At 38.5% G+C, this 72,089-nt stretch overlaps 1 long non-coding RNA gene across 1 annotated transcript; it reads right to left on the minus strand.

Moving 5' to 3' along the window:
* Positions 1-26,416: 26,416 nt before the first annotated feature.
* Positions 26,417-54,515, minus strand: LOC137159711 (uncharacterized). Its single transcript, XR_010921711.1, has 3 exons — positions 54,350-54,515; positions 35,422-35,733; positions 26,417-27,345 (listed from the first exon to the last, which is right to left on the minus strand). It is a non-coding gene; the product is annotated as an uncharacterized lncRNA (long non-coding RNA).
* Between the last annotated feature and the right edge of the window lie 17,574 nt (positions 54,516-72,089).

Consider the following 72,089-nt stretch of genomic DNA (forward strand, 5'->3'; position numbering starts at 1 on the left):
GTATCTAGTGTGGTCCTGCAGAGATCAATCCTGGGTCCAGTACTATTCAATATTTTCCTTAATGACTTGGATAATAGAGTAGAGAATATGCTTATAAAATTTGCCAATGTCACCAAGTTGGGAGGAGTTGCAGTCTCTTTGGAGGATAGGATTATTATTCAAAATTCATAAATTGAAGAATTGGTCTGAAATCAGCAAGATGAAAATCTATAAAGATAAGTGCAAAGTACTCATTTAGGAAGGAAAAATCAAATTCACAGCTCCAGAATGGGAAATAACTGGGTACGTGGTAGTACTGCTGAAAAGAATGTGTGAGTTAGGTCACAAATTGAATTTGGGTCAGCAGTTGCGAAAAAGGCTAATACAAGAGTGTTTTATGTCCCACACTGCTTGATTCTGGTGAAGCCTCAGCTGGAGTATTGTGTCCAATTCTGTGTGCTACACATTTAAAAAGTTGTAGACAAAATGGAGAGAGTCCAGAGGAGAGCAACAAAATGATAAAAGGTTTAGAAAACCTGACATATGGGGAAGGTTAAAAAAACTGGGCATATTTAGTCTTGAGAAAAAAACACCGAAGGGGGACCTGATAAGTCTTCAACTATGTTAATAACTGTTACAAAGGGGACGGAGAAAGGATCAATTGTTTTCCATGTCCACTGAAGATTGGACAAGAAGCAATGGGCTTAATATGCAGCAAGAGAGATTTTGGTTATATATTCGGAAAAACTTTCTAACTGTAAGGATAGTTAAGCTCTGAAATAGACTTCCAGGGGCGGTTGTAGAATCCCCATCATTGCAGGTTTTTAAGAACACGTTGGACAAACCCCTGTCAGGAATGTCTAAATGTACTTGCTCCTGCCTCAGCACAGGGGCTAGACTTAGGACTTCTCAAGTCCCTTCCAGCCCTACAATTTATAACATGAATATCTTAGGAGACATTCCAGAGGGGTAGCTGTGTTAGTCTGTAGACAGCAAAAACAACATGAGTCCTGTAGCACTTTAAAGACTAACAAATTTAATTTCTGCAGGCATAAGCTTTCGTGGGCTGTAACCCACTTCATGACAAGTGCTACAGGACTCGGTTTTTTTAGGAGACATTATGTGGCTTAACTACAGTGGGAGTTACTGAAAAGTGATTCCTGCTTGCAGTGTAAGCTTTTCTGCTAATAGTTCCACTCTAACTTTTCAGAATCACAAAAGGATCTAATTCAGCCTCAGAATGCAATTTATTAGAGATCTGCCGGGATCACATCACACTCACGAAAGCCAGTGCCTCTGCAAAGCACCCTGGACCACACCTTCCATGGCAACATGTCTTAATCAATTAATTTCATTACCCCTTACCAGTCTCTGACAGTAGCATCTGTGGGAAGGGAAACCTATTGGATAACCATGGGATGGGAAGGGGAGTATTCAGCACAGAGCAATTATTGCCGAGCTCTATTTTCATATTCCTAGCCCACTATCTATCATATCATATCTCAATCGATTTAGATGGAAAGTAGGAGCTCAATGAATCAAAGGGTTAACATGACCCTTTCACTGGTCAGCATTAAATAGTGTTAATCAAGATTCAGGGTTTCGTATACAGATACCTCTGCCTGTTTGGTTCCATGGCAAACACCATTAAAAATCTCATTAAACCTTTATTAAAGATACAGAAAAGAAGGACAAACAGTTAAAGCATTTGAAATGTAAAGTTTTAAGTAAGGCTTCCATTGTAATGTGGTCCCTTGTTCCCTTTACCTTCCACTGTAGAGAGTCTTTAGGAGACTTCCCCGCTCTCATTTGATAGTCTTTTCGATGGTATTATAGATGGTGATAACGGTCCTTTTTGAGAGAAAAGAAGTTAGTTGAGATTGGCTGGAGCTGTTGCTGCTGTTCACACACAAAAGGGGAAAGAAAAGAACAAAAAAGAAAAAAATTGGGCTTCTGTCTCTGCTGTTGATTCTCACTTGTAGCCTCATTGCTGGAGAAACACAGGCATGGCACATAGTCTTATCAAGAAGGATAGGAAAGAGAAGAAATAAGGTGGAGAAGGAAAAGGACACACAATGGGAGGGGGGGTGACAAAGTCTCATATTCCAGGTGGTAGTTGGGATTTAGCCAGAGCCAGTGGATGTGGAGATGTAATCTGGGTCCCACTCGTTCTGGTTCAGTCTGGAGAGGAGATCTCTCAGGACTAGGATAAAGAAGGTTTGATAGTTCTACAATGAATCTCAGGGTCCCAGGAAACAATGGGGGTGGCAGCCATGATGGTGAAACTCACTTCTTCCCCTTCTTTCATCTTTCAGTTAGCCAGCATTTTGCATCCATTTGTATTCCCTTCCCCCCCCCCCAAAGTCTCTTTCTTTTCTCTTTCTTTTGTAAGGACCCCCAAAAGGAAGTGAGAGTGGAATAGCTCATCCTCTGTCCTCTCATTATTTTGTTTACCAATTAGGCCACCAATTTTGGTTCACTGATTTCTGGTCCCACACTTCTCTTAATTACCATATCTTATAAGACATGATCTTAACACAGTCCTTGAGTTATATCAATAGGCCTTTGATCAATAGGCCTTTGGGCTGATTCAGTTTTTCCATCTCAATTTTGTACTTTTCCCCATCAATATATATCATTATATGTGATTGGAACATTTTATAAACTTTTATCCATTTTATCCAATTGTGAGCTGAGGATAAATTTGTAAGTCCAATTATTACATCTGAAACCCATTGAAGCCCATGGCGCTTATTCCAGTGACTTCAATGCGCTTTGGCGCACAGGAGCTACCCCAGCGGTCTGTGGAGGGAGGAATCCACTGTGATGCTAATACTTCCCATTTACTCCATGCTTCCTGTGATGCTGGCAGATCAGATACCAGCTGATGCCAAGGCCCCAGCCTCATTGAGCACTGACAAATGCATAGCTGGAAACCATTCTGGCTTACCTGTGCATTAGTATTGTTAAGATTGTTATTAGAGTTGTCAGAATGTATTTGCTGTTTAAATCTTATGAATAGCTTGTGGGATACTGCATGTATTAGTCTTGCTTATCTGTACTCCATGTTATAAAGCAATAGCAAATGTTTGTATTGTAAACCTCTGTAACTGTGTAATTTATCAAACAGGAAAGAAGCCTTCTATAATGCAAAGGCTGGCTTCCTACAGGTCCTGCCCAACAAGGCCTTTGAAACTAAATGAGCCACTGCGAAACATCAAAAGACTTGGTTAATTGCATTCCTCTCCATCTCCATGAAGAGAATACCTACGCATGAACTCAGCCCATCAAGTTGGGCTCTGAGGAGAAGGTGATAAAAATCCCTGACAAGGAGAAAGTTGGTTCTTTTTGCTGCTTGGACTCTAAAGGGGCAAGAATCACTAAGCATGAGAAAAAGACCCTCAGCTGTTCTGCCGGGTTAGCCCTAAAGGACAAATGGAATTTGCTTATTATAGAAGTTTCCATTTATCTTTTGGAATCTAAGTCTGTAACTCATTTGTGTGTGTATGTTTCCTGCTTTAACCTTGTAAATAACTCTCATTTCATTTTCCTAGTTACTAAATCTTTAGTTGGCTTATTATAGGATTGTCTACAAGCATCGTGCTTGGTGAAAGATCTATGATACAATTGACCAGGGGCACACGGCTGGTACATTGGGACTGAAAATAACCTGAATATTGTTGTGATTTTTGGTATAAGGAACTATCTATCACAGAAACAGGGTGCCTGGGATGGTAAGATAGATTGGAGTGCCCAAGGTGACTGTCTATGACTCCCTGGTAAGACTGTAACAGTGCTTTAGGAGTTCACGCGTCTTACTTGTTCGGTGAAATCTAAGGATAGAATACACAACCAGTTTGGTGTTCATGCCCTGTTTCTTGACAGTCTGGCCTGAGGTTGACACCCATGGTCGTGAGCCACTCCAAACAATGTGACACCTCCTTAATGGAATCCAACAGTTTTCACTCCTCTCCAAGTGCATTAGTGGAGGGGAGAATATGGTTCTTTATTTTTGTTTGTTGTGACATTGATTCCAGTGGCAACTCTGTTACCCCTTCCATTTTTCCTTTTGGAACCATTTTCTCCCCCTTACTTTAGTTTGGTGATGGAGATTAATGTCTCTTCTCTTTTGTCCAAGATGCCGAAGACTTGATCCACATGGGATAGAACCTTTCACCTTTGAATCCACATAGAGATGAGTGGGAAATGGAACTGATTTAAAAATTGATGTAGGAATTGAACTTAACATACTCCTGGGTGCTCAGAAAGAATCAGGAAAAGGACAGAGAGAAGCATATTATTAATAAGAAAGGGCTTTTTTTCTGCAGCATTTCATCTCTAATGACTTTTTCCATTATAAAGCATTCCATGCCTCTACTGAACCAACTAAATGGTTTATATTTTGGGGAATAATGGCCTTTTCACTTCTGTCACCTATGGGAAATATTAGGGAGGTCTTCAGCTGTAAATGCTATATGAGCAAACACCACTTAAGCTAGGCTTTGCTTCCTAAACAAGTATTTAATCTCCTCATTAAAGATATATGAAACTAGAAATCAATGAGCACTGGTGGTTAGAGCTTTTTAGTGGAACTAATGGCTACACATTGTCTAACATTAGAAACTTCACTTGTGGTTTACACCTGCTACACATGGAGAAACATGAATCTAAAAAGAAAGATCTTAGTCTGTAGTAACAATTGTACTGTGAATTCTGGATAAGCAGATCACATAAATATATAACATATACAATAAAACATTTTCAATTCACATTTCATCATGTTAAATAGATACTGTGAACTCCTACTGTAAAGGTCTAGATAAAAGGCACAAATAATCACAAAACTTGAACTGCTGGCATTGTAAACTGTTTGAACTGGAGAGTGGTTGACAAGGTCTGATTGGTATATGAAAAACAGATATGATCTATTTAGTTTTCAAAGCAAACAATGGAAATAATTTGAGCCTTTTGAGCAGAAAAAAAGGATATTTTTGATGCATTTTATTTCTGGTCTGTGTCTGATTTTCATCAAAAGGATTTGAAGAAAAGCTCTGCAAAACTTGAACCAAACCTTTTATTGAATTAAATGCTAAAAACTCTGTTAATGCAGCATTATGGTGGAGATTTTAAAGGCACAGATGTCAGAAAATTCAAAATGATAGTTCCCATCGGAATGGTAAATTGGCCTCTTTATGTATGAATATTATTTTTATTTTTATCTCTGTCTAATCTCTCCCTGTACATTGCTATCTAATCTATCCCTTCAATCTAATCTATCATATCCCCCTCCTTTTATCTCAAGTATTCTGAAGGCTCAGATGACAGTAGTAGCTATATGCCAGAACCACAACACCGTAATGTGTATGATGTTGACTAATATATGAGCAAGATAACTAAGTTTGAATTTGACATATTCCATCTTCATTCCTGTTTATAAATAACGTATTAGTAATAGAGCAGTAGTTCATGGGATCCTGAAAAAGCAAAGAAATTCTTCATTCAGAATAGGAGAATAATTATATTTCTTACCTAAAGCATGTTTTTGGATATATAAAAAAATAAAGTATTGTCACATAAAGGAAAAGGGAGATGATAACTCCTGAAATTAAGTGTCGTTATCTCTCATATCTATATGTACAAAAAGGATTGTTGCATTCCTTACACAAATAAAATTTTGCAATTACCTGAAGGTGATTTTCACTTGGCAGCTGTTTTCACATGGCACTTATTATTTAAATGTTATAAAATATCAGAGGTAATCTGTGAACACTCCAACCTCTGTAGTAATATTGTGTTTGGGGGAAGAAGTTTTATGGTTAATTTACAGGACTAGAAGGTAAGAAATCTTTTCTCTGTCACAAATGTCTGTGTGAATTTGGGAAAATTACTTAATCTTTGCATTCCTTAATTTTCCCATCCCCAGAACAATACAATACAATTTACCTCACAGATGTATTGCAGGATGTAACTCACTTATGATGGACTCCAAGGCATACATCAGTAATTAATCGGAGAAGCGGTTTCATTTACATCAAGAGAGATCTTATTTACTTATGTACAAACCCCCAACAAGCATAGCAGCTAGCATTAACACAGAAACACACCATCAAATCTCAAAGCTAGCTGTGACCCCAAGCAGCCCTGTATTCATGCCCTATACACTACTGTAATAATCTTTGTACAAAATATGTCATGAGAGGTATCATTTGAAAACTTAATAATTCACTGATCATTAATGTACTTGCCTAATGTATGTACACAGTGTGTACTAAGAATTATGGATATATCATGAAATTATTACTTAAATTGATTAAACCAGAACTGTCAGGGGAAGATGGTAAACGGGTCTGCCCTAGACAAGGGAATGTGTTTGCTTCTCTGACCAGATCGGTCATCAGGAAGAAACAGTGGAAGCCCCATTTACATACAGGTGGATGGGAAAGCCCTCAGGTAAAGAAGGACAGCATGAGGTCATCCTGCTTCTTGAAACAAATTCACTGTTTTTGGAAGATATAAGCAAGGACAGAAGTCATCTTTGGTATCTGTCACTAGACAGATACAAAGAAACAGCTCTTCCAAGCTGAGAAAGATGGGTCCTTCAACCAATGGGGGTTGAAGACTCTGGGAACTGAATATAGGTGAGAAACCTGCTTAGGCAAAGATCTTTCACTCAGAAAGAAAAGGGAAGTCAGCCCCTTGTGCTTCTGTGGATGGTCCTGACTGAAAGAAAGTCAGCCATGAGTGGGAAGACGGCAGATTGGTGAAAGAAACCATCTTGAAAAAAGTCTATACTTCACTATATTAAGTTTTATACTTTTAGATGCCAGATTTCACTTTTCTTTGCTTTCATTTTATTTATGTAAAATTTATAGTATAATTTAAGAATTGCTGTCAGCGATTTGTTGCAAACTGGTCACTTGTAATAATGTGCTACACTCAGAATCATTAAACTGAATGCTATTGTAGTTTAAATGCTCTTTTACTTGTAATAAGGGATTGGTGTCAGGGATTTTGTGCCTTGTTTAGGATTTTTAGATTATATTGTATTAGGGATTATATTATATATTTTTATTATTATTATATTATTATTATATTATATTATATTATATATTAGGGATTATATTGTATTAGGGATTGTATTAGGGCTGTTTGTAGAGAAATCCTCCCAAGTGTGAGGGGCAGCATGTGGGTGGGAGGGAAGCACAAAGTGAGAGATGGCGATTGACATCATGGGCTGATGGGAGGCAGGATTTGACATCTAGATTGTGAATCAGTAATGATCGGTAAGGTGAACATGAAGGGCCTTGGAAGCAAAGATAAATAGCTTAGGTTTGATGTGATAGAGAAGGGGGAAACCAGTGGACTGATGCAATGAAAGGTGTGACATGGTCGAAGTGAAAATTTTGGGGGAAAAGAAAAAAAATTTTTTTTGTGAGCATTCTTAATGGATATGAATGGGGCAAGATTGCACTGGTCAAGGCTGGAGAAGAATGTTGCAGTGCCTGAGACATGAGGTGATGAAAGGCTGAACAAGAGTTTTAGCTGTGTGGATGGATAAGAAATGACTTATTTTACAGATGTTATGCAGAAAGAATTGGCAATATTCACACATAGTCTGGATAGTGGGGACCTAGAGAGTGGTCCAAGTCAAAGATAAGATTACAAGCCTGAATGACAAGCAGGATGGTGGTGTTGTTCACAGTGATCGAGAGGAGGTAGTGGGGAGGGCTGGGGGTAGAAGATTAAGAACTCTGTTTTAGCCATGTTGATCTTGAGCTGTTGGCTAGATATTCATGAGAAGATGACAAAAAGATAAGTTGAGATTTTAGTTTGGACAGAAGGAGACAAGTCTGTGAGTTGTTAGGCCAGAGAAACTAGCAGAGTGTATATTTATGGATGAAATTTCCCAGATATAAGGTGTAGGGGGAGAAGAGAAGGGGATGAAGGACAGAATCCTGTAGAACCTTTCAGAAAGTTGATGTGGGAAGATGGAGGAAATCGTCCAAAGGACAGGCTAAAGGTGTGATTAGAGAAGTAGGAAGAAAGGACAGAGTCACAGAACTCAAGGGAGGACAAGATTTCAAAAAGAAGAGCATAGCTGACTGTTTAAGGTGGCTGAAACGAGAAGGAGGATAAGGATGGAGTACTGGTTCTGAGCTTTGGCTAGAAGGGCCCTCTGGTGGGCAGAGCCAGGATATCCATGCCTGCCACGCCAGAAGCAGAATGGCAGGACAGAAAGGAGAAGTATAAAAGACGAGCCTTCTAGTTCAGTTGAGCTGGAGCTGCTGCAGGAGAAGGACGTCTCTCCCCTGTTGTTGGTGCCCAAGCTCGAATGCTGCAGCGCTGAGAACCCATAGGAGCCGCCAGAACTGCCAGCTGCCTGGGATGCTGAGGAGCCACCAGAGCTGCTGGCTCCTGGGACGCCAAGGAGCTGTTGGAGTTACCATTTGCTGTTTACCCTGGGGAGATGGACGACAAGCCCGAGGTCCATGTACTCCAGGGAGGGGAGGGAGGAAGTAGCCCAGGGGAACTAGACAATAGTCCAGTTGTGATGTGGCCTGATACTATGTCAGTGTGCTCCGGTTGGGACCACCACTGCTAGGTCCCTGGGGTTGGACCCGGTGTAGTAGGGTGGGGCCGGGTCCCCATATCCCTCCCCTGCTGCTGATCCCACTCCTGGGGTGGCAGCTATCTCATCATAGGCCAGGAGGCCAGATGGTACTCACTCCCGTCTGTGAGCCCCTAGACTGTGTTGGTGCTCACCCCCCTGCCTGAGGCCCTAGATGTGTAATTGTCCCGCCCTGCCTGAGGGCCTGGGACCCTAGACTGCTTGTGTGCTCTGCCTCTGCTGGAGGGGCCAGAGCCCTTGAATGCTAATTTCCCCCCTTAGAGATTTTGTTCCCACAGAAGTGTCATAGCGAAGGGGCATGGCCTCCCACCCAGACGGACAGGGAGGGATCATCCAACGCCTCACATTGTGCAAAACTGAGTCAAATACATCACAGAAATCTAAGTATATTATATCAACACTACTACCTTTATCAAACTTGTAACCTTATAAAAATTCAAGTTAGTTTGACAGGTTCTATTTTCCATAAACCCATGTTGGTTGGCATTAATTATATTTGGGTCCTGTATCAGCCACTTCATTATCTTGCCCAGGAAGAGAGGACAACTGCAGAGGCAGAGGCAGTGTCAGTTACAGGAATCCAAGTCTCTCTGAGAGCAGGAGTTCGAAGGAGCAAGATATGAAGAATTTGTGGATGGCTGTGATTTTTTGGGCAGGTAGGGTGAAAGGAGTAGGCTTTCCACAGTCAACAAAAGAGGGGGGTGAGAGTGAGCATGGTGAGGTGTCCACCCCACATAAGACAGCGCAGGTTGTTAGGACAACTAACCTGGTAGGCTGCACCTGGTGGAGGAGAGTCAGCAACTGAAACACTAATTGATGATGAAGCCCAACTGGGCAGGGACAGGCTGAGTTGTATAAAGCTAGCAAGTGAAGAACAGAAGAGGGTTGGAGGAGAAATAATCTGCAGTCAGTCCCAGGGAGAAGGGAGGTGTGTTTGAGGCTACCAAAGCTGTCAAGAAAGAAGTAGTCTTCACTTACTGCATGAGAAGAGGGATTTGGAGCTGGTAAACTCAGAGGAGGTCCAGAAAATAAAGAGGGAAGTAGGAAGAGTCCAGGGAAGTAGCAATGTGGCCTGAGAGCTAGCAAGCTATAGTTGCCAGACATAAGGTTTCTGGACTGGAACCTGGAGTAGTAGCCCAGGTTCCCCTACTTGCTGCTGGTAAAGTGGCACTGAACTGGCAAGTGGGCTGCTGATACAGTGGGACTTTGATATCCTAGAAGGGGACATCTATAGGGACCTGGTTGAAGGGCTGAGTCACAAAGAAGAAGCACCCTGAGTCCCAGTGAATGAGGGAGAGACTACAGGGTGAGGAAATGACAGAAGGGGACACCAGACTGGTGGAGAGGAGGAGGCCCCCGCAACTGTGCATGAACCCTGTGATAATGAGGTTAACAATGGTGGCACAAGGGGGTGGAGGTGATGGTGGGGATGCGTGTGGGAAGTTGACAGGGTAAGGATGGAGGGAGGACCATGGTAAGGGAAAATGCTGTGGGATCTGGATTTGTGCTGGTGGGAAGAAGCATGATGAAGAGGGGAAGAAGAGCATATCGATCTGGTGAAAATGGTAAAGCGGGGAGGGTAACAAGGAAGGGGAAATGGATCCAGTGTGGGAAGAAGTAAGGAATGAAGGATTGGAGCCTACATTACAATTACTGATTGTTTGTAATAGCACCAACAGCGTGTTTAGGTACCTTTCAAACATCTGGGAATGCTAGATCTTTGCTCCAAAGAGTCTAAACCTATATATACAAACCTTGGCTAACCAGATGCACTGGGGACCTGTTAAATATGTATAAAGTAAATCTGGGGGATATTATACATCTCTCCCATAAGGAAATATGAAGTGGCATAACACTCTGAAGGCATCCTCACCATATATTAAAAAATGACTATTTGAGGAGGTAATTGGTGTTATTACGTGTTTTTTATTACAAGGGGCTAATTACAGTTGGGTAAGTCATTTTGGATAAAATAAGTGGACCACCCTACAAATAGAACTTGGAATTTAAAATATTTTAATTAACCTTTTCATTTTTAAATAGTTTGAGTTTGTTTCTTATACTTTCTAATTCTGTCAGGAATTCAGGAACAGAAGAGGAAAAGCAAAAATACTTAGAGGGGCCAAAACCAAATCTCTTTGAGCTTTTCAGAATTCTGGTTCTAATTCAGACCAGAACACTGCAGTTCAAGCTCCTCTTTTAATTGAGATAAATCAAGAGGACCAGAAACAGGAAGTATTAAAAGTCTATTGAGTTCCAGACTAGTTCTGAAGACCAAATGTAAAATAAGCAATAGTGTTTGTAATGTTTCATAGCTCTGAAGTGATTTAGAAACCTATAAATATTTCACAAGCAGTGAGTACAGGACATGGGATTGACCCAATGAAATGGTCATGTCGGAGACAGGAGCAATCAGATTTAGTGGTCAGAGCAGGAGTCGGGAGTCAGGCAAGGTCAGGTTACTAGGAAAGTAGGATTGGGCACATGAAGTCAAGGACAAACCAGGGTCCAAAGCTGGAGTTTAAGTCTATTGCAAGCAGGGTTTGGAGCAGAAACATGCAGTCTGTTGTTGCTCAGACAGCCCCCCTTCATGGCTTCTTGAGTTAAGTACTGATACGGGCCACTCACTGGGCCGTGAGGGGCTGCCACTCAGATCCTGTTGGGTGGTGCTTCCTTCCAAGACTGGCCTTATAGGGTCCTCCCATGGTGATGTGGAGGTGTCAGTGACCCAGAACCCCTGTGGTCCCAGCCCTGAAGGTTCTTGCATTATGCACCCCCTGTGTGGTGGTGCTTGTCCATGTGAGTCTTGGGAAGTTCCTCCATCAGGTCAGGAGCATGGACATAGGAGGCAAGCTCTCAAGTGCATTCTTTGGGGCCATAGTTTTCCCAGTCCACCAGGTAGTACAGGCAGCCATTGGGATCCATTGGGATCTTATAGTCTTATTGTCTACCTCAATGAAGTCACAACAGGTTGTGTTTGAATTGATGTAAGGTAGACAGTAAGGCTAGCCGAAATCTCCAGGGGCATTAAGGTGACATAGTATAAGGTGAACATTTCATCATCACCTTAATGACGTGTATATCATTGAGGTATAAGGTAGACAATAAGAGCACAGGCAACCTTAGTCACATCTCTTTGAGAAGTGCCTATGATGGTCATTTTTGAGATGGCAACCTGGAGTTCCATCCACACCTTCACAAAGCATTACAGCTTTAGCCCATGTCTTCTGCAGATGTACCCTCTTAAATGGCAGCATTACAGACATCTATGCTGCTTGCATCCTCCTGTTATTTAACTACTGCTGGCCAGTCACCCATGTGTGAAATACACACAGGGACCAGAACTCACAGGTAAGGAACCTCCATTTTTTAATTTTGAGAAGTCTGGTCCCTATCCATATTTCACTATTCTCCCTCCTTTCCTTCTGTTTTAGATCATGACTGGCTATGCGGTAGAGAAGGAAATGGAGAGGTGGTCAGTTTGCATTTCCTCTTACACCCTCAGTGCTGAGCAGATATTATTTGCAAGATTTTCTGGTCCCTGCAGCCTGGTGCACACACATTCTCATTTGGAATACGGATAGGGACCCCATACCTCAAATAACCTCCATTTTCTGGACTGCAATTATGTGTGCCTGAGAACTGAAAAAAGTATGTTACTATTAAGGGGTCTGACCCCTGAGGTGTTGAGCATACTCACTTTCCACTGAAGTCAGGGAAATGGGGCAGACTTGAATGATTGTTTCTCTGTGATCCAGTAAGATGCTAAGTTCTCATAGGTGCTTATTTGCACAACTGCAAATAATACAATTTATAAACAATCAAATCTGAGAAAGCTGTTATGCTGTGATTGATAAAAGTGAGAAAAGGATAATAATAATAGTAGTAGTAATAATACAATATGCATCCTGCAAAGGGACACAAATGGTCAGTCAAATGTGCTTGATATTTGTTGTGCTCTTTCCTTTGGCAAATCTTTTTCCACTGGTATGGAAAACTTCTAAATTCCATATTTGTAATAAGAGGCCAGTTGAGGGAAGATGCTTGACTTTTTGTTCCAGCATGTTAACCATTAGCTGCTCAAATACGACAAAGTGCTTTAGAAAATACTACTGAACATGGGCTAAATGCTGTCACATGTCTTAATATAGCATAGTGAATATTTTAGTTGGTGTTTTCACACGCAAAAAAAACCTTCCAGGCTCATCTGCTTCGTAATAGGTCAGGATCATTTTTCAGGGGGATGGATTTTCTTTCTTTGAAGTAAAAAGATGACTTGAAAAACATCAAGGCAGCATGTGAAAACCTGCAGGTTTTCAGCACATGTCTGGGATAACAGTAGTCTGATTCCAAACTAGAAGTGTATTATTTAAACGTTGCACTTTCTGTTTTGACTCTTGCTATTTAACTTCAGCTCCCCTGCCTCACGTTTCTTTAAGATGCTCTACAAATAGCATAATATGTCTCAATTTGTTTTTCTGAGGCTGAGAGAAGTCAACTACAGAATTCCACCCTCTTTGAATCACTTTTCCCTCTTTCTGCCAACATACACTAGTTTATAACCAGCATTGCATGAATTAGTTCAGTTGCTGATTCCAAATTGGTAGGCCACGTTTTGTATTTAAATTTAAATGTGTTTGGTTATTGAAATCAATCTACAATGGCATTCAAATAAGAATTAAGTCTGGTTAGTTGATATCTGCTATATTAATGTACAGACTATATATATATCGATATAAAAGTTATGTTTGTTTTAAAATTGTTATTAACTGTGCTATGTCCACTTGTCTCTTATCAAAGGTGCCATCTTCTAGGTGTCAGTCGTCAAGTTTTGAGCAGGAAAGATGGGTCCACTGGGAACTTTTGCGGGTGCTCCAGGAGAGGAACTTTCTTGCCAGATTAAAGAATGGGCTATGCCTCTGCCAAGGGATACTCTGAGTGCAGGCATTAGTCTGAACGGGAAACTTCATGGGGAAGCCCAGAGTAACTCTCTTACACACATGGGAGAAATGTTTCCAGTGCAAGGATTAGATTAATTTTACAATCCACCCTTAGGGTAGGTCTATACTTGTGATGGTGTATACAGTACGAACACTACACACCCAGCTAGCACAGGTATAAATAGCAATGTAGATGGTGTGGCACTGCTTAGGTGAGTAGATTGGGCATGCAGCATACATATTCTGAGGTTCTGGCATGCATCCAATCAATGCCTCCAATGTCTACCCTATTATTTTTAGCAGTATAATGTTTCATTGCCTGACTGCTGACTTTCCCTGCTGCATCTGTGCAGCCAGAGCCTTTCTTCCAGTCAGTGAAAGGCTTGGTCAGCAGGGAACTGCTGGAGCCTTTCCTGTGTCTCTCCCATTTCTCTCTCTCACCCCCTCAGCCAGAGCCTTTCACTGACATGAGGAGCTACATACTGCAATATGGAAACAGCCTGTCTTTCACTGTGGCATGTAACTACATGTATCCTACAGGCTGTTGCAAGAGAGCTGGAGTTAGAGAGAGATGATCTCTCTCCTGATCATTCCACTGCTCAGAGGAAGCAGTAAACTGTTACAGACCAGTGCTGTGATCGTCTGATTTTCTGTCCCTTGTTAGGTTAAATAAAGCCATTCCAGATGGACTTGCTACTTCCCCTAATGCACAGCTAGCATAGCTATGGTTAAGCAACTTCACTGAATAGATCCCCCTTTACACAAAGATTGAGTCCCAGCAGCCACCGTCAGCAAGGAGCATTAAGTACTTTTACCAAAAACTCAGTCTTAACTGCATAAATGAGGGTTGGCATGTAGGCTGTGGGGCCCTTTGTGGTGTGTAAGAGACAGCTGCATCATGGTACTGCCACAATTGGCACCAAAACTATTTTGACAAATTCAGAGAAGCGGTCAAGGATTGAATGGATTAGGGGACTAATCTAGTATCCTTAAAGATGGCCCCTGTAAGAACAAGGCTGAGACTCCTTGTTGCAGCATTGATGGGGGAGAAGCTTGTCCTGCCACTGTCTATGCTGTACCTCAGTGGCTTCCAACCTGAAGGGTGGGACCCCCTTGAGGCGGTGCTAAAGATTCCAGAGGGTCCATGAGACTTCAGTAATATTGAGGTCATGTAACTCCCTGAGCTCCGTGCCAGGCGCAACAGCCGGGGTGTGGGTGTGTGTGTATTATCTAGTGTTAACTAGTGGGGCTTTCACTCAAAAAGGTTGGGAACCACTGGTACCTGTTATATGGATGAACAAGGAACTTCAGTCTCCAGGGCCTGGTGCCCTAACAAACACTAAATTCTTTTTCTCAAAACAAACCAACAACAAACTATCTTTTTTGACAGAAAATGAAGAGAGAACAAATATATTTATGTGCAAAAATAAATGTCATGAAAAACAAGTACTGACCCAGTGCTGCAGTCAATTTTCCAATCTTAACTTGGCCATGTTTTTTAAAACAGTGTCTAAAGGCACCATCCAAGGGGAGCTTAAGTTTCTGCCAGATTTCCTTTTTCGGTAAAGCATAACAGAGGTATCTAAAACCTAGAGAAACATTTTCTGCTGCTGCTGTTGAATGGAAAAAAAGGCAAATTGATTTATGGAGAAGTTGGCTTCTAGACTGTGAATATGTACATGACAAGTAAGTCCAAAGTTAAAGTTAATGGCTAAGATAATGCTTCTGAAAGGGTGGAGTGATGTGAAAAGGTGGATTTGGCCAAAAGAGAGAGGAACTCAACAGTCCACTATTCATTTATCCTGGTACTGATATACCCAGAGTCCAGATGGCCCAGGGTTTTTTTGGTTTTTTTTTCACAGGGGCTTTTCACTACTTTTCCAAGTTGACTGACTGGGGTCACTATAACATAACACTTCAAAATACTCATCTGGCTCAGCTGAAATAACCTTTAAACCACACAAGAGTGATTCCATTCAGTTCATGGCTGAGGTACATTTGACTGCACTGTTACTGACCTGAGAATTAACAGACCCCCAAAGATATGATTGCTACCAATAGATGAGAGAGAGAAAATGCAGACCATTTTTTCATTTCAGAAATGGTTATTTTTTTTCTATCCTTGACAGGGAAAGTAGACTTTTCTAAAATGCTTCAACCAGTCTATTTGTCTGGTTAATAGTGAACTCTGAAGCCAGAGCCATCCTGATATAAACAGCTTTTTCCTTAACTCTCAATACCAAAAAATAAGTGTGCATGCAGCAGCCATGTTGGTTTTTACAAGGTACCATTGATTTTAATGGAGTGCAAGGAGGTGTTTGTTTATGCCAGATATTCATATAGCCATGCTGGGCATAGAGTATATCATGTTGGCTGAGAATTCTTTAAGGGATTAATGTCGCTTGTTTTTACTATATTACATATTTTTTGCCTGCTGCAAACAGTCATTTGCTAATGTAATTTCCATTCTTACTACTTTTATTCCTACTACTGAGCTTTAAGGTGACATTGCTAAGCCTCTAAGAAGAATCCTTTCATTCTTCCAGTTGCCTCCTCCAAACACTGTAGCAATGGTTTTCCAACTTTTTCATTCTGCAGGCCACTTTTCAACTCTTCTGTCTTCCACTTACTGATTCTCAAAAAGATTAGTTCCATAGACCACTGGCTGGTCCATGGACCATAGTGTGGAAAACTATGTACTGTACTAAATATTCTTAATGGGTCCACATCCAGAAGTCCTTATCTAGGGGTACTCTTTCATCAAAGTTAAGGGAGTTTTGGCTTGTTAAGGATTTTCATGTCCTGACCTAATGTAAGAATAACTGCACAGCAATCTGATATCATATCTGTTGCAAACAGCAAAAGAAACCAATTTGTCATAAATATCTGTAAGTTGTATATTTCACTAGGCATTTGTTAGGGGTATTTGCATTGTAAGTCTTTGAACAAAAAGTTTAACATCACTATTAAAAATAAGTACCCTGGACTGAAACTTAACAAAAGTTCTCTACCCATAGAATAATTTGTTACTCTTTGCTTCCAGTAACATCAACAATTTGAAGTATTATACAAACACAAAAGAAGTCATAGTACTTAGTTTGAGAGTCTAGCTGAAATTGTTTAAAGCCACTTTTAAGCTATCAGCTGAGATAATAGATATCTGCAGGCTCAGAAAATTTGAGTTTAACAGACATAGTTAGTCTTTCTATTAGTTCAGTGGCATTCTTAGGAAACTTGGCTTCTATTTGTTTGAAAAATGAAGTTTCTAGTCCTGCTGTGAAGATACGCTTTGCAGTGTTAACTGATATAATTTCATCTTAAAGATCCTGCAGGTGGCTAAAGTGAAAATATAGCGGCAAAAGAGAAATAAAACATATCCATACATTTTAATCTGTTGCTTACTTATGTCCAGTTAAGTGCTACCATTATTATTTACTTCTGATGAGCATTACCTAGCTCATGCACATGCCCAGTACTACGTATGCCTTGACATTTCACTAATTTAAATGGACTTTCCATTGCAAAAAACTGAGTTTTGAATTTGCAGCTATCTAGACTCTGATGAATATTTTAATTATTAGAACAAGTATTTTATTTCTGTCCTTAAAAATTAGGTGAAAGCCCTGTTTAAATTTTCATTGACGTAAAAATGTTGATTCCCATGATCCTGCTAGATATGTATAGAAATACCTGGATTAGATAAAAATTGTGTAGGTTTTTTACATACTTTTCTCTATTTGCATATATGCCTAGCAGGACCATGGTAATCAACTTTTTTAAGTAAGTGGAACTTTAAATTCAGCTTCCAAAGGGGTATAAAAGCACCAAAATCTTGTTTCAGCATTTTGAAGTCACTTCACTGTAATTTATTTATGGCTCTTTCAGTGTCCTACAGTGCTATCTGGGGCAATCATATGTAGCCAGGACCAAGTAGAATAGAAAACAACAAGAAAAACTCAGATTCCCACACTTTTTTGGCTAACTCTGGCAGATTTGTACAGTATTTCTGATGAAATCTTACTGATCTTGACAATGTTTTCAGCAGGTCTATGTCTCCTAAAATCCTATCCAGCACTGATATAAGCTAGCCCATTAAGCAGACTGTTGACTTTAAGAATTGTTTTAAAAGAAAAATAATAATGGGATAATATAAAAGTTTAAAAACCAGCTGTCATACTTGAACAGTAACTAATGTTTTTAGTGTCCATTATTGCAAATGTGGAATATTGCGTAGTATGAACATTAAATAGAGCTATATACATTTAAATATAATGACTGGATTGACACAGCAATCAACAACAGCTTCAATGGAGAGCTTATACCACAATCTAATGTTGGTATTGCATACAAGGTTACTACCTGAACTATGACATCATAAACCTTGGTGACTTATTTGGAGCCTTTTCAGTTACAATCTATCATCCCAATCCTTCAAACGCTTACCGAAGTGAATGTGTGTAAGTATGTATAAGAGTAGTCCCATAGACTTCACTTAGAATAGTCATGTAAATTTACTCACATGTGCTTTTAGAATTAGGTCTTTATTAAGGCAATAATTCACAAATTAAGCTTTGTTAATATTATAAATAGACAAGAAGAGTGCCAAAAGTGTTTGTAGACTATCATGTGAATGATCCAGGGATCACTGGCACATCTATTAATAGTTTCTTTCAGTCCATGAAAAGCATACCTTTCAGACCAGAGGACCTCAAAGGAGAATGGAGGAGTATTAAAACTCAGTGCATATTGACACCTCTAGAGAATCTCTTAAAAAGTTCTATTGAGATTAGCCCAATAAAAAAACAAAACAAAACACCCTGTTCATATGAATGGGGAAGGCTAACAGTTCCATTTAAATTGTTTTGGGTGTAAGAAGTCTGATGCAACTTCCATGAGAATGGAATATTATACTGCACATAATCCTAACAATCGACTTTTTTATAAAAAGAAAATATAAATTAAAAAAAAAATCTACATATTATAGATACTATAGAGGGTAGGCAAAACTGATGTCTAAAAATAAAGGATTAAACATCCTCCTGCGCCAATATCTGAGGGTACATCTACACTGATCGAGGCAAAGTCACCGCTGTCAGATCAAACTGTCTGGATCGACGGAGCAATCAGTGAAGACCGACTCAAACGATCCAGAAGTCAACGCAGTAAAACCACCCCCTCAAGAGGCATGGCGTTGCACTGATGGGAACACGGTTCCTGTCGGCGCAGTGCACTGAAGACGCTGCACAGAAGGGAAGCAAAGCAGTTGACCGGAGTTACGTATAGCTTGTGTAACTCCCGTCAATTGCTGCTGAATCGCCAGGTAAGTGTAGACCTAAATAAAATTTCAGCTTTAACACTGAGGATTAAACTTTCAAGTGCTGCAACCCAGCCTCCAAATTGGCATGTAGTCTTGCGAACATAATAATTTGTACATACAGAAAACAGAGTTTACATGAGCAAACAGGATTTAGATGTCTATTGATTTGTGCACACAAGTGCAATTTGCATATATGCACTCTTTTTTTTTTTTTTTTTTTTTTAAACAGGCAATTGGTTGCATGTTTTACTTTAGAGGTAGTTTTAGAAAATTTGGCTCCAGAACATCCTGTCCTTTGTGAGAAACCTTATAGTAATAGGATACAATGTAGTTAAGAGTTTAATACAAATTTCACTCCACAGCTTGTGAAACTGTACAGGCCATTCTTATACAAAGGAGATGGGGGAGGGGGAAAATCAAGTTTTTAGAGTAAAATGAACAAAGAAAAATCTGTCAGATGTTGCTGGCCCATGTATAGCATTCTACATAGATGATCAAAATTGGCATCTCATGACTCATATCTGGCACCACTAGTGTTGTCAGGGAGTTGTATTATAAAACAAGTGAGGATAGTTGCAAAGGTGACGTTTAATTTGGGTTATGAACAAGTTTTGGTGAAAAAGAACTGTAACAGTCCTTGTTTGAGATTAACATTCCATCTTTCCCTTTAAAATGAAAAAGAAAAAAGGGAGGGGGAACCTTCTGCTAGTTTTAAATGTCAAGGGGAAGAGATATCAGAAGGTAACTGTAGCCTCTAATTCTATTCTATTTAAATTCTTTTCCTGAACAGGAAGACTTTGAGGTACTTAATTCTCCTCACATCAACATTACTGAATTTTGTCAAGTGCTGTCTGGCACAACAGATGTTTTCGTTGGACTCAAGCTGCAGACCTATAGTGCAGATATTTCCAGCATACCAGAGTTTGTCAAATCTATATAATATTCCTGGATCTTCTGTTGAAAAATGTAGGAAAGACTAAGAACAGATTTTTCACCTGGCCTTGACATTTTAAATACAGGGAAGAATACATATAGTTCAAGTGCATGATTACAACACTGCTTAGCAATAATGTATTAATAATGACAAAAAGATGGATGGTGCAGTGGTTGCAACATTAGCCTAGACCTTAGTAGACCAGCATTCAGTTCACTGATCTGCCAACGATTTCCTATTTGACCTTGGGCAAGTTACTTAGCCTCTTTGTGCCTCAGTTCCTCATCTATAAAAACGAGGATAATATTTCCCTGCATTACAAGGGTTTTGTGAAAATAAAGCACTTTATCTTTAATGTATTTAAGTTCTTCTGGTAAATGCTATCTAATAGCTAGATATTACCAATTGCATAAAACATTCTGGTTGGAATTTTTGGTCTCATTGGGGATTTAGCTGTCCAATTCCCATTAATCTTAACAGAAACTGAGCATCTAGATCCTTTAGATAACTTTGGAAATTTCATCCTAACTGTATTATTTAACTGGCCCAGTCCAAAATAGCCATGTTTAATGCAGGCTGAATGAAATATCAAATGTTACATATGACTGATTATTACAATATACTATAACCACACTTTGTAATTGATAGCTTATCAGCCTTTTCATTATTTTATTTATGAATTTAGAGAACTTGTAATATAATTTACCATAGACAGAAAAATGATTACAATTACCCAGTACCTAGAAAGAAATACTTATACTGAAATTTTCAAATGACCAAGCACACATGTTCTGCGTTTATACCTTGAGATGGGACATGTGGTGCAAAGGGTATTGTAGATGCTGTATCTGGTATTCTAGGTGAGGGCAAGCGGAACCTAGACACTAGGGTGAAAGTATGGGCTTTGATGACCGTCAATAATATTTGGGTTTATATGCCTTTCTCCAGTTTTAAATTTGAAACTTCTGGCTTGCAAGAGAGCCTGTGCATAGCCAGGAAATGTGAAAATAAAAAAGAGCTGTTACAATTGTGTTTCCGTCACTCTGCTCTTCCGTTGGTGGCAGTACAAAACATATAGGCCTATGATACTGTGGCAATGTTCTAACCTCAAAGCATTTTTGTCAATCATCTGGCTCCCATTCTGGCTGCTTAATGCAGAGATAGCCAAGCAGCAGTGTGGAGACAAACAGCAGAAGATTGTGAGAGTGCTGCCTACCATAGCTTGTCCAAAATTTCAGCCACTCCATATCAAAGTTGAACTTTGGTGGTGAGGTACATATGCATGTGGCCTTGGCATGTTATTTTCTCTTTGCACTGCTCAGCACTGAGACATTTCCACCTGTAATTTCTATGATACTCTGTAAATTGCCCACTGTACTGGGCTTGCTTTCTCTGTTTTCTAGGCAATTTCCATTGCTTGGCTTGAGCCATGATTTAATGGCCTCCACATTTCGACAACACATTCTCATTTTCAGCCCCAGTTCACTGAAACCTTCTGCAGATAAATCAATTTGCTATTTTTTTCCTCCTCAGACTGATCTGTTTCTTTGTGCTATATATTTTTTTACACGGTTCCATGATGATATCAGTCAGTCTCTATTGCACCTACTGGTAATAACAAGATGTACTCAGTACACTGAGAAGAGATGAGAAATACAATGGTTGATCATAAGGGTGAGTCTATATTTTTTTCATACAAGCCTATGGAAAAGGAGGATTGGTTCACCAGGAGTTTGAACTCTGCAAAACAGACGGCTTCTCCTCTACCAAATATAACTGGAAAGAGTGTCTATTCTAGTATAAGGAGTTGTCACTTCTGAATTTGGCCCATTGTTCTTATGAAGTAGAAAGTAATGCCTATTTCATCATAACTCAATAGCCTTAACTCTGACCCACCTGAAAACAGTTATTTCATCTGTTGTCCCAAAATATAAAGTGAACAAAAAGCCTGTTTGAAGAAAAAAACACAAAAATATAACATCCAATGATCAAGCCTGAAGTGCAAGTCCAAATAGGTTTATAATTTTACCATAAGTCGATAATGTTATTTTTCCCATTAAAAACTACTTTACAAAATAATTCTCAGAGAGACTCTTAAGTATTTTACACAAAAAGCCAAACTCTATGTCAATTGAGAAACGCATTTATTGATGTCTTCCATTTAACTGTACTGTAAAAGAAAATATGTGGAGAGTACAATCAACATAGCAAAAACAATACATTGAAATAAAGTAAGAGCCATGATGTGGGTCAGAGTTAAGGCTGTATTGTGATGAAATACACATTTTTCTTGCTTTGTAAGAATAAGGTGTTTTGCTTATTATGGGTATATAGTGGCCCAGCCAATGGAGCCACCCATGTATGTGAAAGGCAATAAGATTGTTCTGCGCACCTCTGCAGGGGCTGCATATGTGGCATTCCTTTGTTCTCCTTTGCTCACACAGGTAACGGGGGTGGGAATGAGCACAGCTTTGACTTCATTTCCCCCCACCCGCCAATACCTCCCTGTGTGGTATGCACCTTCAGCACAATTCTTCCCTGGGGTTAGTCTTAGGGAAGCGCAGCCCCACACTGCCCATTTCACATGGGTGGTTATATAATCACAGTCTAGCCTTATGGGATTAGTGTAAAATTTATTATGCCCTTAACTATTCATGAATTTGCTTTTAAGTGCTTGGGATGTAATTGGTAAATGCACTGCTGTCACTTAGCAATCTTAACTAATTTTTTTTCTGAAAGAGGTTGTTGCTGCTGCTTTTCGTGGAAGATGCATTTAATATCTCTCTCTCTCTACATATATCTCTATAGTTTTCCTTGGTATGGATATCTTTGAAATATCTGTGGTGAAAATCTCAACTAAATTTATCCCAGCCAGGGACATTTGTTCCTAAATCACTTACCGGTAGATGCTTTAGAAACTTCCACCCCAGATCTTTCTTTATTAACCTTAAGTTACAACTATTTCCTTTTTCTGAAAATGAAACCTACCTGTACATTTAAAAGGAGGGACTAAGTTGAAGAACTGACGTTGAAAGTTTTTTAAAAGAAAGTGCAAATTGAAATATGCCACCACAAAATAATCAGGAGTTATTGTTAATAACGGCTGCTTCTTGTGAACACTTTAATTGCTTTTCGTAACCACAGAAAAAGTGCTTTTGTTAAAGTTCTGACACTTGCCATTACTCTGATTTATGTTTTTTCATTCTTTTACATATCTTGACAGCTTACAAAATGTGCCGTATAACATTATTAAAGTTGATGTAAAACTTCACTCTTTTTCTTAATGAAGGTTCTTTTGGACTTACAATACGATTGAAATTAACTGGATGCGTTAGTGAATGAAAAGTAAGCTTTCCTCTATAAACACATTAAACAACAGAATGTTGAACAGATTTTTGTTTTCGTTGGCTGTCAAGGGTTAAACTTCCGTTAGCAGCTTCCAATTACCTGATCCCAAAATATAAAAATATTAACTGAAAAGATGGCTGGATTTATTTTTTCTGATTTCTTATTGGTGTGTATCATATGATCTCTCTCTCTCTCTCTCAATCTTAATGTGTTTAATTTGATTCTTCACCCATACTACGAGGTCATACTGGCTATTACAGCTTCTACCTATTTAAAAGCTTACAGTTGTCTTTCTAAATGTAAAATATTCCACTCTACAAGAGAAGCCGCATTTATTAAGGTTTTCTTTTCTTACAGATCCATAAAATGTCACATTAACTAAATGTCATTCATTCTTCATACAGGATTATAAATGCAGATTAAAAGGCAAACAAAAATGTATATGAAGGGATGGTAAGTAAACTGTCCTGTGACTTCTAAGCATTTAGGTTAGGGTGAAGTGAAGATTTCACAATACTCATTAAAATACATTTCATCTGGAACTACCTATCACTTGATTTATTTATTTAAATATTAATAACAGTGATAAAATAGTCTGTAAATGAGACCAAAATGTATCAACTCTTTCTCTTGTTTGATAGCTTGATCCAGAGCATCAATTTTGGGAAAGCATTAATTCATCTATGAGTAATAATATGTGATACTGAAAAGTACACTTTTTAGACATAAGTCTTTGTTCAGTATGTGGTTTTGATAAAGGAGTCATTTTTTTGTTTGTCTTTTGTTATTGTTGCTGAAAAGGACAGTTCTGGAGGAAAGGTCAGCTTGCCAAATGATTAGAGCTGGGCAAACCTAAAGAAATTTGGCTTGTGATGGTGGTTCAGTTCTAGAGTCACCAGGTTTGACAAACCCAAACATATTCCAAAATACAGAATGTGGTGATGATGCCGTGGTAGTGTTTCGAGCCCAGAAGTGCCCATCCTCTAAATGCCTACCCTCTTGAGTACAGGTGACAGTAGAGAGCTGACCCTGAGGAAAAGTGACTAGACTTCTCTTTCTCCTTGTGGTCTTGGGATAAGCTAATGGAAAACAATCTTTCCTTGGCTATCTGATATTCTTTTGCCACCTGCACTACAGGGATGAGGTTTTTTGTTTGTTTTTTTTCCCCCGGGACTTACAGTATCACAATGTCTATTAAAGCTGAACTGATGGTGTTTGGCTTTGGTTTGGCAGACTGAAAAAAGACAAGTTTGGATGGGCTCTGATTTATTTTTTTTAAAACTATTCACCCACAGTTGAACAACCTAATGCTTATAGATGTGATGTGGAACATTTAAAATATAGTAACAGTGTGTGTACCAGAAGACTTCAGGAGATTTATTTGATTTCTATTATGGTTCTTAATTACTTTAAAGACGTGATGATTCCTAAATATTAAGGGTGAATGATACTGGGTTAGTAAGAACAGAAAAGCACATGATACTGCACATGATTTTTAAAGGGGAAATGATGGATCCAGCTCCAGAATAAAATCCTGGGAGGATGATGGCTATTCCATTTAAATTGAACCTGCACTCTCACACTGGGAATGTATTTAAAAAAAAAAAAAAGTTCAAAGGCAGTTTCTTCAGTTACATAGTATTTTTGCCTACTTACTGTCGAGATGACACCTGTAGCTGAGTCACTGTATGATGTCACGTAACTTCGACATCTAAAACATATGCTACTAATAAAACATCCACACGCAAGTTTAATGTAGGCAGCCTCTTCATGCCAGCTCTATATGAATGGGAGGTGCACGATGAAAGATTTGTGATGTAGCAGAGGAGAGAAGAGTCTGGAATTAGCCATGATGTTTTCACTTAATTTAAACTGAAGTTGTTTTACTTGATCTTTGTTAATCACTTTCTTTTTGTTGGAAGAGCTGTTCTTTATCATACTTACTCAGAGGTCAGACACTCCAGCAAATTGTACGAATTTGTCTTGACTCCCGTCCAGTAATTGATGTGATGGACCTGATTCTAGACTGCATTACTCCACTGTTATGGCGTTCCAATGGTGTGAAGCTAGCAAAATGCACTGGTCAATCAGGCTTGGCCATGAGCAATGACCACTTCAAACAGAGCAGTAGTTTGTCCACTGTTTTGTTCTGAGTCCATCATTTCCCCTGTATTGTATGTGCTTGTTCTTGCAAAATCACTATAATTCAAAACTATACTGGTGTAATGCGGTGGTGAATCAGGCCAAGTATGTGTACGTTTTGCCAGTAACACAGTCGAAGATTCAAAACAGAAACTTTGTTCTTTGGACAGGTAAGTAGGAAGAGAATGTCTGAGTCACTGATTTTGTTGCGCTATAGCTTCAACTGGAAACTATGCTTGCATATTTTTAGTGAGGTGGGAGGCGGATGAAAGGAAAATGACAAGAACAAATAATTAAAGTGCATAGACTAATATATATGAAATATCCGCCTACAAGCCATTCAGAGATTTATGGAAAAACCAAAATTAGGCTTATTTTCACTACTGCTATTTTTTTAATGCTTCCTGTCATTCAACAGTTGAACATCACAGCAACTTCTGATAGTATCTTAGGAGATACAAAGTTGTACAAGGAAGCACTTCTGTGGGTATTTTCAGCTTAGAAAACTGAAATACAAGCTCTTGCTAACTGAAAGCTGGAGCTTGTGTCAGGCTTCACTAAACACACAAGGCTCTGATTTTGTATCATTAAAGACTCATTATCTCTTTTAACTTCTGTTGAAAGCATTCATCAATAGCCATAGCTACCACTGAAACAATAGAAGCTACTAGCTCAGTAATAATGCATTTTTTTTGCCAGCTTAAAAGCATTTAAAGGATAGATTAGATTTCACAACATGGGAACAAAAAGCTCCTATATAAGAAAATATAGAGGGTTATTTCTGTAAGTAATTTAAATTTTAAAAAGAACAGGGAAAAAATTAAGCAATTATATTTTTGTGAGATCTGTGGGTGCTCTCTTAGCCTAGAATATAGCTCAACATTAAATTCCAGTTTGGGAAAAACTGCATTTCCAAAGGGCAAGAAAGCTGTTTTTCTAATTCTTAGTTGTGAATTGAGAATTTTTTAGTAAGAATGAAATGGGCTCCATATATTGATTGCAACAATTTGTTGTGTATTAATACATAGTTTCCTTGTTGCAAAACTCTCCATTGAATTCAACAGTGGATTATATTAACAGTAATTTCTACATTTACAGGTTTTGTTTACACTTTCTTTATACCTCCACTGCTTTATCTGATGCCTTGATACAGTTTTCAATCTTATAGCCACTTTAATCTCCTCCTGCACTCAGCATATCTGAATGAGTTTGTTGGCATAAGGGAATTTTGAAGGTTATATTGCAGTACATGAATCAACGGAAAATGAAATGCACTGGAGACATGATCAGCCAGTTTTAATTCATTGCAGAAAGTTATAGATACCAAAATGCATTTAATGTAATCTGATATCTTTATTTAGGTCCTCAATTTATGAGCAATTCAGCAGGAGTAGAATGACACCTTTGTTTTAAAAATAGTAGTCTGTATTGAATGCCATTTTAATATATCTCTGACATATTTACATCTAATGAGTATAGAAGTGGAATCTTTGAGGATACATTTTTTTCCACAGAAAAAGCCTGGGAAATATGATGCTTTTGTTCACTGAAACATGATATGTCATTATAACGTAGGTCAGCTTGGTGAGAACTATTATATAAATTCACTTTATCACTACAGCCAGTAAACAGATTAGCAGCCAGCAAGATTAGCACCATTTCATTTTAAGAAAGAAGTAAAAAGCATCAGTGTGCTCTTCTCTATAAAAAGCAGCTTTATGCCATCAAAAGCCAAGTTGTGTGTTGATTCTGTATGATCAAGTGTCCACAATCGAGCATGTTAGCAAACACGTGTCTACAGTGGTGCCTTGTCCTCTTCCATAGAAATGAACTCACTATGAACATCACTCATCTGCTCCATGATTAGATGATGTTATCCTCCCATCTGTTCCCAGGCACAAGCCTGGTAACTTTTGCCCAACCATTGCCAATGGTCTTGCAGGTCATGATGTGGTCTTGTTCTTTAATTTAGGAAAACTATTCTTTTTTTCATAGCAGAGTCAGTTAGTCCTTGGGAAGCTTGAGAGATTAGCTCCTGATTTCCGTTTTGTGGAACCTTGAAAACACAAATAATATCAATAATCTTGAAAACAGCAATGTTTTGCATTAGGCTGACTTGACAACATTCCTGGCTTGTGTCAGGGCAACATACTGCCATTCTTTGGGCTGAGACAATCTACTGACTCTGGCAAAAAGTTCACCCTTGATCACACAGATGAAATCTTTCAGGAAAAGACATTGAAAAAATCCAGATTTTGTGCAGGAAAATTGATAGTGTTGTACAACTCTTGTCATAGCAGTTTATGCATGTGGTGTGTTTGAGGGGCAAAAATTTTAGTGACAACAGCTGGTTAACCCAAATATATATAAATCCTGAAGATAAAACATACATATTTTAAGATGAAATATTTTATTGTTTTAATTATATGAATCTCAAAAATTTGTTGTTTAAATATATCCATTCAAGTAATGAGATATGAACATTTATACTGTAGACCATATAAATGATCCAGGTCATGCAAAATTATGTGTGTTACTTCAACATTAAAGTTGAGAAACCAAGCCCTTGGTTAGAAATCAAGAAATACAAAGTTAAGGTTGATTGATAATTGCAGTGGTAAGAACCCTATTTTACTAGAGTGGACTGAAAAACAGAACTGTTTTGAGAGTGGGAAAATGCAGTTTTGTCTTTCATATGATATGACATATATATATATGTATGTAGTTTGATATTTTCAATATTTTATATTATATAATGTTTTGACATCAAATTGTTCATTTTGTTTGTTTGTTTGTTAATTTAATTTTTTTGGAATTTCTATTCCATGGGAAATTTGGACTTTTCCAGTTTGGAACAAAAGCACATTTTGGAATGTTCTGAATTTCCCATAGGAGAGAAATTCCATTTTCCAACTCGCTCTGTATTGAGGCACAGAGGAGTTAAGTGACTTGCTCATGGTTACAGAGGAAGTCCTCTTCAGATCCAAGAAAAAACCCAAATTGTCTGACATGTAGTCCTGTGTTCTATCCATTAGGTGGGCCTCCTTTCTCCCATTCAACTCTGAACTCTGAGGTGTCCTAAACGTTAAGGCATCTGGTACCTACAAGTGAGATTAATTCAAAGTCCTCAGAGTACAAAACCACTGTAGGTTTGCATTAATATTTTTAAAAATGAAATAGTTTTTAATTTGCCTGCTCAAAGCACATTTAATATTAAAACTGTCATGGGGTATTAATGTGGCCTGACTAGTGCTCAGTAAACTCTTTCTATCTTTGTTTTCTGTTTGTTTAGTTTTGGGTTTTCAGGAGGGCTTCTTTGGTCATTCAAAGCATTTAGTAAAAAGAATTGTGGTGTTCTGTCATCATTCTAAAGAGCTCTGAATGTGCTAGTGAGAATGCGGAAAAGGGGTAGGGATGGGGTTAGTTAAATGCATGGCTGACTGGCTGAGAGACAAGGTGGGCGAGGAAATATTTTATTGGACCAACTTCTGTCGGTGAGAGGGACAAGCTTTCAAGCTACAGAGAGCTCTTCTTCAGATCTACTATACTTGCGGCCTCTCTGACATTTTCAGATGCCCTAACAGAGCTCTCATGAAACCAAACAGGTGCTGTTCTAGTTATGCTTGTGGCATAACTAACTCAGAAGGCACAAAACAACACTCTCACTCATTGGCTCACGGAGTACACTTGCAGACCCTCTTACACAGGGATTGCAAAGAGCACCACTAACTGCAGATTAATATTGTGCACAAAATGACAGGGAGGTGTCTGCAGAGTGAGAGGGAATGAGCATTTATGAGGGAACTTCAGAGACAGGGGAGGCCAGGGGAAGATATATGGGGGAAGAATGAAAGAGGGCTTGGGGCACAAAGAAGCACTGACTCTCTCTCTCTTTCTCTCTCAGACAAAAACAAACACAAGGCTGAGGAGTTTAAATGCATTTTAACAGAAATATTTGGTTATACAAGGGAAAAATTACAGCATGTCATCTTTAGAGAAAAGGAAATCATTTATAATAACTGTTCTCTGTGGAAACCATCTTACTGGATTATTGCTCTTCCACACACATCCTCCCAAATTTGGAGGGGGATGCATACATTTGTTTATCATCCTGGTGGGTGCTGTGTATTTTCCCAAAAATACTGTTAGTTTATGCTTTTTCTGTTTGTTTTTGGGAGCCTTTTCACCTCCTGCACATTGGAATGTGGTTGTGTGTGTCTGGTTAACACAACTGGGACTACCTACCAGTCAGTGTCTCAGAGGCTCACAATTCTTAAAGAGCTTTGGGAGCTCCCACCAGCTCACAGCCAAAGAAGTACAGACCCAAAGAATGGGACTCCAGTGAGGTTGTGTTTTAGAAGAAAAAGTACTTTAAGTTTGTTAATTTTTTTCTAGATTAGCTATTACTTTTCCATCGTCTGGTCCTATCATAAGCATCATTTTGTTTTCCTGTTATATTGTAAGAAGCTTAAATGCTCTATTTCCCAATTAATGATAAGATCTTCTGAATTTGAATAATGCAATTTCTGGTTGTTTCAAGTATAAATTGTGCTATTTAGCATACTTTTTTGTTAGCTATTTGGTGTGAAATGTCAATTCAATAAGTATCACAACAATCCCTTTTGTCTGATATGATATGTCCCTTAACTGTTGGTCATGGTTTTGGCCCTGATCGAATAACAGTGAAAGTCAATGAGTCTTTCCATGGATGTCAGTGGATATTGAGGCCTTACATGCCAATTTAAATTTTACTTGATTATTTTACTAAGAATTGAATTGGATTTTACAGATGGTAATTGCCCAGATGTCACTTTATACACCCCCCCACCCCATTTAAAAGATTATCATCACATCTTCTTTACCCATTCATCATGTATCTGCATTGCTTTTTTTGTGTGTGTGTGTGATTTTGTTAAAATAATTTTCAGTGGCTCAGTTGATTCCCTCAATAGTTTACCATACCTTAAGATCCTACAACAGATATGAATGTTATCCAAACCTGATGATTTGTATTTATTCAGTTTTTCCTTAGTGTATTCTGATTTGTTCCTTATCAACATCAGTATTGACATGATCTCTATTACTTCCTAATTTCCCAAAGTACTATATAATGGCCAGATTTTTAAAGGAAGAGTGCACCTGAATAACAGTGCTGACTTTCAGGAAGTGAGAGAGGCTGAGTACTCTTTGGAGAGGGTAGGGGAAATTACTGTTTTATATCTCCCAAAATTGTGCTAGGCAGCTCACAGTACTTTAAAATTGCACAATTCCCTGCCTCACAGAGCTTACAGTCAAATTTCACATATGGTAAAATGACCTCACTGCACATCAAGCGATGGGGGCTGTTGGCTGGTTTGTTGGAAAGGTGTGTGTCCCTTTTAAGGGCTAGAGAGCCAGGGAGTGACTTTCTGCTGGAACTGCAGACTAGGTCAGCAGGGAGATGCTGACCCATCCCTCCCAGGTGACCAGAAGGGAGAGACTATATAGGTCTATGCCAGTGCAGGAAAATCTCTCTTTTATCTGGGCTAGGCAGAGCAATGGAGGAGCAACAAACTAGTATGGAGAGGGAACAGCAAGAGAGAAAAAAGGAGTCACCGTAAGTTTATTTAGTTACTCACTGAAGGCTTGTGCATAGCATGGCTGAGGGGAAAACATGAAAAATCAATCGGGGTTGATTCACTTTTTGAGAGTGTCACAGCAGAAGTGAGTCTTACTGAAGAGTAATGAATCTCGATTCATCTCTCCATTGCAGGGTATTTTTTCATGCATTTTTGTTAGACTGTAGATATTAGATCATCTTTTATTTCTTCTTTCTTGCTATGAAAGGAAGGTGGTGGCAAGCTGGGAGTCCTTATGTCCTAGATTTGGTGTAATATAAGTGAAAGTTGAATTCACTTGTTTCAGGCATCTTTTGCATGTGTTTATATTATTCAGAACTGACTCTGAATGTCTGTAAATGGTGGATTCTCTTTAACTTGAAGTCTTTAAATCATAATTTGAGGACTTCAGTAACTCAGCCAGAGGTTAGGGGTCTATTACGTGAATGAATGAGTGAGATTCTGTGGCCTGCAATGTGCAGGAGGTCAGAAGAGGATCATGATGGTCCCTTCTGACCTTAGTCTATGAGTCTGAGTAAGTTCACATCAGTCTTAACCATTTTTTGCAATAGTTTGAACGTAGAAACATACAGCAGCACTGTAATATTTTAAATACAAGTAAAAAGAACCTTAATATAATGTAATAGGCACACAGTTCAGCTTTTATTGTGCTTCTTCCTTCAATTGTAAGTGTTATGTAATTCACTCTCAGCTCTTATTGCCGTTTGATAAAAGCATTTCATATAGAGAATGGCTCAATTTGCAAAATTCAAATATGAATTTCAACACCTCAAGTTCAGAGGGATTTGAATAAATCATTTTCTTTCAGTCCACTATAAAGACAAAAGGTCACTTATAAAATTTGGATCAGAATCTAGGTTTTCAGACTTTGGCTCCAGTACAGCTCTGTTTAAAACAGCAAGAGTTTTTGCATATAACCTTTGCATGCTGCTCTTTAAAAGTTATTTTATAGTAAATTATATGAGGCGTCTGACATCCTTTTCTTGGTATTTACTCCAATCTGCCAAACTTCCATATGGACTGTCCATCTCACATTTTGGTGATCTACAGAAGAAACCACTGCAGCGGAAGCCTTTCCAGCTATTCGTAAAGGCTAGCAGACTGAAAGAGTAAATTATCTTTCCAACTCACCTTACAGTGAATTAATCCCACAGACAAACTGTGGCATGGTGCCACCTAGAATGTGGTAGCTCTTACCCACCCTCTACTGAGAACTCTGGCTTGGGGCCACCAAAAGGGAAACAGGCACCTGGTCTAATTTGCAGCCCCTCTTTCTTTCTTTGTCCCCAGGCCTTAAGTTCCACTGCTTCCCTCTTAGCCCAAAGGGCTTTACTCAATCTTTGTGGTTTGCTTATTTCTGGCTCTCCAGCCAAACTGAACTACCTCTCCTCAGGGTATCATATCAAAGTACAGTTTTACACTAGAGTAGACTGGTCTGTTCACTCTCTACCTTTTGCCTCTCCAAGGCCTTGTAGCAAAAGGAACAACATCCAAAGTAAACAAACTCCCTTCCCAGCCTTCCTTTGAGTTCACTGGCTCTCCACAGTTGGCTAGTGTCCAAATCCCAAAACTCCAAACACCCCGAATCTCAGAGTTCCTTAGACAGAGAGGGCTTGGAAGCCTCTTCACTCTGTTTTCCTCATATTGGGAGATTAGAGGCAGGCTAGTTTTTGCATCCCTCCGACCATCCCAAGCTACTTCCTCATTCTGTTTTACTATGTGCTCAGATGAGCTCATGTCCCAAAACTGTGTATTGGTAGGCTCGGCATGGTAGACCTAGCCATGGTAGGTCTGCAAAAACAGCCAGTTAGGATATTAATGTCTTCCCTTCCTGAAGCACTGTGAGATGTATTGCTCCCCTCCCACCATCCTATGACCCACACAATTTTTTCATATTACATCAAGACCTGTTAATCTAATTCTGTGTGTGTCTCTCTTTCCCCCCCTGTGTATTTGATTCAATGTGAATGTTGTATAATAGTAAAGATGGCTGCAAGGTTCCTCAGGCAACCTTAATTGTGGCATTTCCTCACTTTTGAGCTCTTGAATTTGCAACTTTAATGTTCTTTTAACATAGGATTTGTGCAATTATATATATATACATGCTATGATGTCTCAAGGTAGGTATTCAAAACCTACTCCTCTTATTAGAACAGATAGCAGTTGCTTCTAAATGTTAAAATAAGTCAGCAAATTCACTCCAAAGCACTTTAGGTAAAGTTTTTCAATTTGGCGGAAAAAAGAGTTAAAATAATAGTCATAAAAACCCAACAGGTTTTGTTGACTTTGAAACAAGGTGCAATGTATTTCAAAACTTTAAGATTGCTTCAAAATGTTTATTACTGTTAACTGGGATTTATCCCTGGAGTAGATTAGTGGAAAACATGGAATGTTGTTAAGGAAATTTTGGACTTATATCAGGTATACTTATTTGTATGCAAGCCTCTTTTGAAGACATATTTTATATGTGCATAATACTGTGAGCATCTGCAGCCGTGGTTGACTTTGGTGAGTGCCACACTTCTCAGAACTGGGCCTTATAGTACTTTGCTGTAGCTGTGTTGATTTACCATTTTAAACACTGTGGTAAGTTTCTATTTAACTCTTATAAAGCCCCTCAACTTTACATTCCTCCCTCCAAAATTGTTTTCACTTTTCTACCAGAAAATCAGTGTTACAGGAAGAGTTACAACCCAGTACATTTAACTATTACATTTTAAAAAAATAAATGAGAACTTCATTTCAGAAAAGATTAAAATATCACTTGAGACATGGCAAACTAGCTCCATGTTAATAAAGATGGTGGTTATTAGGGTCTGGGAAAAGATTTAGCCTTCTTAGTTATGAGATTGCAGATGCTAAAAACTGAGATCACAGTTTTCAGTTTGCAGAGGGTATGCCTCCAAATCCATGAAGTAGAATTAATTCTGATTTTGAAAACTAGCAATTCTCCTTTGCCAAATTCTTAGATATACTCCAAACCTGGAGAGAAGGCCCTACAGAAAATCAAAGGTAAAATGAATCATGGCAGATGCGGATTTGGGAATATAGCAGACTAAAGTACAGTTTCATGCTGATTTCCTTGCTCAGGGTAAGGGGGAAAAAAAACCCCAAGTTTCAAAAGTTGTCATTCACTGAGATAAGGACAGATCCTACAGTTGCTGTGGAAGATCTGTACATGTTGTCAACAGAAATTCTGTGCATGGTGGTGTTGGAGGAATGGGCCCAGGGTAGCTGTTTTTTCAGTATCATGCAGGTAATAAGGCGCATTCTCTGAGGACTTAAATTCTGTGCAGCCCCTTTGAAACATGTTTCACTGAAGCACATGTAATTTGCACCAGAGATGAGGAATTTCTCCATGAAAAGCTGAGTTCACAGGAGAATGTTGAAATTTCTATATGGATCACATTTGCGAATTCATGATTGATTAAGATTAGCATGGGTAATTTCACGGAACTTTTACTAAGTAGCGCCCACTTGTAAGAGTATTAATTTCATTTGAATATTGTGATAACTTGCATATTTAAAAATAATTTAAAATGTTTAGCGCAGGATCATTTGCCTATATTAAAAATAAAACAAATCAACACATTTCTGCCACTGCTGCTTAGCTTCTTGTATTTAACATTTCTGATATTCTATCTGGGGATCCAATTCCACACAATAGTTAGGCTTCATCACCTCTTTCTTGTTGTTGGAATTTTTTGTTTCTAACCTTTGAGCTGAATGGAATAAGGTTCCTTAAATCCCTATCAAAGCTACTGTGTGTAAAGCATTAAAGCATTCATTTACTGATTAGAATGCCATAATATTGCACACTATTTGTAAATAATGTGGAAGTCCTTTCTTCAACCCCACTTCTTTCACTTTTTTTCTTGCTCATATTTTTTCTTTACCTTGTTTTAGTTCTCACCAACGTTTGCTTTCTTCTTTATTTAGTTACTCAGAATTTAAATCCTTTTCTCTCTTTCTATTAAACACTTTTTTCTGTGAATTTAGTGCTGTTGAGCAGTGCTGGATTGATAATCCTGGTGAGGGTAAGGTACTTAAGCAGATGCCTAACTTTAAGCAAATTAATAGTTTAATTGAAATAAATGGGGCTATTGATTTCAACTGCTTATAACTAAGCATGTGCTAAAGTATCATGCTGAATCGAGGCCTATATCCATCCTCAGAATTACACAGCAGTAAGGGTGTGTTGATGTATCTTTATACCAGCCGGACAGGGATTGGGCCCAGTATAGAAAGGTGTTGTGGAGTAGCTCTGCAGACTTCATTCCATGGAGGAGTGGTGCAGAACAGCTCAGTAAAGGAGGTAAGCACTTGTTTAAACAAGCTGAAACCTCTCTTCCCCCAGGATCCTTCTGTGCACCCCTAACCATTAGTCTCCTCTGTACAAGAGCAGTGGTGCAGCTGAAGGAAAAGTAGGAGCTTGGACCCACAGTTAGTCCCCCTCCCTTTTCCCTCCATCCCAACAAAAACAAACAAACAAACAAACAAAAAAACAAACCAACCCTCTCTTGCTTGATGCTGGGATGTAGCTAAGAGTTGCATGGCAGGGGGAGTATTTTTTTCATTGCATCCCTGATTTGCCTTCTGTGGGGATGTTTTTATCCGGACAGGATCTGTCCATCTCTTAACTGACAATTTCTGTAAATTGGAAGTTCAGTGCAGGGGGTGCCTCCTTTATGGTCCTCAGTCAATTGAATGTCAGCCAGCTATGCAGTGTAGCCTTCAATCCATAGTCTGACAGGAGTGCACATGTGTAGAATCTCCCTGATTTGACCTCCAAGAGAGTATGGGTATTCTTCTGCATTTGGTTTTTTCTAAGACAAACATGAACAAACATAGAAAGTTATTATAAAATACACTGTATAGTTGCTTTGGGAACACGGAGAAACATAATCTGTGCCATATTTGGAAATTGGAATTAAATGACATGATAGCTTTGTGACAAGGCTAAACTGTTGTTACTAACAACCTAAAAGTAGGAAAGACGCATGGGTGATCACTGCACTATGCAAGATTTTCTATCTGTGTCCTGATTCTCCACTGCAACTCATAGAATCGTAGGACTGCAAGGGAACTTGAGAGGTCTTCTAGTCCAGTCCCCTGCACTTATGGCAAGACAAAATATTATCTACGGTCAGACCATCCCTGATAGGTGTTTGTCTAACTTGCTCTTAAAAATCTCCAATGATGGAGATTTCACAACCTCCCTAGGCAATTTATTCCAGTGCTTAACTACCTTAACAGGAAGCTTTTCCTAATGGTCAGTCTAGCCTGCCCTTGCTGCAATTTAAGATCATCGTTTCTTGTTCTATTCTCACAAGTTAAGGAGAACAATTTTTCTCCCTCCCTTTATAACAACCTTTTATGTACTTGAAACCAGCTATCATGTCCCCTCTCAATCTTCTCTTCTCTACACTAAACAAACACAACTTTTTCAATCTTCCCTTATAGGTCATGTTTTTTAGACCTTTAATCATTTTTGTTGTGCTTCTCTGGACTTTCTCAAGTTTGCCCACATCTTTCCTGAAATGTGGCACCCAGGACTGGACACAGTACTTCAGTTGAGGCCTAATCAGCATGGAGCAGAGTGGAAGAATTATTTCCCATGTCTTGCTTACAACACTCCTGCTTATACCTCCCAGAATGATTTTTTTTTTGTAAGTGTTACATCATTGACTCATCTTTAGCTTGTGATCTACTATGAACCCAGTCCCTTTCCGCAGTACTCTTCCTAGGCAGTCATTTCTCATTTTGTACATGTGCAACTGATTGTTCCTTCCTAAGTGGAGTACTTTGCATTTGTCCTTATTGAATTTCATCCTATTTAATTCAGACCATTTCTCCAGTTTGTCCAGATCATTTTGAATTTTAATCCTATCCTCCAAAGCATTTGCAATCCCTCCCAGCTTGGTATTTTCCCAAAACTTTATAAGTGTACTCTCTGTGCCATTATCTAAATAATTGATGAAGACATCGAACAGAACCAGACCCACAACTAATCCCTACAGGACCCCTCTTTATATGCCATTCCAGCTTTACTGTGAAACACTGATAACTACTCTCTGGGAACGGTTTTCCAACCAGGTATGCATACACCTTATAGTAGCTCCATCTAGGTTGTTTCCCTATTTAATTCCAGTGTAACACCATTGCGTCCAACGCTACATCAATGTACAACTCTAGTATTGCACTGGTGAATCAGTCCCCAGTTCTATAGTCTCTTAGTTCACTAAACCATGGGAAACAATATAGATTTCCTTTGGCCTCTATTGATCTTCGAGGAATTTCTATAGTCTCTTCCTAGACAGAAACCTCTTTTTCTAGCAGATTCCAATCTGTACATTGAAGAAGCAGAGGGAACACATCTTTGGTGGAACAATTAATTAACATATGGTTTTTATGTCTTGCTGCCAAGTCCTGGAGGAGAATTTAAATGTAACAATATTGGTGGTCTCAGTTTATTACGTATATTGTAATTAATTTATTTAACATGTGAAAACCAGAATATGTTACCTCTAATAACAGATATAGGATAACATTTTTTCTAAATTGGTTTCTACTGTAGCTCAAAGTCAAATTCAAGGGTTATACAATTATTGGATTCTGGGAACAGAGCTTTATTTATTGTATAGGTGAACTTAAGAACTTGGAAAGGTAACAGATTTCTTGATTTATCTGAATCTAACACATGGTACAGAACTATTTTCCAGTTTGGTGGGTTGTTTCATTAATTGAATCCTGGGCAATATGTTCAAAGTTCTCCTATACAGCCAAACAATGAATTGTACGAAAGGAATGGACCTTAGCCACAATTATGTATCCCTGGCATCTGATAAAGTTTATTAACAGTGCACCAGTATGGAACTGATGCATTTCTCGTGGAAAATCCCATGCAGGCCTATGTTCAATCGTGGGGACCCAGAGGCATTGTCAAGGAGCTAGGATTTTATGAGCACAGCTTGAACACAGCTGTGTCTTTTCCAATCTGTGGCCAAAAGAGAAAATGCAACATGAGATTTTTAAACATTCCAAGGCCCATCTGCCATGTAACCCACTTATCTTTGTGGCTGCAAGTTTGTTATTGATCCAAAGTGGTAAGAAAGAAAGAAAGACGGTGTACGGGGGGTGGGGGAGGAAGGCAACAAAGGGGAAAAATGCAGGGGAGAAAAACCATAAATCCATTCTTTTGTTGTTCTTCCAGCAGCATCTGTGAGCAATTGTCACAATTACTAGTCAAACTATATTTGACTTGTTGCCAACATGAATTTTCCAAAAACCAAATGTAAACAAACTCTGCAAGTGCTTCCTCATTTGCCAAGCCAGTAATTATTTACTTTGTTTGGGCCTAGCATTACTGTCAGTTCAGCTTTACAGCCTGTAATGTGTTTGTTAATGAAACCATGAGGTCTAAAGCTACATATTAACCTTGTCACCCTTCAATTTTGAGCTCAATAAAGTTGCACCATGGTTTTGTAAACTAGTGTTGGGGACAGGCAAATGATTAATTATATTTTTCTGTTTTCCTTTATCCAAGGAAATTGTTAATCTTTAAACCTGCCTTGTAGTTTAATCTTAACACACTGAAATCAAAGCATTGGGGGAGATGTATGATTTAGAACTGTCATAATTACCATCTTTATGCCATACTTGGAAGTTGGCAAACATGCATACCCAAGCTCAATTTGGTAACCCATGAAATCATTTCATGATGTATAACACAGTGATAGTAAAAATATATTGAGCAGATGGGAGAGACTCAAGTGAGAGAACAACGTCTGAATATTTGACATGGATATCTAGGTACCAAATTTTGTCCTGGCCTAAAAGGGCTGAAGTCTGTGCCAGATATGTTAATTTATACCTGCTTTTGGGCTGAATTTAGCCCTAGAAGTCCAAGAATTTTGGAGTGGGACCTAAATGTAATTAAATGTATGGATTCAGATTATCATATCACTAGCATCATATAAAAACAGAATGACCTCTTAGTCTTTAAAATAATTAAACCTGGGTACTGGCTGATGAAAACATTGTTTTTGCTCTCAAAACTTCTCCTTCAGTATAAAAAGCTGCATCAGTTCAAATGCCCTTTCTTCTTTCTTGCCATTTTCCTATTAAGGTTGGTGACTAACCCCTGATGCAGGCCAATGTTTACTGAAAATTCCTTACTGTAGCCCTATTTGGTTTTGAATTACAGTAGTCACTCCATTGTACATATTCTGGATAAGATGAACATTCTTCTGGCACACCCCTCCATCATTAACTGCACCAAACTAGTTGTCTTGCTACACCATTGTACACCTTTTCTAGGTCCACAAAGACAATACCCAGTTGCAGTTTCTTTCTCTGAACTTCTCCTTGAGGATTTGTAGCGCAAATATGGCATCAGTTGTGCTCTTTCCTGGGATTAATGCATAGTAACTCTTCCAAATTAAAACTGTTCCAGGCAGATGGCTTTAAATCCTCCATACTTTCATAGCATGTGACATCAGCTTAACTGGGCAATAATTAGCACACAATATAATATCTCCTTTATGTTTAACGATAGATACCACAAAGTTCTTATGCCATTCAGCCAGCATTTTCTCTTTCTTAAGGATATCAACGAACAAACTTAGACTCATAAACTTTAAGGACAGAAGGGACCATCATGATCATCTAGTCTGACCTCCTGCACATTGCAGGCTTCAGAACCTCCTGTAATAGACCTATAACCTCTGGCTGAGTTACTGAAGTCCTCAAATCATGACTGAAAGACTTTGAGTTACAGAGAATCTGCCATTTACACTAGTTTAAACCTGTCAGTGATCTGTACCCCATGCTGCAGAGGAAAGTGAAACAACCCAAGGATCTCTACCAATCTGTCCTGGGGGAAAATTCCTTCCCAACCCCAAATATGGCAATACTTGATGCATTCCCTTCCTAATGATATCACAGCATCCACTGGTACTTCATCTAGCCCAGGTACTATTTTTTCATTTTCCTAAGTGCCTCTGCAATCTCTTCCTTTTGTATGCAATCGATCATGCTCCAATTTGGCTTACATATTCTTAATCCTCCCTTGGTTCTGCACAGTCATCTCTCTTTCAAAATAATCACTCCAAACCTTGCTAATTGATTCACCATTAATTTGCAATATAACATCTTCATGTCTAATCTAAGCAAACTCATTCACATCCCTCATCATTTTCTCTCTTGCCTTGACAAGTTTATAGATGATCTTCTCTCCCTGATATTTATAAAGTTCATCACAGGACATATTTCTCTCCCTGACAGTTATAAAGTTCATCACAGGACATACTTTTAGCTTTAGAAACACTCCTTTTGGCCTTTTTTTTTTTTTTTCCTATATGTACTGAATCTTATCATAGGTCACTGGACTGCCATTTTTTAAATGTTACCTTTCCTCCCCACCCCCCAAAGTTTCTTTAACTTGAGGATTCCACCACCAAGTCTGCCTTCTGATCTTTTTCAGCACTGGTTTTATCACTCCTAGGGCTTAATATGCCATTTCCAGCAAAGTTGACTTCCCTGTGTGTAGTCAGGAAGTCTTCGCATTACTCCTTGTTTGAAGGACGTTTTCATTCCCATTTTTAAGTTTCCACCTTTCTGCCAAGGGGTTCAGATATTTCTGAAGTTTCTGCATTCTGAATTTCTATAAACTCTATGTCAAAATCTATGAAGTCTGTGCTGTTTCATAATGCACTTGTCCAGTATTACCTTAAAATTGAATATTAGTGATCTGTCGCTTCTTAATTTGAGACTTGTGTCCTTCGCTGGCATAAGTTTTGAGGTGGCTTTCCCTCTTCTGAAAGTATATGTTTGCAGTCACCCAGTCCATGACAAGTCTGTAGAACTGTTTTCCCCTTAGAGTTTCTGGTTCCAGTGTTATGCCTTCCACGGACTGTTCCATATCCAGTGCTCACAGTTCTAATGTGTGCATTTAGATCTGCTCTGGTAATTACCTTCTCGTTGAATGGTAGGTTTCTAATAAAGCACAAGTTACTGAAAAACTTTTATTTTACCTTTTGATCCTCTGACCAGTGATGCATACCCACTTACTAGATGGATAGTTACTTTGCGCAGCACAGTTTAACACTCCTCAGTCAATCCTATCTTCTGGTAATCTCTATGGCATGCCTTTGCATGCTTTCATCCAGAATAATTCCAACACCATTTCTGTAGGTTGAATTCCTTGAGTAGTAGATTTTTGTAACCCTTCCCCAGCATCTTGCCTTTGCAGCCTTCTATTTGGCCTCTTGTACACATGCCATATTTACTGTTCTCCTCTTTTAAGACCTCACATAGCTCCTAACTTCTTCCAGTAAGCTTTCCTACATTCCAACTTGCATATCTCAGCTTATTCAGTTTACTCACTCATTACTTTAACTTTAGCAGCCATTGCCCCACTGTCACTTGCAGGGAATGCCCTAATCTCTGGGGGTGCACTTGACATAAACCCTTTACATTGTAAGGGCCAAATCCTTTGCTACAGATGAACTAAACACAGTGTAAGGGAGGTAGCGTGTGTGTGTGTGTGCCTATGTATGCACAAAAAGCTTTAAAGCTCATCTTTGTACACCCTGACTACTGCTGCTGCTATGTCATCCTTGCACTGAGTTAGTCACTTAAGGGTTGCTGTAATTGATACTGTATGCTATCAGCCCTGAAAGGTTCAAATTGCAGCCACATATGCATGTGGAACAAGGGCATTCTGGTCATAGTCCTTTTCTTCTAGACAGTTCCCCTTTTCTCTGCTATAATGGCTGAATGGGGTAGGGGGAGAAGTAGTGTTAGAGCTTCTATACCAGCTTTGCATCACCAGATCTCTTTTACAATGGGAGATCTGTTTGGGTCTGGATAAGCCAGCTTTCAACTCAGGTGGTACTTCAAGAGAAAGCTGCTGTACAACACAGAAAAATCTGGCCCTGTATGTTTTTCCCGAAGGAGTTGTGGGTATGTAAACAGGAAAAAGACATTTCTTTGCATGAACTCTTGCAAGTTGATCATCATTCTCAGGAGAGCTTTGGCAATGACATTGTTCTTAGAATAATAGTTGGACAATGCCAGAAGAATGCTTGTGCCCTTCACTAGAATCCCATGGAATAACTTAAATTTAGAAACCTACCTCATGTGATTGAACATGAGAAATGTGAGCACCAAACAGAACCTTAATTCGGAGACGTCCTATGGACATTCTTATACAGTAGATCAAACTAGACTATCACAGTAGTCCCTTCTGGCTTTAAACCTATAAATGAATAAGCTGAAGCTGTTAATAGGCTGGGGACTAAATTAGTTTCCTTGTCTAGACTGGCTTAACGTGTAGTTTCTCCCCAAAGCCAGCTCTTTACTGGGCTTAGATTGGCAAGATCCAAGAATCTAGGCTTGCACCTCCAACTTTGATGAAAGTAAAGGTGGGTATGAAAATAATGTCTGAAAATAACGTTTAACAAAATACTACACTAAAAACTGTTCTGAAAAAAAGTATTGAATAATTTTAAGAAATTTTTAAATATTTACTCATTTTTTAAAATAAAATATTTTGTCTACTTTACATAAACCCTGATTTTCGCCTCATGCATTTCCTACATCTATCTGATGCTATCTCCACAACTTTGACAACTCCCATGGTTTCTCCTCCATAAAAATCCTCCTTCATGTCTTCACCTCCTCTCATTTTGACATTCAACTCCCTTCTTTAAGGCCTCCAAGTTCCAGCTCTCCAAACACCATCTTATGCAGAATGTTGCTGCCTACAATATCCAGAATGCTAGACAAAGATGTCCAGACCATCAAACAATTCCACTGATTCATCACCCATTTCAGGATTTAGTTCAAAATTAACCCCCATGTTTTTTAACAACCTGCCAAGAATTGTTTCAGCCTACCTCACAGACCTTTGGTCAAATTCACTTCTGGCATAAAATGGCACAACTCCACAGTAAATTTGAAGTTCGACAAAGACGTTCAAGTCCAGTGAAATCAATGGAATTCTGAAACCCGGTTTAATCTAGCAGTAAATTTGGTTCCTGATCTGCTTTTCCATCTCCTCTTCCCCCCACCTTCCTCTAATTTCTAGGACTGGCCTTTTCTAGCTTCATTCACACAATCTCAAATCTCATTTCATATCTCAGCTCAAACACACATATATTTTCCCCTGGTCTATCTATATTACATTTTCTCTCCCTCTCCTATTATTTAACTCCAAAATTACATTATTTTATTATACAAAGTATTTTGAGATACAATTTGTCTGACAAAATTAGGGCCCAGTCTTGCAAAGACTTACGCACATGAGTTGTCTCTTTGACTTTAATGGGATTACTCATGAGTAACGTTACTCATGTGCTTAAGTGTTTGCAGGATTGAATTATCTGTCATGGAAATCTATTTGGGAATATGGTGTTTGATTTATTTAATATAAAGGTAAATTTTCTGAGACACTGTGAATAAATCCTCCCAAAGGAATAATTTTGCTTAGCATCAGAATCCAATGGTTGTGTTTGACTATATAGTTTGGAGCCTAAAATAGGCATTTTATATAGAAATCAATATGAATCACAGGAAGAATCTAGCATGCATGATTGTTAGCTCTAAACATGCAAGGTTCTATAGTAAGTAATTCTGGAAAGTTAAAATAATTTTATTTTGGAGGAAAAGCTTTATACTTAATGGTTTGTGCTAGTGAGAAAAATTGGTAAATTGTACATGTTTAATAGATGTTTTAAGTAAGGTGATAGTTTCTGATCATGTATATTAATTATTTATTTTAGTCTGTTCTATAGAGTTATGCCTTATGCTTTTACTATATTATTTTATGGATTTTTTTTTTCAGCTTGTAAACTGAAGTTTTAGACTTGAGCCGGACAAAAAAAACCCATCCCCTGAAACACAAATGTACACAAATCATTGGCAGAGGCTAAATTGTGGATAATTGGATTGAGCTATGAGCTTAAAGATGAAGGGGACAAAAGCATGTCCCAAAGCTGAATTTGATAGTCTTAAAGTCTTATCTGGGGATGTTTTACACCAGGCTTGAAGACTGTATTTGTTCACAGTGATTTGTACAATATACAGTGACATTTTATTTGAGCTGGAATCATACAGACAAGCCATAACATACATCTACATTTAGTTCTTTCTCCCTTGTTTTTGATGAGATATCGCAGGAAACCCTCTGCAGAAAATGATGCTTGAGAGGCAAGGATTTAGTGTATAATGCAGAGATGAATGTTGTAAAGGGATGATGATAAGGGACTACAATGGAGTGCAGTCGTAGTCTTGTATCGGAGGTTACTTATAGAAGAGCCATGCTTCAGAAATCCTGGTTGTAGGGTATTTTAAACAGCATTTTGAACTTGTATTTTGTGGTATCTGGTATAAGAAAAGCACGTTATTGTTCCATCTAACCATATGCACTCTCCAAGTAAATCTTTTGAAATCCTTAGGGAGATTTGGTGTTGTGTTTTTTTTTTTTAAAGCATCATTATATGTGTCTTCCAGCTATCATTATCACAGAGGCTCTTGCAAGTTGCTTATGGTTGGCATTTTAAAAAGGAACAGCATTGGAGAATGAGAGATTCTTTCCTGAAAACGATATTATAAGCCTATGTATATTTCATGTGTATAACTGAACTATGTTAGATGTATGGTACACAAAGTAACATGGGAGATATTTCTCTCAAGGTTTTTTTATATGGTCAAAGGCTTCTGGATCTTTTTTAAATTAAATTCATCTGGAGACTAGTGAGTTATTAAATAATTATCTTCTTTAAGATCCAGTTGTACTGTCATTGAAGTCCGTGCGAAAACTCCCATTGGCTTAAATGGTGCAGGATTAAGCCTTTACAGATTATATGTACTGCATACATGGGACTGGTTGAGAAACTACCTGATTTTTTCCTGACAATATTTTTATATTTGTGTCCTAGATTAAGAAGTTTTTTGAAAAATTGTCTTCTAAGATATTCAAAAACATTATTCTTGGCAAGCACTCTTTTTTGGGGGACCACAGCAATTGAGAGAGAGAGCATGACAGCAAAAGATATATTTTAGATAGAAATTTGGATTTCATTGGGACTTGTATGGCTTATCCTCTCAGTCACAATATAGGACTATTGATGACTATCCTGTTGATGAAATAGCACAGAAGGGTAGCACAGTTCCATTTACTTGATTGATTATTGAATGGATATTTGAAAGATTATTTTTAAAGAATTCAGGACTTTTATTACTTTGTGCACATATAGAGACATGTAATTTTATGAATGCTTTTGGCTGGCTGGCTGGCAGGCTGGCTAACTCATCCAGGCTTCTTGGTTAGGGATCTTTCAAAGCAAAGTTTTCAGTTGTCTATGGCCAGTGTTTTAAAACTCAGTTGCTGTCACGGATCTACTCACACAGATCACTCTACTCACAGCGGCCTGCTGTGAGGGGATCCAAATGCTGAATTTCTATGTGCTTTAAGCCTCTGGAGTCTGAACAAAGTCCATACAGTGCCCATGGCTTAGGGTTCCTGGGCACAGTCTCGGAATGCAAATCCTCTGTCACGCTGTGTGGAGTGGCTTACGACTGTGATTGCCTACCTCAGGACGGTCTGTCAGAAAACAGGGCAGACACTCAGACTGGTGGTGTGTTCTATAATTGGATTTCACCAAGCCTGTAACAAATGTGAACTTCTGGATCACTATACCATTCTTACCACAGAGTCACAGACAGTCCCTTCAGATTCTCCAGTCTATTTTGCCACTTAGACAAACTGGACTTTGAGATAAAAAGTCACTTAAAACAAAAATCATACTACATCAGGTTTTTCCTAGTCCCAAGAGACCAGTCACTTACCCCAGATCAGTGGTACTCCAGATCTTACACCAAAGACAATGCTGGCAGTCAATTCTATAGTAAACTAACTAAAGGTTTATTAGCTAAGAAAAAGAAATTAGAATTATTAAGAAGTTAAAGCAGGTAAAATATATGAATAGGTGGGTACCAGAGATGGTAGCAGAGATGTTGTAATCTGCCAATTTCCCAAAAGTCTCTCAGGGCTATCTAGAATAACTCTGGGGGTCTCTGTCTTCTGATTCAGTTAGTCTGCCCTGTTAGAATCCAAACAGTCCAGAGATGAAAGATCTTTCCTTGAATCCATACTTGGAGCTTCTTCTCATAGAAAAGTTGGTAGGGTCACTACCTGCGTGGGCTTTTCCTTTGATGACAGAGGATGAGGAATGCGTTTAGAGTCTTTGACCTCTGATCATCACACACAATGACCACTTGCTTTGAAATTAGCATTTTTTTTGTTAAAGTTCTTCATTTGCATTCCACAAGGCCTCTTCCTGTTTGCTGGGTTATTTAGTTACAGGGGTATACATAATGTAAATGTTTGCTATTACATTATAACAGGCTACAGATAAGTGAAAACAATGCAACTAATATCCCATTAGTTTTCATGAAGTTTAAACACCAAATACACTCTTATACATTGATCTATACTAATACACAAGTGAATTGCCCTGGGCTCTAGCATGAGCTGGCACCGGCTCTGCCAGTGTCACATCCTCTATCTAGCATTCTTTCTTAAGATTTAGTATTTAGAAATTAGACCCTATGGTCCAACAGCCTAGGCACTAGGACTACTGCTGACCCCATAATTTAAACACCATCTCTCCCAGAAATCCAGCTGTGTGGGTCCTCTGGGGTTGTCTAGGTGTAACACAGCACACACAGACTTTGCACAAGAGTCTAAAAAACCATTGTTCTTTACTTAATAGCATGAAAATTACATAGATTTATTGAAAATAACTATTACACATTTCCCTGCCTCAGTTTCCTCACCATTCCAGAACATTCCTTGGTGTTACAGTCCTCTGGGGCATTCCGTGTCCTTCTTCTACAGCATATATCTTGTTTCTCAATCATGGACCCTCTCTGTCTTTCCCCAGATCAGCCTGCTTTGTCCTTGGTTGGCCCTGCAGCTAAACCACCCCCATACTATACTACAAAAGCATGTAATTCTCTTCCCTTCTCCTGACCAAAACTTCCAGTGTGTCTAGAGGCATGCACAGTACCTATTTCACACCAAAGCCCCAGAAGGATCCTCAAAGTAGGCATTCTCTCACATATATAATGGCTGTGGGGCCCAATCTATAGGCATATTCAGAGGCAACCAAACAGATCATGCCTAGCAAAAAACGCCTGTGCTGCCACACCCCTAGCCCAGGGGTTAAAGCACTCATCCAGGATGTGAGACCCCCAAGTTTAAATCCCCCCTGCCTGATGTGGAGCAGGGATGTGAGCCACATCTCATGCTCCTCAGGAGAGGGCCTAACCACTGGGCTATGGGATATTCTGGGGTGGGTTTCTAAATCTCTTCTGTAGAAGCTGTTCCACTGTGTATAAATAATTAAATAGTCATGGGGTCAGAATAACTCTGTCATCCAGTGGTTAGGGCACTCACCTGAGATGTAGGAAACTCAAGTCCCTGATGATTGTCTGTATAAAATTGAACAGGTTCACCAGGAGAATCAGAGAGACCTACACCAGAATAGCCCAAAGGGTGGTGATTCAGGCACATCTTTGGGAGATGTGGGTTCAAATCTCTGCTCCACATCAGAGAAAGGATTTGAACCTGGGTCTCCCATATCTTGAGCGGCACTGGTACCTCCACTTTGTGTGAGAAAGGGATTAGGAACCTAACTCCAGGAGAGGGTTCATGATGGAATCCTCTTGAGCAGAGAGAGGCATCTCCCTCCAACTCAGAATTAGGCACCTATGTCCCTTTGAGGGGTGAAGCTTAGGCCATACCTCTTTCCTCCGCATTTCCTGTTGGCTTAGTTCACTTGCTTTTTTTGATCCTATCTTGCTTTTGTGGATCCCATTCTTACGTGCCTACTCTTTTGATGCTTTGCACCTAATTTAGGACTATGGATTCCACTTGGCAGCAGGCCACCTTAAGTTATGCATTGCAATGCTGAGTCTGTCACTTTTGTGGATCTAGCCAGCAGTCTTTGCTGCCTAATGTCACCACACAGAGTCTCCCTAAGTCCTGGGCTGGAATCAGCATTGATGAAGGGGACTGGTGTCTGCATTTCCTATACAATACCCTCCCTGAATGTAGCTCTGTGATTCTCAAAAACTTTTACGTGTTGTGAATAAGTGTTTAAGACTGAAATCCTCTCCCAGCCTCCTGGTTCTGATCCCACGGCTTCCCAGAAGCAATATACACAGTTTCCTTACATAGACAAGCAATATTAGGACAGTATTAAGAGAACCAGATGAAAATAAATTCACTTTAATACTGTAGGTGCGCAGCTGCTTGGTTTCTCCCCTCATTTTGTATCTGTGCTGCTTCTTTCATTTCTCTGAATTCAGGACTTTACATTCATTAGGATTGTAACGCCTTTTATTGTCTACAGCTCCCACTGCTCTGATTTCTCCAGATCACTTCACAAGATGGTTTTGTTCTCCTGGGTTTGCAACCCATCCAATTTTGATGGCATCTGCAACTTTGATCCCTAAAGAAATTCCTCACTAAAAAAACAAAACAAAAAAACCCACATGAAGCAGTACCACCAAGTGCAGAAAAAGTGCTTGGCACTAGCGTTTAGGTGCTCTAAACACCATATAGTTTCCAAAGGGCCAGATTTTCTAATCTTGTGATCGAAGAGCATAAAGAGCCTCTTCCTCTTTTTGCATAGCCCAGGTAAAGACCAAGTATAATGACAATCCTCGTGTTTAAGGAATTGCTTCCTTCCTACCCCTCATTTCGGTGCACAGTGCTCCAAATGGGCTGCAAATGGTGAGAAGGAGGTAGGCCACTGAGCCACTCCCCTCTGCACACTGGCTATTGAGGTGGGTACCAGCACCCAGGAAGGTGCAAACTACACCGTATAAAAGGGAATGGCTATGAGTGCATTCTTTCTCATGCTGAGAATTTTATATAAGAACAGCCATACTGGGTCAGATCAATGGTCCACCTAGCCCAGTATCCTGTCTTCTGACAGTAGCCAATGCTAGGTACTTCAGAGGGAATGAACAGAACACTTAATCATCAAGTGATCCATCCCGTCTACTTTGAGGAAGAATGCTTCCTGGAGCACCGTGTTGGAGGGGGTGGGGAGAACAGCTACACACCACCAATACTCTGGCCTCTGCTGAATTGATACAATTGAGCCCAAAGTTACTTGGACTGGGAAAACTAACAGGAAGTGTCACTACTTGAAGAGTATCAGATTCATAGAGTTTAAGGCCACAAGGGAACATCATCATCTAGTCTGATCTCCTGTATAGTACAGGCCATTAAATTTCTCCCAGTTGCCCTTGTGTGGGGCCTGATAACTTGTGATTAGCTAAAACACATCTTTGTTTTACTATTGCAAACCACTTCTAAGTACTCCGTAGTCCATGGACCACAAAGTGAGGAATCACTGGTGTAGCTAATTGAAGTCCACCTCATCCTGTTCATAAGGTGCTTTGTTGACATTTGCACCCTTGAAGGAGCCACACTCCACTGAACCGATGCTAGATGCTGATTCAAGCATGTAACTTCTGCCAGCTTCTGCTTACCCGCAATGTTTGCAGAGAGCATGGCATATGCAATCTAAACTACATTTGATGGTCTGCTTAAAGAAAGCAAATGCATTTTATGGCATAGGCTGATGATGCATGACGCTTATGTACTTGCAGAGCTGCATATAGTGGAACCTGACACCTCTGTGAATCACTGACTGCTTTTGAAAGCCAAGTTCCTTTACACAGGTACCTGAATTCAGATTTTATTATATTAAGTCACGAAACTTGATGATTAATGATTTAAGTAGAAAATAACCAATTTACGTATGGGTTCTAATAAAATGTATAATGTAAATTAGTGCACTATATATTAACAAATGTATTAGGTATAGTACTAATCAGAGAGAAGTATTTCTGATGTTTTTGTCTTTGATTTCTCCTAACTTTAGCTTAAAAAAAAAAAAAAAAAGCAACATAAAGATCCTGTGATTAGTTTTGGAATCTGTTAGTATTAAATAACTTACGAAACTTTCAGCACTTTCTATTTTATAATGACTTGGCTCAATTAACCTAGAAATTATTGTCAGCCTCTTTCACCCCCTCCCATCCTCACTCAGCACTGTGGATTCATTTTCTCCAGATGTTAAAGTCTGGACTGACCTATGCTCAGTCCTGTAAGGCATCTGCTAGCTTCTTTGTTCAAATATGCCAGTGATTTTTTGAATGACACCAGCCAGTGGTCAAGTGCTTCCATCTGGAAATTCTCCTTACCATTGCATAGTAGGCAGCTAACTCTAGCTTTCCTAGAGAGACAATGGGGGTGAGGTAATAGCTTTCCTGCCATTTATGCAGGACAGCAATAGAAAGTCTTTTCACAGGTATCCACACCTGAGACATTGCTATAAACTTTGACCTTTTTCCTATCTGCTGTGTCTCAATTGTAAGGAAATAAGCGGGGCCAAAAAGCAAGTCACAGACATAATTAGGAGAGATAATTAAGTACTAATCCCAAACAGCTGCAACTCTCACTTCAGGTACTATATAGTCTGCAAGCCAGTTGATTTTTTCCAATATTCTTAATCTGTCCCAGTTTTAATGTTTAACTGCCCTATATCGTTAAGAATAAATGTAAACCATTATTATTCAGTAACCCTATGAATGTGTTCCTAATTTCCTGGGGTAGAGTTGTAGACGTGCCAGCATGCAGATCACTTAGAACCAAAGTACAATACTTGTGTACTGGATAACCTTCTTACGTGTCAGAATGGGGAAAATCAATTTATATCGAATAAGAACTATTCTGTCCATTCTGTACCTATGCCTGACACTTAATTTGAACCTGAAGAGGAATGAAAGCACTGTAAAAAGTGCCAAAATACTTTAAAATTCCCACCGTGTATAAGATTTTCCAAAGCACTCAGCACTGGCCTAATTCTGCTCCTATTGAAGTCAATAGGAGTTTCAACATTGGCTTCTGTGAATCAGTTATGCCACCACTGTTTGCATTTTAAAACCCACCCGATATCTACAGTCCTACAAGAAGTAGGAAGTATTGGAAATCTCAGTTCTCATGAGATCACCTGTCCAGTTATATAGATGTAGAAGATTTAGATAATTCAGACAAGCTTTGGCTAAGCATCCCAACTATTGGGTAAATTGCTAATAATCTTTGAACCTTTTAAACTTCTCCCATCATTAGTTGCAGTCTACTCCTTTAATAAACATTTATTTACCAAGGCTTTGCCATTTTATTAAATACAGCTTGTTTTATTGCAGCTACTTTTTCTTGTAGAGTTTTTTTTTTTTTTTTTTTTTTGCCTTTTACTCCTTAGAGATGTTTGCAGTTGACTCAGTTCATTAGTTGCCAAGAGCAGAACAATGAAATGGGTCTACCACGCAAGTGAGCCATGACCTCAGACTGGAAGAGGTAGTATAAACTGTCCCTGCACAATGTCCAATCCCAGTTCTGGAGCAAAGTCTGCCTACCTATCTGTGGTAAATCTAAAATCCCCTGGAACAGGCCCATTCATTTTATCTTTTCTTTTCTTAGTGTGCTTTTTTCTTTGATACCTTTCTTACTTTGCCTAAGTAGAAGAAGCCAGTCTTTTCTTCCTTTAACCCTCATCATTTGCCACCTTTCAAAAGTAAAATTTATTTGTTATGCCATCATCAATTGAGATTTTCCCCAGTTCACAGAAATTTGGCCTTTTAAAAAGCTTCCATGTTAACACACATTTTTACTCTCTCTTAAGCTGTCTAATGCACTGTATCTTGTCTTCTCTTATCTTGTTTTTTTTCATTCTGTCTCATTGTTGGTGCTTTTATTTTTATATTTCCAATGCCAAGATCTTTGTCTAATGTTTTGGTGCATCCTTAAATCTGTTAAACCCTTTGTGATTGTCTAAACTGATTATCAATGCAAAGATTTGGAAGTCACAATGTCAATACACATCACAGAAACTCAAGCTCACTGAAAGCAATTTATGCCGCATGTTTCAGCTTCCAAAGTGAATTCACGCCACAAAAAACAAAACAGGACTTTTCTCTACATCCTCCTCTCAACCGCATAATCGGCAAAACACCTAGTACAAGCATTTCCATATGGAGAAAAGATATCCATAGCCAAAACAAGTTGTTCAGCTTATTAGAATCAGCACGAATAAGTTCACTGAAAATTTGGCACGGCTGAATAAAACTTTTGAAGAAATGATTGTGTTTTGATAATCTCTCTCATTTAAATGAGTTTTTGAATGGAAGACAAAATCTGATGCAATAAAGCATTTTTTGCTATATGAAAACTTAGATTTTTGTGAGAATTTGCAAATGTGGTAAGTGCTAGTGTTTCAAAGCTAGTACATGGATTTTTTTTTCATGGCAAAAAACAAAAACCAATCAACCAAAATAACCCAGTATAGAATTCCTTTCTGAAAGAAATGACAAATTTTGACTGATACTTAGGTGAATATTTGCAGAGTGATATTATTTTTGCTGTAAACTGTCAAACAATGAAAAATATAAAAAAATATTTTATTGAATCAACTGAGTATTTAATAATTTACACTTGTTTAATGTTTTATAAATGGTTGTAGTCTGTGAACCCAATGCTGTGAGGTGTTGAGCACCTTCACTTCCTAGTGAATGCACTGGGAATTAACATTGGGTACTCAGTTAACTGGGTACAGAACATTTTGCAGAATTAGGCTCTGTAGAGAAGTTAAGTGGATCAGCCAGTAGCCTTAACATAGTTGCAGAATGGGGAATAGTACAAGGAGTGGTGAGTGTGTTTCACCAATAGATGGGGAATTTTTTGCTTCCTGAAACTGCTTCTGGGGCACTGTTTCCTCTTTCGTCAATACAAGTAGGCCAGTAGCTGAGTGTTTGAATCTGAATTTTCCAAACATTCAGGAGTAATTTGGTTTGGGTGTTCCAGTTCAATCCTGTATAGAAATGGGTCCCATTTGGGAAATATAGGATCCAAATCTTGATACAGATCTAAATTTCCCCAAATTTCAAGTACCATGGTATGCTTCATTTCTGGTGTCCTGGCTCATACCCATCTGTGCATTAATATTAATTGTTCCTTTTGTCAATTTTAACAGTTAAACTATTTTTGAAGTGACTAAGATAAATCGTCTTGAACTTCCTAGGACCAGATCCATTAATGTCAAGGGAGCTATTACCTGTTTCAACCAACTAAAGATCTGGCCCCTGATCTGAGAAACAATTCAGGACAAGAGTACGCATCTAATCCAAACAAAGTCAAGGACTGATTTTGGAAACACTTATTATGAGTAAAACCTTTGCCAGCCGTGCCCGCCAGAAATGGCAATGTTTGTGACTATTTGATCCTCATTCAAGGTATTTACTACAGCACTTCTATCATGTCAGAGTGGATTTACCACAATATGATCCACAGCTTTGATTGCTAGCTGTCTAATGAACCCTGTTTAACATCTTAGCAGAAAGACACTGGTATAGAAACTCATCAATAGATGTACATCCACTCTTTGTATCATTTGATTTTATGTTAAGACTCTACCAAGCCAAAGATGCCTGATGCCAGCAACCTAAACAACACTTCCCCTTTGCTGTTAAGAGTAATTATGGCAGCCATGCACAAAACAGCTAATTGTGCCTGGCTATAAAATATTATCATGGTATACAACTTTCCCTGATATTTTGACAGCTCTGCTTATGTATTTGTAAATATTTGTGGTTGCTAAGTTACGACATAGCCTTCTTTTAGTTCATGTACTGTGTCATTTTGAGGCAGAATGCTTTGCTTTCAGACCTCATACAGAGAGAGGCTTACAGATTAACGTATGCTTTCTCTGTCTTTTTTAATGGTAGTCTTTCATAGAGTACAGTGTGTTGAGCAAATCCAGCCTTTTTTCCTACTGTGTATTCCTCCTCACTTTCCCCCTGCTTTTCCCAGCACACGGGTTTGTTGTATGCAACAGATTCAGATAACTACAATTTTACATGCAGCATTATGGGGTGTAAATTGAAAGGTAAAACATCTATAATATACACTAGGGAAGCAAGGGGAAGACTATGTTTTTGTGACTTGGAGCTCCATTGATAAGAGCCCTGCACATGCTCAGTTCAATCAGTAATGTGTCACCTGAACTCCGTAAACCCTTTATTTTTGGAGGGAAGAAAAAACACCTTTGTTGCCAAACAGTAGAGAGATGCAGAGAAGGACCATGAAATGAGCTTTCCTCTGGCAGACCAAACAATAGCTGACTGAGCCTGCCTTTATTATGCCTGACCAGCAGCCATTACTTTCTCTTGTTACTTCCAATCCCTTTGCATCAATCCAGTAACACAAACAGGTAGGAAAACTGACAGATCTTTTCATCTGAGCACTCCCCCAGTTAGAGGTAATCTCTAGCAGGCATAGAGTCAGTATAAATAACTTACATACTCCTATGGCAGAGGTGGTAAGCAGGTTGCAAGGGGGATGGCCATGTGCTCCAAGTATTCTAAGCTGGCATACTGACCTCTGAGGGCCTTAACCAGCTGATGTACTTGAGAGCAGGTTTAGATAACGTGGTGTAGCATTTAGCCAAGCATCAGCACTATTAGTACCAGCCATTGTATCAACACTGTTTGTAAGTGGTATTCATCTGCATCTTCATATTACTACTGAGATCTGCTAAATGTGGGAGGATGGCTCTGCTTTATCTTACTCTGTTGAATCACCAAAAACACAGGTGCTAGAGATGAGATGCAGAGTAATTACTGCTGACTCATGCTGGCAGGGGACTCTTGTTAGCGTTGGCCAGTATATAAATGGGCTCTTTCGAGTAGAGAAAATTAGGGGCTGGAAAAGAAGAAGCAATAGGTGTAGTCCTTAGGAAAAACCACTTAGTCTGAGGTTTATGTTTTGTTAGTGAATTACCAGTAAAACCAAATCCTAGGAATGGGATCAATGTATATGATATGTTTACTCATTTTGTATCATGCTGGGAACTCTATTGCACCTGCTAAAATAAGATAATACTCTGTCACAGTTCAGGCATCTTCCATGTCTACAAGCCTTCAGCAAAGGTGAATGCCTAGCCCCCTTTCTCTTACCAGTGCTTTCTCTTTCCTCACACATCCTGTTGAAAAATGTAGATGTATACCTACAGGTAGAAAGGGAACACTAGAAGACCTCAGCAAAATTTGAAACCACAATCCCCTCTGAACACCCTCAGAACCTGTGCTTCTATATTGGTCCCAATCATCAAACACATGCACTAGACAGATGCATTGGTGGGCATGATATAAAAAGTTGGATATGTGTATAGATCTGCTTTGTAGCAGAGATATGGTCTTCATTTGAAATTGTCTCAACCATTGATGAGTTGTCCTGCCAAGTCAGTTTTGGTCTAGCTGTTCCCTAAGTTAACATTTAAAAAGTGGGCTTATGAATTTCTTACAGTATTGTGTCCTACTCTTACATATTAAATAAGAGAAATTATACTTTGCCTAGTTCTCCTTCTCTCTTTGACTTATAAATAGCACAAATTTAAATGTGAACACTAAACCAACCAACTTTCAAGGTGAGGATTGAATCAGAGCAGGTCAGATGCACAGAAGAAATAGACTTTTGGCTGTACTGAACCAGTTAGTCAGAAATCCAACAGATCCTGGGAGCAGGCCACATAAGACATCTGGCTAAAATTCAGAACCTGGCAGGATTTCACTACTTTAGGAAATCTAAACTGAATGTGAAGTGCAGCTTCATCAACAATTTTAGTTTCTGCTTGGGAAATGGAAATAATACAGATGTCTAGCATTTACAGTCCTACACCAAAACTTGTAAATTAACAAGTAAAGCACTGCAAGTTCTCATTGAGTATTCTGTTTCATTACGGTTTATTTCTAGAATGCTTCGGTTCCCTTTTTCTGAAAATTAGTGGGTAAATGTAGTAATAAGTCTTTTCTAATGTTAACTGTTAAAATTAGTAGGGTGTTCAAACATGAGATTGATCATGACACTCACTGATAAAATATGTGTGAGACTGACAATCTAGAATATTTTGCACTGAAAAATAAAGTTGTTGTATATTTTTGGTTTGTTGGTTTTTCAGTGTAAGCTTTCACCAGAAGTAATGTTTCAGAGACAAAATAAGATGAAACAGCTGAAGTAGTACTAGTACTTTGCAGATTTCATACATCTGCTAGAGTGGTTCATTGCCCACGACTTTCCTCCACAGAGCTGCTGTTCTTACTGTGACTACATCTTACATTTACAGGAATGCACCAAGCCAATCGATTGTTAAGGATGCAGCAATTCTTCTGCTGAGACAAGCATATACAGCCTTCATAATACTGTCTACTAGTCCCTCTCCTTCTCTGTCAACAAGATGATGTTGTCAGCATCTAGCTTTTTGCAAAATCCTGTTGCTTCCTCCTTTACAACATGTCTAAAATCATCCTTTTATCCTTTTCTGTTCAACGTGATAGTCAAAACCTTTGTCAAGAATTCACTTATCTTTTGTCTTAACTATTAACTTCCTCCTGATTTTACTTGCCGTCAGTCCATCTCAAGGGCTGCTGCTAATCCTCATCTGTCTCATTAGGTTCTATGACCATGTTACCACATCAAGTTGATGTACATTATGTGTTTATGATAGAGTCCCTCAGTAGGCCGTTAAACAGCAGGTTCTAAAAGAGGGACTTTTTAAAATCAGCAGATCTGGATAAACTTGCAGCTAAGAGTTTTAAAAGAGCTAGCTGATGAGCTTGCTGGACCATTAATGTTGATTTTCAATAAGTCTTGGAACCCTGGGGAAGTTCCAGAAGACTATGTGCCACTATTTTAAAAGGGTAAACAGAATGACCTGGGTAATTATAGGCTTCTCAGTCTGACATCGATCCAAGGAAAGATACTGGAATAGATCATCTGGGACTTGATTAATAAAAAATTAAAAGATTGTCATGTAATTAATGCAAATCAACATAGTTTATGGAAAATATATCCTGTCAAACTAACCTGATATCTTTTTAAAATGAGATTTCAAGTATAGTTAATAAAGGTATTAGCATTGATATAATATACTTAGACATCTGAAAAGTGTTTGATTTGGTACTGCATGAAATTTTGATTAAAAAACTTGAAAATTGTAAAATTAACATTGCACACATTAAATGCATGAAAACTAATAGGTCTCAAAATATAAGTGTAAATGGGAAATCATCATCCAGCAGTTGTGTTTATAGTGAGGTCCCATGAGGATTGGTTCTTGGACCTACACTATTTAACATTTTTATTAATGACTTGGAAGAAAGCATAAAATTATCTCTGATAAGGTATGTATGTGACTCAAATTGGGGGATTGTTAAATAATGAAGAGGATAGGTCACTGATACAGAGAGCTCTGGATTGCTTGGTAAGCTGGGATCACACAAACAAAATGCATTTTAATATGGATACATGTAAATATATGCATGTAGGAACAAAGAATGTAGGCTATACTTACATGATGGGGGGCTGTACCCTTCAGTGACTCTGGAAAAAACTTGGTGTGGATAATCAGCTGAACTTAAGCTTCCAGTGTAATGAGGTGGTGAAAAGGACTAATGCATAAACAGGGGCATCTTATTATAGAGAAGTTATTTTACGTCTTTTTGCACTCATGTCACCACTGCTATACTACTGCATTCAGTTCTGGTGCCCACAATTCAAGAAGGATGTTGATGGACTGAAGAGGATTCAGAGAAGAGTCCCAGGAATGATTAAAGGATTGGAAACCATACCTTATAGTGATAGACTCAGGGACCTCAATCTATTTAGTTTAACAAAGAGAAGGTTAAGAGGTGACTTGATTACAGGCTATAAATACCTTGGGGAACAAATATTTAATAATGGGTGTAAGCCCTGGAGTGTGAGGACTATGAGGGAAGGGAGGTAACTGAGGGAGCAATCTGGTGGCATTTGCTGGGAGCATGGGGAGTTGACTCAGTGAGGCGGTACCTCATTTACATATTCATAGGGGTATAATTTGGCTAAATTTTGTACTTGGGGCCAATATTTAATGGAGACTACCCTATTGGGAACAACCTGGGCAATAGCTGGACAATGACTGGGTTTGGGGTCCTCCTGGTGAAGACTGATGTTTGCCAAGGTTGGGTAAGAGGCCCTGGAGAAAGCCAAAGTTCCAGGGAGAGAGACTGCATGCCTCTGGCTAGGAACATCTCTATAGGTGTTAGGAACTCTGTGTAGGGTCTCTTATGATACTGCTCTTTCTAAAAGAACTGAGGTGAGAGTAGCAGCTGCATCATTTGAAGAGAGCAGAGCAGCCGATTCAGTGCCCAGTTGAGAGCTACAGCCTATGGATGTAGCAGAGCAGCAGCTCCAGCCCACCAATAACACCTATTTGAATGCTTCAAATCACTGTCAAAAGGACAGAACAAAGCAGCAGTTTGGCCCATTAATAGCAATGAACTGAGGAGGGAAGGAGGCAGCATTACTGAAGGCAGAGCAGCTAGACAGCAGCTGTTTTGGTTATGGAGGGAACAGATCTGAGGGGTCTGTCTCCATCTGTCACAGCACTCTGTTGAGGCCTCCCAGTCCCAGCATTATGGCTGTATGCCACTATAGTGGGACAGGCTCCAGAGCTCCAGAGCTGCCTAGGCCATCCAGACCCAGTTCTTTTGTAGACTTCTGGAATAACTAACTCTGTTTGGAGAGCTGGGAGGTGATAGCATTGCATCAGCCACTCATTGCGCACTCTGAGAACGAAGTGGATTGTGATTCTTGCAGTTTAGTGTAGTATTGCTAGAAACTGTTGTAAAGTTCATTAGGAAAAGGGAAGGGAAATAACTGGATAAATGTATATAAAGTTCTTTTGTTTAAAAATTCTCTGGTTACTCTGCTTGCAAGTGGGGTATAAATTGCTTATCAAAGGTGCCCAGAGTGAGGGGTGTGTGTGTGTGTTTGTTTGTTTCCAGGCTACTGGGTAAAGGCTCAAGCCAGAGTTATTAAAGTTTTAGAAAAAGCCCTAGAAAGTGAGAACCCATCCATTTATGCTGCCAACACCACTGACAAAAGGATTACGTGGGCTCTTCATTCTAGCACAGAAAGATACATTATGGTCCCATGGCTGGAAGTTAAAGCCAGACAAATTCAGACTGGAAATAAAGCATAAATTCTTAGTAGTCTGGTTAATTAATCATTGGAACAACTTACCAAGGGTCATGGTGGATTCTTCATCATTGACTATTATTAAATCGAGATTGGATGTTTTTCTAAGAGGTTAGACTACAGAATCACAATGGTCCCTTCTGGCCTTGGAATCAATGAACTGATGAAGGGAGGTCTAAGAAGTGTGATTTGCACTTGGAGAAGATATTGATGGTGATATTTGTGATGATCCTTAGTTCCCATGGGAGTTTGTTCCACAGTGTTGGACTGGCCCCCAAGAAAGCTAGGTCTCCTGCACAGATTACCCGTACCATTATTGTGTGTGCCTGAGGAGTAGAGTTGTTGACCACAGGCTTCAACCCAGAGATTCAGGTAATCTTGTAAGTATGTAGGCCATTGAATAAGGATAAGGACCAAGACCTTGAACTAGACTCAGTATTCTTTGGGAAACCAGTGTATAAAGTAGGGACAGGTTTGATGTGCTTGTAGCTACCTGTGTTTTGCTGAGGAGATGTGCTGCAGCTTTCTGTACTAGTTGGAGTTTACTGAGGGCTGATGGCTTCATGCCCAAATATATTATGTTGCTGTTATTCAGACAGGAGGTGGTGAAGGCATGTATAATTAAGGCCTGGTCATCTGTTATGAAAGAGGTTAACATTAGCCATTAATTCAGGAACACTCCTAAACTATAGTCTGAAATGAGCAGTTGTGGATATGTCTTTACTCAAAGGAGATTGCACCATGATAGCAAAAGTCCATGAGCATAAGCTCTGTTTTGTTCAGATTCAGCTTCTACCAGCTGTTGTTCATCCATGAGCTGATGCTGTCCAAGCACTGGGCTATCTTGGTTGTGGTGGTATGGTTTTATGTGGTGAAGGATAGGTAGAGCTGTCTGTTATCTGCATATTGCTGGCACTTGTGTCCATTTCATCTTATCTGTTCATCTATGTGTAGTCACTAGATGTTGAATAGGACCAGAAAGAAAACTGATCCTTGTGGGACTCCACAACTGAGGGAGGTGTAGTGGCAGAGGAGCAATTTCCCATATCTACATTTTGGGTGCATCTCTCCATGAAGAACTTAAACCATTTTAGCACATTCATTTGTACCCCTGCCACCTCTGTCAGGTGAGACAGCAGTATCTTTTGGCAGACAGTATTGAATGCTGTAGAGAGATGCAAGAGAATGAAAATAGATGTCTAACCTCCATTATTTGCCAGGAGAGGATCTTCCATCAATGCCATGAAAGCTGTTTTTGTCCCATGTACTGGCCTGAGGCCAGATTGTGCAGGGTCTAGGAAATTAACTTCAATTAGATGAGCTTATAGTTAGCCTTTGACTAGCTTCTCTATGAGTTTGCTTAAGAATGGAAGGATTGGTCCTGGAACCAATGTATCCAGGATGAGTTTCTTCTGTGTTATCACAGTATTGTGTGTTTGAAGAAGAACAGGAAATCTGTTTCCGTGAATGAGACACTGGCTATTTTGGTCATGAATGTCACTAGCTGCTTGTAACTCTTTTTCACCAGCCAGGAAGAGCCTGGGACTGATTCACAGGTCTTGGGTTGAGACTTCTCGAGGAGGTTCAGCTCTTCATGAGGAGTGATGGTACTGAACTCTGGGAATCCAGGCCAATTAACTTTTAACCACCTATTTGTCTTCCAAGTAGTAAGTCCCAGATAATTTAGCCTTTCCAAGTCCATAGGAATACTATTTATATAAAGTGTTCTATATTTTAGCAAAATGTCCTTCTGCTTATACTCTCTGTAACAGAATGTTTGTACCCAAAAATAGATAAATAGCTATCCTAGAAAAGGAAATAATATATTCTACCTGATTTTCTGTGTGTCTCATAGAGTATAGTTTTTTTTACTGGTGGTGTAATACAGCCTGAGCTACAACACAGTTAGAAAATTTGCCAGTAAATAGTTAACTCCCTAGAGAGAGATTCCTTCAGAATCTCTGCTGGTGAAGAAATAATCCCTTTATGTTAGTTGATCAATATAGAAATTTCAGAATTGAATGTGAAATAAGTAGGATGTAATTTGTGATCATTTGAGACTATTTTATTTAACTAATAATTGACCTTCAGTTGCCTAAATCACATAAAAGGAAAGCCTGGAAAAGCAAACAGAGGAAGGGATTCTCTATGTGATAATGGTAGTTTAGAGTTGCACTAAAATGAGGAACAAGACTTGTTAGACAGAGTAGGTTGCCATAAACTGATGGAGGGAGTGCGAGGGTCTTGACCATTTTGGTGAAGAACAATTTATTCCACTAGATGATAGAAAACAAAGTCAGCTGACTCATGCCTTTTCAAAACCATCTCTATTGCATGTAACTCATTCATCTGGTATGTGTTCACATGATTTGTTATCTATCCAAATAGTCAGTGCTGTTCACTTATCTCAAATACGATACCAGGATTCACAAACACTGGATATTGAACACATTGAAAAATAATGTAATATAATGAAAGCTTCAAGTATACTGATCAGTCACAGGGATACCTTTCATACCTTGTATATCTCTTCCTTCATATAGTGTGGGTAGCCCTGTCCTTTCAAGAATATATATATTAATGGCAGTTTGAGTTGTACTCAGAGATGAAGTGTTATGTCCTCCAAGAATTCTGCACATTTTTTATGGTTGTTATGTAGGAGTACTCCTGTGCTTTGTTATTATTTTGTTGTTGCACTCTCAGGTGGTTAGCTAGCTGCCATTTTGTCAGGCCTGTTCATACATTTTAAGTGATCTTCCGATTTTCATTCATTTCAGCACAGTGAGCTTAACTATCACCATTATGATTTTTCTCTAGGACTTTGAGGGTCCTACTTGAGCTTGTATTGCAATTCTGGGGTTTCTGACACTTCCATTTTGAGAATTCTGTGTTATTTTCCCCTCATACAATTTTAAACTTAGTACATTTCCTTCTCAGCTGTATCTCATATTATTGTGTTACTCACCCTTACATTTGTCAACAAATACTATCTCAATTTGGTTTTCTCCAGCATTACTGAACATTTTACATGGGAGTTACTGATTAAATGATATTTTTCTGTTCATCATTGTTAGGACCTACCTCAATGTGTTATTTTTTTAAAGGTTACGCATCATTCAATGAAAGTGCAGATTGCTTGAGACAAGGTTGCCTTAAGGGTAAACCAAGCCAGATATGTGTTAATGACCTTAAACAATGAATGTGGGCTGTGATTATTAATGGAGTCTAAAGGAATAAGCTGTCCAAATCACATTAAAAGTCAATGGGATTTGAGTGCCTAATTCCTTTGGGCTCTTTTGAAAATCCCAGCTTTAATGCCCAAACTCTACCAGTTCAAAAAAAAGGTTAATATTATGTTTCCTAAAATTTTAAGGGGAAATCATGTTGCGGCTTTAGGTAGAAAGTAAATGCACTGTAGTGATAAGCAGGGAAGACAAAAAATGTGTGCCTGTGCATCCAAGGGGATACTGCAACTTTGATGTGTCTATATATTTTCCATTTCTTTAGACTAAATAAATTGATAGTCTTCTGATCTGGATTAATATTTCTTTCTGTAGGTGCTAGCTCTTTCCCTTCCGTTGCATATACACAGTCTCCATCTCTGCTGAACACCGAAACAGTTTAGGTGTAACTTTTCCTTTATTAATTTTCCCTACTATGGAACATTAATTATTGCCTCATCTTCCATTTGTTTTGAAATATGAATTAGGGATATACTCAAAAATCCTGAGAAGGCACAAAACTTATACCTGTGCATCTCTGGATACTGCAACTTTGGTCTGATAATGAACCAGTATGAGCTGAATCTGCATTTGATTAAATTTAAGAACTTTAACCATGCATAATTAACATCATGTGGTGCTTTATGCTGACATACCCTATCTTTTTTAAAGTAATTTTCTCGGAGGAAGATTAGATCTACTTTTTAAAGCTTTTGACATACTTCCTGCCTTTCATGAAGCGTGACAGTCCCAAAATGGCATTTTTGTGTATACTTGCAGAAAATAATCTATTTTTAGAACTCAAAGATATGAATTTTCTCAAATGTAAATTAGAAACTGTACTAAAATTAGGAAGCTCGCATCAAACATAATGCTGTGGCTGTTTCTTTAAAAAGATGAATTTAAGAAAAGTGCAGTTATATATTTTAATTATTAAAAATCATTCCTTATAAAAAATCCCAGATCCTAAGAATTAAAAGCAAACTTTCTGTCGAGCAAATGTATTTTGATGTGTTCACTTTTCCTGAAAACATTTTAGGACAACTATAAAATGAACAGAGATAGTTAAATGTGTCTCCTATTAAGAGTAGTATACCATATGGCTAGGCATTTACTGTGTTGCAAAATGGGAAACTGAAAGGAGAGGGCCTAAATGTCCCTTGATGTGTGTGTGTGCAACTCCCATTAAAATTAATGATTTGCGTTCTCTGAGAGAGGATAGCATCTCAAATTTGGGACCAAATCCTGTTTTTGGATGCTTCAAAGATGGTCCATTTAACAAGTAGTCCAAAATTCCACAGTAATTTGTAATCAGGAGTTTTATGAGAAGAATTTTGGGAGAGTTTTCCTTTCAGCTCTTAAAAAAAAAGGGAAGATTTGCTGATCCTCAAATAGCAAATTTAAGGTATATATATATATATATATATATGCCTGGCCCTCTGTAGTTTTTCTTTTGCCAGCCACTACTCACAGTGTGGTTTGTTTTTGTTGACATGGAAGCAATAATAACAGTTTATATCATCTCTTAAATCAAGGGCGAGCCATAAGAGTCATTGCTTGATTATACTGCTGCTCTCTTAGATAGATAAATAATCTGAGAATCTAGTTTCAAGTCCCACCATCAAGTTCTCCCTGCAGATAAGCGTGTAATTTGGCATTCATATCTCTGTATTTAATGATAAATAAACCCCTTTTCAGCAAAACATTTAAACATGTATATTAAGTTAAGCACATGAAAGTCCCACTGAAATCAGTGGGTCACCTCACATGCTTAAAGTTATATGTGCACATTGATGGATCTATGCCACAGAGAATGTGTCACATTGGGAATCATTGAAATGGGTTTTTGTATCTCTAGAGGAGATATATTATTGTGCAGACTAATTAGCGTTAGTGCAGAAAAATAAAATTTATATTCTGTATATCCATGGCACTGCTGTTGAACTCATCATGATGCATAGTATGAACTAGATTTCAGCAGTACTGGTGTATCTACAGCAGCACATTCCTCTGAGATAAGGAAGCAAACTCAGACATGCATAGTGCATCTTTTTATCGGCATGAAGTGAAAAATGTCCAATGAAAATTAGTTATGAGAAAGAAGACTAAAAGAAAGACACCCTGTATTTTATTTTTATGTACAAATTCTCCACTGTAATTTATATACTACTATTTGCCCTGTCCTGCAAACCCCATACACATGCGAGTAATCTTACTCCCATGAGTATTCTCACTCCACTCAGTGGGACTACTCAAATAGGTGACTGTTTGCAGGGTGAGGCCCTCTTTCATAAATGGCAAGTAGCTGCCATTGTGTCAATCATCCCATGGATATGTAAAAGACCGTACAGGGAAGACATATTTTCATTGTTCATTAACATTAGCTGCCAACTGGTCTCACAGGTTTTGCCATTGATATGGAATGCATTAGATCAGTTTTAAATCTTTGCAAGTTGGTCCAAATATTAGTAGGTCTGAATTGGGGGAGCCTGGAAAATTTTTATGACTAATGTCCTTCTTAGAATTGGATTATACATGTTTTCATCAATACAACTCAACTATGATGAATAATAAAAAAGACACAGCAAACAGCTTCACTATATTTTGGTGGGAAATAAGAAACAAAAGAAAATGTGAACAATGAAAATATAGCCTTTAGAAAGATGCCAGTCAAGGGGAATCTGGTGGGGAAGGGTATGGTTTGTAATAACAGCATTAGATGCTGGCTCTGGTAGCTCTGATCCTGCTGCCTGATTTGTTTTTAATGGCCTTATTTAGACTCAGTGTTTCTGTTGGTGTAATTTCAACTCTCAAATGTTTATGGAGTTAATGTGACCTAGTTAATCACTTGATATGTCAAAGGAAAAGAATTAAAGGGGAAAGCTTGACATTTTCAAAAGCATTTCATCTTCAGCATGGCAATCAGCATAATGGTTTAATGAAAATTCATTTTCCTCCTTCATTTGGGGGGGATAAGGAAGATGCCTAAAACATTCTGCAAAAAAGGGGGAATTTTCAAAACAGTTGCATGTCTAATTATAAAACCAAGAGCAAAGAAAAACTGTATTCCCAGTTACCCTGACATCTGAACTGTTTTGTTGATCATCAATTTCATTACTGTACCCAGCTAACCTGAAGCTATCATTGCAGGGGCCAAAAAGCCAGGCCTGTTTCCTTGTGCAATTAATTCAAGTTCTTCCTGTTAAGGGCTGATTCTTCTCCTGTTGAAGCAAATGGTAAAACTCCCATTGACTAAAATGGGCTTTGGTTCAGGCCTTAGAACAGGACTGGGTCTCTTATGAAATGTGAGCTCTAATAATATCTGTAAAATATACAGCTGATGGTCCTTAAACTTTTCATTTTTCTCAGATAAGTTTTGCACTTAGGTACTTTAAAAACTGCAAATACTAAAGAAATTTCCTACATAAATATATATAGGGAAAGTACAAATAAATATTGCAGGCACTGAGGCAACATGATATATTTATCTTGGATAAAAATTAACATAGTTTTAAGGGCCACTACTGCAGGTAAGCTAATTATAGTGTTTAAAGTTACTCACAGCGAACTCTCCTTCCTCTGAAGCATCAGAGATGGCCACAGTTTGAAATGGGACCCTGGACATGGTGGGCCGATGCTCTTGAATGGAACTGAGAATTCTCTCTCTCAGATCCTTGGCTGGCTGATTATTTTTCTCATACTCAGGGTTTAACTGATTGCCATATTAAGGATCAGGAAGGAATTTTCCCTCGGGTGGGACTGGCAGTGACAGCAGTGGGATCTTTTCACCTTCTTCTGAAATCAGGGGCCTGGGTCGATTCATTGGGTGTATCTCACTTAATCAGATCCCTGCCATTGCAGGGACTTTGAGCACTAGTGCCCCTGGGTGCCTCCTATTCTCTGCCTATGGCACACAATAGTTTAGTCATCTCAGGGGTGTACTGTTTTGGTCTAATTTTGGTTATTGGCTTAAGAATGTGGGTGCTAAGTGGTTTGTGAAATGGAGGAGGTTAGTCTGGATGGTCTTTTCAGGCCTTAAACGCTAAGATTCTAGGATACAGGCATATAAACACCATGCAAGTTCAGATCATAAGCTGAGGATCTGATCATCTGTTAGAAGCATGTCAGCAGAACAGTATGCGGGTCAGATCTTCAGCTGGTGTACAGTCCATTGAAATCAATGGAACTAAATCAATTTACATTTGCTGAGGATATAGCCCTATGCATTTGGTATTAAAGACCATTCATATCAGCTCTATGCATAATAGATTCTACAACATTTATAAAATCTCTTTCCTATCAAGATATATAACCTGCTAATTCATAAAGTGCTCCACTTATTAAGCTGCATGTTTTCCTGCTACTTCAGTCACTTAACTTTTCGTTGTTCAGTCCTATTTATTTATCAACACCTATACATTACTGCTTGTGCAGGATAGATTTAGTACTTACGATTTTAAATAAATGTAATAATTGAACTGCATACTCTGATAAGCCAATTGCATATATTTTAGGTCAAGCAAAATATCATGATGATCTAGATGGATAATAGGGTAATTTGCACCACCAGTGGAGCTGCGTATTTTAAGTGGAATGAATACCGCTCAAACCATGAACTTTGAAGACTAATTTCATATCCTCCTTTAATCATGTTACATTTATTTTTGTATGAGTGGTGGAACTGAGTTGTTGATTATTTTTGCTGATCTAGTTGAATACTGTATTTTTGTTGCCAAATACATTTCAAAATATATACTGGGAAGGATCAAGTCTTTTTTGTATCTCACATAGTGAGAATATTCTTATGCTTTTATTTTAAACCCTTATGTAACTGACCCAAAATAGTACCTATGGTTTTGGAGTACATATGCAATATCAGGAAGACTAATAAAGAGATAAGTTCTACTCTCTTCTACACCATAGGAAATGGAGCCTTAACTTCAATGATTTCAGTGGATTGACTCTGAATTTATACACCAGTTTACCTGAGATGAGAATTTGGCTCAAAGTTACTAACTTTATCTTCTGTCACTTTTTTCAATTCATATAAGCAGATCTAAATAATGATGAGATGTCCATCATTACAAAAATCATCTTATTTTAATAAGGGCAGTAGGAAGGAAAACTAAATTAGTCTGAGAATACTGTGATTAGTAAATATAAATACCAAGGACTATATTACACTAAGTAAAGTTAATGAGATGTACATTATATTCATGATTAAAGTATCTGTATATGAGTGGGAGCAGTAAAGCATGCTCAGGTCAAGAAGCCAAGGATGTAGTTTAGTCAGCAAATTATGCAAATTAATTAACAGATAACATGCTTTACACAATCCTCTTGTTGAACAAAGTTTTGCATGTTACAACAAAACTCTCTGAAAATTCAGCTGCTGAAATGTGAAACTTCTTTAGTAAGGTACAGACAAACTCTAAAGTAGACAGCTCAAGTGGTAAAGAGGGCAGCTCAATGTATAAAGATCCTCAGCTGGTGTAAATTGGCACAGTTCCATTGAAGTAAACTAAGGATCTGCCCCAAAGAATGAATGTGCTTGTCATCTGATAGCTGCTTTATCACCCCAGTTTTGTGTTTATTTGTTTATGCACACAATTACCAGCACACGCACATCTAGGTGGTAAAGCAGCCATCAGGTGGCAATAACTTTCAGTAATGGCTTGGTATATACTTTAAAGATGAGTTTTGATCTTCACTAAGTGCCTCATCCATAACTCACTGAAACCAATGGGAGTTTTTCCAATGACTTCAGTGAGCAATGGATCAAGCCTCTTTAAACTGTCTACTGTAATTAGTTTTACTATACTTTCCTAATTCTAGACTCATACAGGAGTAATGGGGAAAAGATCTTAAATAATTTATTCCACAAAGGACTGAAAACTTCACTTGTTACATTATTTGTGAATATTATTCAGGAGGCTGTACTGTGACCAATAGGTGAAAGATAATGGAAGCATTATGAATTTTCTTTTAAAAGAGAGGAAACAAAGTAAGCACTGTAGATTCTAGATGTAGAAGTGGAAGTTTTTTGTCTGTGTGTGGTTTTTTTGGGTTTTTTTTTTTTTTAAATAATTAAATAATAGGGTTCCAAAAAATAAGGACAATTACATTCTACAGCACAGTGAGTTTTAACCCTGGTCTCTGGAATGCACACAACTGAAGTATTTGCTTACCAAAATGATTTTTAACTCAGCCTCATGAAGCTGTCCTGTAATGAAACTTTAATTCACCAAAAGCAAAAGAGGAAAATCTTTTAAAGGAAATGGTGAAGAAACGAAACTCAGCATAAAAGCTATGCACTCCCAGATAGGCCTGTCAATAGTGGTGTATGACTCTTTGAATGAGAACAGCAGTGTAAGCACCTTACTGACACATATCACACTTGAAATAGGCCAAAAATGGATGCAAGTAATAAAGTATCAAAAACTATAGCAATACTGTGTTGTAAACTCACACCCTGCAGCAAGAGATAATAAAGTAGGATGATACATCAGCTTTCTAATTGAGGTATTTCTGTGGAATATCTCATAATTATTAGGCTGGACAAGAAGATTGTAGGATTGGCAGGTAGAATGCATCTTTCTGGTTTTTTTGTCAGAGCTCTGTTATGTGTACATTCATGCTGACAAGAGTGGTGACAGAAATAGAAAATCCCCAGCCGCTTCAGGGAATGAAAAAGAGGGCCGGATAGCAAAAGCTTTTTCCCCCTTCTCCATATAATGTATACATCAAAAGTCAGAAAGAGCTCCTCTGTTCTCTTTGCAGATAGCCAAAATTCCTTTTCAATCATCTTAGAGAAATGGCCATCAAACAGGCAGGCAGCTTTTCTCTCCATAGTTGAGAATTGAAGGCCTTCACATCAGCATCAGAACTTTTAAAAACATTTCTTTGGAATCGGAGATGCTCATTGTGGAATATATTTTCCCCTAACAGCTGTGTTTATGGTACATATCTCACTATCTACTTAGAAACCAACATTTTTAACAGCATTTAGATGCATATTACTCAGCAAGGGATTAATCTTTTCAAACATCGCATTGTTGACCTGAAAACATACATTAGCAGAGGGTATAATGCTTGCTTTGACATTTGTTTGCAATGCATCAAAACATTCTGGGATGGACATTCAGGCTTCTTGGCATGGAGACAAATAAGCAAGCCAGGTAATAGATATATATTTCCCATAGTCCAGGACTTAATGTTGTTGGCACTTGGTAAGATTTTCACTTGAGCTTTGCCATACGTACACTTTTCCAGTGGAAATTTGAACATAAGTTTCATTCATTTTGATACAGAGAGGCAACTGTATAAATGGTGTAATGTTGTATTACTTCATATAGTAATGGTGCTGTAGCTGGAACAGGAATTGTAGGCTGGTGGAGCCATACTGCCAAGGGGTGGTAAGGGTACTACTTCAAAGTGAAAGGGTCTCCACCTGGATGGTCCTGATCTTTCATAGATCTTGTGGTAGATGGCAATCTGGCCCAATAGCTTTTGAATACCCTTCTTACCTCCCTCCTTATCTGCTGTCAGCAATACAAAAAGTATTATATTTAATTACAAGAAAATTACAGAATACAAATATTAGAGCTGTGCAAATGCTTCCAAGTTTGGTTTGAAGTGAGTTTGACAAGGTTCACCCATATCCTTACCTCAGCACAGACTGGAACATGTTCATGTGAGTTCAGATGTTGTGAGGTTAGAAGCAATTTGGGTTCAGATGGCCTCATCAGCCGAGGTTAAAATGTTATTGAAAATTCATAGGCAAAGTTTAAGCTTTCTTGCTTGTGGATTTAATGAGGGAGTTCCTCTACCATTGTAGGTAACTGGTTTCAAGACAGACAAACCAGCTTGCATCCAGGCACATTTTGTATGAAATTGCTGCATACACTAGAGATCAGAGAGCTTTTGCCTTCAAAAAAGCAAGTGACACTATTCATCAGTTTCTACTAACAGATGGAATTAAATAAAAGTTATTAATATTTATTTTATTGAAAGCTAAGCCTGTTTTCATTTTAGCAAATGTTTACTATGGTCTGGAACAGTATAATGTAGATTGTTTTTGAAGCTATTCCAAAGAGACAAAATTGTTTGCTGCTGTGGAATAAAAAAGTTAATTTTTGTTAAAAACAAAACAAACAAACAAACCGGCATCCAAAGTAAAGAAATAAAGTAATTATCCAGGTTTCTGCTATGATATCATCTTTATATTATGTTTGATATTACAAAGCACATATTCCTGTTTAGATAAAAATATAAATCAATGTTACTTTATTAATAAGAATAATTGCAAAAATAATAAAGATTCTCAGACTTAACAAAATGTTCAGAATTAAAGTTACCACTTTCATTTGGCCTTTCTTTGGCACTTATACCAAAATAATAGCCACCCTGTAAATATTTAAATTAGATAGCTAGATCAATTGTGTTTTAAATATTATGGGTTTTATTATTTGACAAAGGGAGGGCTTGGGAGGAAAGCCGGTTTTACTTTCTCCTTTCCATCTGGGACCATATGCTTTGGGATTAGGTTGATTTATGTGAATAATGTGTTTAAGATGCATTGAGGCTTGTAGAATTTCAAGAGTTCACTATGCATTGTTTTAGATTCTGATTATTTAGTACTATTTAAACTGCAGTCCTGTGGAAAAATAACATGTGAGTCTATAATTAAAAGCTATCATAATACACATGCACATAACACTACATTGCATACACAATTTTCCCCCTGGGGTAAGAATGAGAGAGAGAACGAGCCACATGTGACAGATGTTTGTCACATCACTTAAATGCACTTTTAGAAGGTGCTCAGATCCTATTGCACTCTCTTCACTGTAGTCATTTGTGTAGAATACAACAGGCATCTGACCAAAATTAATTCCAAAAATTTTTGAAAACAGTCTAAAATAAAACCTATGACATTCTGGGTAAGTTAAAGGTGACACATATTATTGATCTTCCAACCTGACAGGGACCAAATATAGAGCACAAGAAAAATGTAGTAGAACATAAGATTTAAAACGATGTGATGTGACATTCCACTAATTAATGTCAACATTTTCTTACTATCATAGCATTTCATAGTTCAGCATTTTTGATGCAAATGATAAAAGGTAATAAGAGTAGAGCACACCTTAGGTCATCGGTAAAAAGTGGTGATGCCCATAATACTGGCCTGTTGTGAAATCTCCAAAGAAAGCACAAAGATTATAGAGATTGAAAAGTTACATTGGGCTACTTGTCCATCCAACTGCACCCTATTGTACACTTACTAAATAATTTCCCATTTTAAATGTCACAAGCAATGATGCATCTACCAAGATCCAGTAGATCCTATAATTATGGAATTTTCCCAAACATCCATATCTTCTAATTTCCCTTGTTTAATTCCTCCTCTTTGTTTCTAGTTATATCTCTTGAACCATATGCAATTCCTCTCCTTAACCTAGCTGCTGGGCCATGCAGTAACTTTACTTATTTAATACTTTCTGACAAAGCATCTTCAAATAACAATACAGGCAATTCGAAAGAGCTGAAAGAGTCACACTGTAAGACAAAGTAAAACAAGATAACATACTTAAATGACATTGTGGATTCTGCACTTGTGAAGTCATCTTAGAACAATGATACTCATGTAAGCCCTGATCCATCAAAGTATTTAAATACATGCTTAATTTTAAGCACCTTAATAGTCTCAATGACTTGAATGGGCCTGCTCTGGTGCTTGAATTTAATCATATGCTTTAGTACATTGCTGGATCAGCACAATAAATCTGATCCAATGTTCACT

Source organism: Emydura macquarii, unplaced genomic scaffold (genome assembly GCF_026122565.2).
Source record: "Emydura macquarii macquarii isolate MOO-44397 ecotype Brisbane River unplaced genomic scaffold, CSIRO-AGI_Emac_v2 contig_1876, whole genome shotgun sequence".
NCBI lineage: Eukaryota > Metazoa > Chordata > Testudines > Chelidae > Emydura > Emydura macquarii.